Consider the following 72089-nt stretch of genomic DNA (forward strand, 5'->3'; position numbering starts at 1 on the left):
GCATTCCACATATAAACGTTCCTAGGGCATATTAATAGCAGGGTTTGTCGGTTTTCAAAAACCAGTTTTGAAAACCGGCTTTATGACAAAAATTATGAAATTCGACAACCGATTTTTTAGCGGAAAAATCGGTTTTTACTGTATAAATGTAAAATGACAAATATACTAGATGGAAACATTAGGATACTTGGAATCATACCGGTTTGATAAAATTTGGAATCATATCAGTCTGTCAGTTCCCAGAAAGGTTTTGTGTTATCTTTTTCTAATGTACATATTAATTAAGATCATTACATGAATGTATATATTAATTTAGATCAATGCGACTTCTTGTTGAAGGAGTGAATTGCTCTACTCAAACTTTAAAAAAAGAGTTTTTATCCCTAGCAGCCACATATAAAAGAACAAAATTTTCAGAATTATTATATCACGCTTTAGAAACGATTAAGTCTAGTTGGGTTGCAAGTGAGAGAATATTAATTTTATTTATAATTAAAAGTTTTTTTTTAAAATGTATTATTTTAATTAATTCGGATTCTTTCTTTCACTATTATAAAAATATTTATATTCTCATATGTGAAAATGATGCATGAATACGGAATAATTATTTTGAAAGTTATTTAATCGAGATCAACTATTATTTCTTTGTTCTACTAATTAAAATTAAAATAAATTTGTTTATTATTCATAAAATTGAACATTAAATAAATTCAGTCAAAAACTCGCCAATATTAAAGAATGGTTTTGACAATGTTCCAGCGAATAAATTTAGCTTCTTCATTGGCTCAGAAAAACCTTGATTGAAATTTTGTGACAAATTTTCACACAAAAAGTAGATAATTGATATCTTCGAGCTATATGAAAAACTATTGGACTATTAAAATGACTATTTATGAAATAGGGATTTGTGACATGAGGGTGAAAGATAGAGCTGTATGTTCTTTTTAATTTCGAATTATGAAAAAGAACGAAATAAAATAGATTAACTTGAAAAAATATAAGTATTTTTATTAAAACTGTGACACATGTATGATCAAACGGATGATTTTAATTATAGATGAATTGTAACTAAAACCACAGTAAAATCCAGATATAACAACTCACAAAATCAATTAATACAACTTAAAAAGCTATATCTAAGCTTGTTGTAAGTCTCTACATCCGCAGTATTTTTAAACTTCTCCATATCCTCAAGTATTTGTTTGAATTTTATTTATTTCCAGCTATTTGTGTGCGAGAATTCATTAACGTTTGTATGACCGTTATATGAAAACATTGTAAATCTTCCAAGAAAAAATATTATTCATAGAAATACAAAAAGCAACTAAACTTGATACGTACAAAGGCGACGTGCAAAATAAATACACCGGATGTCGTCTGCGGACTTCCACTTCAAATGCATTAATGGATGTAATTTTGGGAGGTCCGAAACTGGCGCCGTATTTTTTTCAATGTCATTTTACTGTATGACAAAAACTAGAATAATGAAATCTAGTACTCGTGCCCACTTTAACGGAAGAGAAATTCGGACACCTATCTAGATCCTCTTGATTTTTTGGACCCCCTAAAGGTAATATATACAAACTGTAGGTATTATGCAAGTACAGCTTAGTAATAAAGATAATTGTTTATCTCCATGGTTTCATTGATGTTACATCGGAAAGAGTAGGTATTTACGTTATCGTCAAACGTACAGCAAAATGTCAAGCTTTTTTTTTTTCAAGCCGATGACCGATGTTTCCTAATAAAGAAACGCGAAACACAAAACTAACGATTTACAAAAAAATCTGTATTCTTTAATAATATTCAACAAACATTCAGAAATAAAAATAAAAAAATATGCAAACTCGAAAACAAAATCGGAGGTGTAAAGTATGATTATTTATTGATGATCTCAAGATAATTCAGTATTTAATTCTTGATAGATAATCTTAATTTATTAAGTAAATACAGTATTTGAAAATCCAGCATGTAGAATTTATGAACTAAATTTTGCGGATAAACTCTCAAATAAAAAAGACACTTAATATTTTTTTATGCCAGAATATTCTCTGGATCTATTAAATGGATTCATTACACCTTGAAAATTCTTTACACAGAATATTTTATCTAATATCAACTAGTGGGGTTGATAATGAAAGGCATCGTGCCTTGGCAAATTGCTGGAACTTCCCGTAACGTAACGAAATGTTCGAGGAATATTAAAGGTTTTCATATAGATTATTATAAATATTGTAACATTGTTTAATATTTATAAGAATTATATAAACTAAATTGCAAAGTTGAAATTATTTGTTTAAAGTACATTAGAACTATAGTCAAAATTAAAAATAAAATCTGAAATATTTTTTATATACAAAAAAAAAATGAAAAAAAAAGTTGAAACAAATTTTTTTTTCCAAAATCAATTATTTTGTTAAGAGAAGTAGAATGTTCTTTGAATCATTTAAATCGGACGCTTAGTTCTCTCAAAAACTGACAGTTTTTGCCTATTTTGCTCTGTATCTTCGAAATGGCTGGGCCTTCCTTTGCCAAAAATTAATAACCACTTTTCCCAATCATTACTAATTGAATGATTTTTAGATCATTCAAATCGGATGCTCCGTTCTCTCAAAAACTCGATTTCTATTTTCTGCACTTTTTGCTCTTTATCTTCGTAACTGTTGGACCTGCCTTTGCCATAAGCTAATCAGCATATCTCCCTATCAATAGGAATCGAATGTTTTTTAAACCATTTAAATCGGTTCATCCATGCGCCCGAAAACGTGACCGAAAAATTGTATCCATACATACATACACACACACATCCATTTTTTCTGAGGTATGCCAAAATGTTCAAAAACCAGACTATGTAGACAAACGAGCATATAAAAATTAAAATTTTGTGATAGAATTGTTTTGAATACATTGGATTATTAATTTAATAATATATCATTACGTAATTTGATTGGCTTATCAATTAAGTAATTGTAATTATTTAAAACTGGTAAAAAGTTATAAAAATATTATTAACATTAATTTCACTGGGGGTATCTACTAATTTGCAATCAACTAATATACCATATACTTGTCAGCATTTTCTGCTTTACTAATATATACAGATTGCAGAATAAAAATATACAGATATATATACAGATTGCAGAAAAAAAAAACATTAATATGAAAAAGACGTCTTTACTGATTTCTCGTGAATATATTTTTGCATACTCCTTTGCCGAAGGCTCTATGTTTACTTCTGGGAATCAAAATAATCAGCTAAAGTGAATCGCATTTTGTAACGCCGTTTTTTATTTATTTTACCCATTGCAGTTTCTGAACGTAACCCATCATTGCCCAACACCGAAACAAACATTTGAAAATGTTTGCATAAACTCTAATTAAATTTAAAATCAATTTGCGCAAAAAATAATTATTCCCTTATTAAAACAAACATACCGTAAACTAATAATATGGCCAACAATATGTGATTGCGAAAATTATACAGATGCAAAACTACATGACGTGCTAAGGATCAGTTTGCATACTTGTAAAAGAAAACACTTGGGGATTTTTTATATGAGAAATTATAGAAACACCTAATCTTTTGAAACGGAAATACGCACTTGTAAAATGCGAGTAGCTAAACGAAACTCGGGACACGTGCGTCTTATTTGCTATAAGTACATAATTGCAAGTGATAATTCATAGATGTTTATTGATCGCAAACATGAAAATTGTAATATTTTTTTTCAATTTTCGCGCAAATATCAAAAAACCATAGAGTAAATAATTGTACTTTTCCAGAAATTATATACACTTAGATAATATTGCTAGGAGGCAAACAGGTCTGAAGTCTTATTTTTAATTTTTAAGGAATTTCACAAAATAACAGATACATTATTTAACTAATGCAAACTTTAAATTTTATAGGCACATTTTTTACAAAAATAACACTAGTATTTCATCAGAAATATTCAACTGCAAAGTTGGAATAACTATTATAATTTAAATTAACCCATGTAAATCGCTTTTTAAACTTAATATACTTTTTCATTTACTATTTTTTATTGTTAGCAATTTTTTCAGAGTAAAGGTTCAGATAGTCTTTTTTCCCCACGTATACGATTTTATAGAGGTTTTACGAGTATAAAAAAAAAACTTATATTTTTATATTTAAATGAACATGTTTATTTTTTTGTTTAAAATACGGTTTAAATTAGTTAATAGTTGCTTTTTTTACATATTAGAGAATTTTTGTAAACTGCTCATAAGCAGACATAGATATAAAGTATCGATTTAGATAATTAATTTCTGTTAACGATGCACAAATCCATAAAGTTGTGATAGGAAGATTTTTGCAAAAACTATTACAAAAATGCTCTATTTTGTTAATTCTGAAGTAAGGGCTGTCCAGGTCGTTTCGCAAACTTAATTGCGGAAATTCAAATTTTCACTTATCACATCACAAAAGCGACTTTTGATACTTTGAATGATAGTTTTTTTTAAACTTCAATGAATTTTTAAAATTGAACGACTTCTCGTAGGGCCCTAATATTTTAGAGTATTCTATAAGACCATGATATCTATCGTCAAAAATGTTTCATAAGTATCGTCATAATTTTTTTTAACAGTTAATTACAAGAAAACCGCCCGGCCGATCTTCACCAAAAACAAATCTGTACAATTTCTTTAGAATTTTTAAAATCGACTCAGGATTGGTGGTTAAAATTCGTAAGTTATTTTTTTCACTTTTTTGTTAATTACAAAGACTTACTCTTACAAAGATTTATTCCTCATTGAGTTACATCAAATAGTTTTTAAATTATAAAAATCGGCCCAGCCGTTTTTGAGAAAATGTCGACGAAAGATCAGAAATCGGCTCACATATATACACAGACACACACTTTTTCCAAATTTGGTCTCATTCGATTCAGAATCACTTGTAACATCACGAAAACAAACTTCTTCGGAAACTTGATAATAATAGAAAAGTATATTAAAAATAATATACTGCCTAAAATTCATCAAAACACCATAATATATAAGACATGTTAAAGTCGTTCAATCACATAAGAATTTAGTTGGATTGTTATAGGATTCTTATTAAGAATTTGATATTTGACAAAAATGGGTAGAAATTGTAAATTAATATTAATAGTCATATTTACTGTTATGTATTAATCACTAGAAGTTAGTTTCGTATCATTATCGCATCGTTGTTTTATCATATTTACTAATATATACTATACTTTATAAATCCATGAAAAGCAAAAATCGCCCTGAATTGAGAAGAAATTGGATATAAATATTTGCAATCTATCAATGTTTCATACAAGAATAAGCATATCGCTAAGATCTTTTGCATATTAATTGAAATCTTTCATACTTTGATCAACAGATTTGTTCAAGATGGTACAGAATGATAGACCATGACAAATTGCGTGTAATGAAAGTGATTCTTAGGATATCCATTATTTCAACTTATTAGGAAGCTATAATAACTAATAGCAAGAATGGACAAAAAAGATATCATGGCAAAAATTACAATAGCTCAAGAGGCCTACACGAAAAAGTGGCTACTGAAAAGCAAACTATTAATAAATTTCCAATTGCGGGTGAAGCTAATAAAATACTTCATTTATAGCATAAGTCTGAGATACGGACTATTGGCAAATGCAACAAAAAGTATCTTAAGTATTTCCAGATGAGACGAGGTAATAAATAAAGAAGTACTGCAAAAAGTGCGTAAAAAGGATTATGGTTATGAAAAGAAAAGTAAACTGGATCCAGTCGACATTGGAAAAGAAGTGCTTCTGCTTGAGTCTAAAAAATCTGTAGCTTGATTTAAAAATAAGCAAGAAAATAGGATAAAGTGCATATGATATGATAGTGCTTTAAGACAAATTGTTGAAGCTTCCCGTAACGTAATTTTTTTAAATTTCGTAATATTTTGAAAACTAAAATAATTAGATTTTTGAGATTTTTGAAATTTTTGAAAAGGTTAGACCTTTATAAAAAATTAGACTTTTTAAATTCCCGTAGGGCAAGTTACAGTAATCGCAAAAAAATCGAAAATGAAAATTTTTATATATCTTTACGTTTCACAACCTTCTGAACATTTTGGTATACCTTAGAAAAAATGGATATATATGCGTGTGTGTGTGTGTGTGTGCGTGTATGTGTGTGTGTGCGTGTATGTGTGCGGATACAAATTTTCGTCGACGATTTCGGGAACACGGATGAAGCGATTTGAATAATTCAAAAAAACATTGGATTCGTATTGATAAGGAGACGTGCTGATTAGTGTTTTTGCAAAGGCAGGTCTAGCCGTTCCGAAGATATGGGGCAAAAAGTGCCAAAAACGGTAACTCAGTTTTTGAGAGAACGGAGCGTTTAATTTGAATAATTCAAAAAACATTTTACTTGTATTAAGAAGATGAAAAACTGATCAAATTTTCATGAAGGTAGGTCTAACGGTTATGGAGATCTAGTAAAAAAAAAGTTAAAAAAATGCCATTTGTTGGCGGTCAAAAATGATCATTAGACATATGCATATTAAATTATCAGATATTTCATAGAGATTTTAAGAATAAGTGTAAATTTTGTTTACATTCCTATGGGTTCCGTATCAGTGTTTATCGGTTAGACGGCGGGGCGGCGCTTTCGCGCTTCGATATTTCGTCTCTATGCAGTTAAAGCAGTACGATTGCTTTGAAAAAAAGTTCAGAATTTCCGAAATATTTTAAAATACACTTTTCTTCAAAAGTCTTTTTTTCAAAAAAAAAAAGTAAATTTTTGTCAAAAATTTATAGTTTCTCAAAAATATAATTTTTCAGAATAATTTTTTTCAAAAATGTTAATCTTTTAAAGAAAAAATGGTACGAAAAGTTCCAGCAATTTGCCTTAAGGCACGATGCCATGCGCCCCACTACTTTAATTATAGAATCGGCTTATCCATGTTATCTAAATCGTGCACGAAAAATTGTAACCGCACATACATACATACACATACATTCATTTTATTATGGTATACCAAATTATGCAGAAGGCTTTAAAACGTAAGATAAAAAATTTTCATTTTCGATTTTTTTGCGATTATTATAACCTGCCCTGAAGTTAATTAAATGCAATACTCTTATCAATGCTACCACTACTCTGTCTGCCTTATTAGGCCAGGGCACCAATAATATTATCAATAAACAAATAAATAAATTATATATATATATATATATATATATATATAAATATATACATATATAAAGATTGAGTATCATTATATATAATAATTCATTATTCACAAGGTTGCTCTTTTATGTAAAACATAAATAACTTATATTCCTAAGAAATAAAACCTATTCATGTCTTTTACAGGGCGAAAAATTAAAATAAGCCAAGTGTAAACCAGAAACTTACCAGCACACATACTATTATACGAATAATTGAAACGTCGACAACAAAAATCAAATCGGTAACTTAGGTTAACAATATGCAAGAAAGAAAATTCTTCGAACCTATTCTCAAAGACGCTTTTGTATATTGCAAAAATGTTTCCGTCTTAGCAATCATCACATGCACTTTTGGCTATAAATTATTATTAATGTATTGACTACAATATGAAGCAGTGGTAGAAAAAATTTGTTAGCTTTGGGGTTTATATAAAACAATATTTAGTACGAGCATGAGTTTTAAATTAAAAAAAGGAAAATAATAACATAATAAAAATTACTTAAACCTAATAAAAATTAAAAATTCGAATCAAAATTTAAAAAAAAATCATAATTTTATTTGATAAAATATATCATCATATAAAATTTAAATACATATTCGAATGATTTTGCTAATACGTAAAAATATCTAAAAAAATATTTAGATGATTTATGCATATTTAATTAAAATTGTTATGGAGTATATGCAAAATTTTCATCTTTCGTAAAAATTTTGTACCAACATTTTAGTTTTAGGTACTAAAGTGTTAATTTTATAATAACATAGAATTTTTTCATAGAAATTTATAAATGTATATGCAGGTATGTAATTCCTATTGATCTTAATTACACCATTAACCATCACCATCAAATAATTTTATCAGAAGTCTATTTGAAATTCATAGATTTTATAAACCAAATATTTAGCCTTCATTTAGTTTAAAAATACTAAAAAGTTTGATTCAATACAGTTTATAGATTTGCCAGTGTAATCTAAATTAAATAAAATAATTAAATTATTAAATAATTGTACATTTTATTTTCATTAATATAATTATATTAAAATATACTGTAACTTATATCCTATTGCAATAGATTAATAATGTTGGTTTTAATCAAATAACATCAAATCCTTTAATGCTTGTTTACTGAATGACTAGAACTCTAATCAAAACGTATGGATTTTAAATACACTTATACAAATATTTTATGAACCTTTCATTGATAGCGTACAATTGCTAAATCTGAGATCGTTTGTATATAAATCGCGACTTTTGGCTCCTTCTTTTCAAATCTCTGATATTCTCTGCAGCAGCATCCCGAGTTATTTCGAGTCGATGTGCATTATCCGCCCATTTACTGAAAACCATCATTTCAGTGACTTCGGAATATAATGATTGTACAAAAAGAATCTTGGGAATATTTTATCAAAAATACTGGAGGGTGCGATAGTTACAAAACGCCCAAACGCACAACGCCTATTATAAGATCAGAACAACGAAAACTCCAGCGCGAGCCAAGAGAAAAAGTACAGTAGCGGCCGAAAAACGGAAATATGGAAATAATATAATTAGAAAATTTAAAGTTTTATTTGTTTAATACCTTGAACTTGTCTTATTACATCATCTATGTGCACTATTTATTTATTTTTTATTAAAATTGAAATAGTATCGTATTTTATTTGTAAACTTATTTTACGCAATTTTATTGTAAACTTAAAAAAAGTATTGAGCTAGAAATGACCCACCAGTTAAGGTTGCCCACTTTTTTTTTTGATCCGCAATAATTTTGTTAATTTACCAGTTAGCTGGAAGAAAAGTAAACTAAATGGTAATTTGAACATTTGTCTACGTGGAAATACTAAAATACTGTTCTTAAATACGATGAACTTGTCATAAAATTTATTCAATGTAATTTAAAACAAGAAAAGGGCGAGTGTCACAATCGTTCACACACCCAGAACGGTTGTGACAATGATAAAAATAAGTTAAATACAATAGGTATAAGCCATATAAAAATAGTTTATAGCGATTTTTATTGTCACAAATATGTAATACGACACAAAATAATCTTTTAAACAAAGCTTATGAATATAATACGACTTTATATAACAAAGCAAATGTTTTCAAACAAGAAATAAGTTAACAAGGAATCTTTATAGAATCTTTCTTTATCTTGTATTGAATTTTTCTTTCCTTTTCTTATATTTAATTTTAATATTGTCTTAGTTAAGTTTTTTTATATGTTTAATCTTCACTCTAATTAAGTAATGTTAATTTACTACTAGTGTTCAAATTATAGAAAAATAGGAAACAACGTGATCTACCTGTATACGAGTAACAGTTTTTATTAAAGGAAATCGAACAAACAAAATTTTTAAGAGCAATGCCGTCTACAGATAATTTAGAACGCTGACTCAATTCAATAATGGAATCTTGTTCGAACAAACATACATCTTGCTCCCTTTGGAACTTATCATAATCAGTATAGTTTAGCTGGTAAGACGACTGTCACTATCGTACTGTGGCACAACTTCTACTATATAAATTCTAAAACTGTTTTTATAATAAAATTATAGACATTATAAAAAGTGAACACAGATGTAAGAAAATATATAATAATATTTTTTACTACAAATTTTACACTAAATTTATTGTAATTTGTAAATTTGAACATTATGTCATTATTCAAACAGAATAAATAATGCAAGGAAATTTATTTATTATATAAATTTTGTAACTTTTAATTCTTCCGAACATATTTATATCAAAGAAATCCAATATTTTTGACTTTAAAAATAAATCAATTGATAAAAATAACTGTCGTAAAATATAAATAATTTAAGTAATTAGGGAAGAAAATTTATTAACACAAGAAGTGGTATAGATAGATACGAAGATCTATAGAAAAGTGTTAAAATTATTGTAGAAGCAATATATATGGAATACAATATAAAAGAAGCATATTTAAAAACATCTTCAATATATATTATCAAAAAACAAGAAGTGTACTAAAAGCAGATATCAATAGTATAAATAAACTTTCAGCATTACGACGCACTTACAAAATATTTATTATACAATTTCAAAAGATGATCTCACAAAAATTTTATAATCCAAGGGATTAAAATCGTCCGCCGTTGCCGCCGCCGCTGTTTGAAAAAGTACCGCGTTGGTAATAAAACGGCGTTTTCTGCACAAAAGGAGAAACGGAAAAGTTGGCCACAATAGACCGCACAATGGTCCGTGCCAGCAAACCGCCTTCGGGATTGAAAGGCGCGCGCGTTCTTTACACCAACTTCTCCGCCCACTCAGAGATCGTGAAATATAAGCATTGTCATAAGTTTTAGCAGATCATTTTTTTCGTCAATTTATTTTCTTTCAGCTTCATACAATTCGAGATTCTTTTCAAGAATCATATATAATATAATGCGTTGTTTTGCGTTTGCTTTGATGCCGAAAATTTGTGGGACGAGTTTCCATGAGCCAACTTTGTAGAGTCTAATGTAGTCCAAGAGTAATAATAATGAGAGAAAGGTGTAATCACTGTCAGAGAAAAATATCTTATTAGAAATATATTCAATCAAAAAAAATATTTAATTTAAGCCATCACATTCAAGTCAGCTTTATGTATTTGTTGAATCTTCGATACGCACAACTCAATCATTTTAAATAATAAATGTCTAAAAAAAAAACCTAACCTAGAAAACGCGCAAATGTCAAAAAAAACATGTTATTAATATTAATGATTATTAACATTATCAAAACATGTTATTAATATTAATGAAAATCTGTTTTGTATTAAATTCGTCTTGCGCACAAATGGGTAACTCTATATCTAGAAGGCGGTGTATAATTGGTCCACTCTAATGTCTCATAACTGATAATAAGAATTGCAATATCCGGTTAGGGTTAAAAAATAAACAATATTTAAGTACGTTTTACATAATTTCAACACGTAGTTTCAAACCGCCGGTTTTACACAACTATTCAAACTTAATAATAGCTGAAAAGTAGCGAAAATGGAAAAGCACTGGAATGACAGATATATTTTATGTATATTATTATCAATATCCTAGATTACGTTGATTTATGACTAGAAATACCTAGCAACATGTAATTATTTTCAAAAATAAGCAAACTAGCTGTAAGTGGAATTCTGTCTTGAGGCAATTATGGCATCGTGCCTTAAGGCAAATTGCTGGAACTTCCCGTACCGTAACGAAATGTTCTAGGAATACTGAATGTTTTCAAATAGATTATTATAAATATTGTAACATTGTGGAATATTTATAAGAATTATATAAACTGAATTGCAGAAATTATTTGTAAAGTATATTAGAACTATAGTCAGAATTAAAAATAAAATCTGAAATATTTTCGATATACAAAAAACTAAAAAAAAAAAAAAAAAAAAAAAAAAAAAAAAAAGGAACAAATTTTTTTTCCAAAATCAATTATTTTGTTAAGACAAGCAGAAAGTTCTTTGAATCATTTAAATCGAACGCTTAGTTCTCTCAAAAACTGCCATTTTTTACATATTTAGCTCCGTATCTTCAAAATGGCTGGGCCTGCCTTTGCTAAAAACTAATAAACACTTCTCCCAATCATTACTAATTGAATGTTTTTTAGATCATTCAAATCGGATACTTCGTTCTCTCAAAAATTCGATTTCTATTTTCTGCACTCTTTGCTCCGTATCTCCGAAACGGCTGGACCTGCCTTTGCCAAAAACTAATCAGCTCTTTTCCCTATCAATAGGAATCGAATGTTTTTTGAACCATTCAAATCGGTTGATCCGTGCGCCCTGAAACGTGACTGGAAATTCGTATCCATACATACATACATACACACACACACACACACATCCATTTTTTCTGAGGTATGCCAAAACGTTCAGAAACCTTCAAAACGTCGAGAAATGTAAAAATTTTCAATTCCGATTTTCGGCCCATTACAATAACTTACCCTACGGGAAGTTAAAAATAAATTATCAGAGATATTGTCGGCTTTTTATCGTTACTACTTGCCCCGGTAGATGTTACTACTAGCCCCAAGCACGGGGCACTTATTCTAAAAAAATATTAATTTTGAAATAATGAACAATAGTTATGGAATTATTAGAGAAATAACTACAGCAACTATGCATCTTTACTGCGTAGAAATATAACCAGTGAAACTCAAATTATATTAATAATATATAAAAATAAACTGTTATAAAAAGAGCCTAGCAGCTTATTTGAAAAATATTTATGAAACGCTAATATTTTTCTATTTTTCAGATCGCTTTGTGATAATATTATAATAAGTAATATCAACCATATAGTAACAGTATTTGGTGCTCTGACTTGGTGTCAGAGGATGTCAGAGAATGTCATTTGGTGACATCCATTGAGCTACTCCCGAAATGTTACATTACAATGTTTGAGTTTTCAATAAAGTTTTATTTTCAATTAGAACATACGTTAAGCTAAAGTGAATATCAATACTACAGCAAGTTGTCCGGATGTCATTAAGCAACGCGTCTATAGCACCACGTATTGCCGCGATATTAATCATATTTTATTTAAAATTCATAATATGAATTCATAAAATATCGTATAATATAAAAATTTCGAACGATCATAGGCACGTATCCCAAATATTTCCACGTGCGATGGATCATTATGTGCACGTACATCGGGATTGAAAGAATATTTCGACGCTTTTGTTTGAGTCCACTGCCCGGTAGCCTAAGCCTTCGGCAACATCAAAGCGCGCCGCGTTAAGCGCCCGAATCAAATCGCGTGAAATCAGCGAGTAATCTCTAATTATCAATTTGTTTTGCGTAGTTATTTAAATACATTAGCATCAACTTCAGATTCGATAATAGTCAGAATAGAAGATGTTTTGATGTGTTCAAAATAGTTTTGTATTGACTAACTGTTGAAAAAATGTTGAAATTAAAATTGATATTTAAATCTTGTATAAAAAAAATTTGCTGCAGTAAAGCAATATCTATATATTGTTTAAAATATTGTGTAACAGAAGATATTTAGATATTTATGAAATGGTTTTGGATTGCTTTTTTATTAGCATAACTTGTAAATTCAAATATATATTTAGGGGGAAGTCCCCGAGTGCCGGACACCTAAAGTTATTTATAAATAAATCAAAAAATATTTTACGAAATGTTTATTAAATTATGACTTATGTTAGATAACAAAGTTAAAAATCAAACTAAATTAACAAAAACGCAATTTTTGCTAAACAATAATTAATACTATCAATCAAACTTAGGTAACAAAAAATATGATTTTACACAGTGGCACCTAGTACCGGACATTTCAAAATAACCAGCATTCAACACATGTGTAGCCATCTCCACACTCTGGAATGTCTCCACATTTGTGTTTCACGAATATTCTTAGATATCGCAAAAATCACTAATTATCCACCCATTTGGCTGGACCTCACCGATGCTCTCAGCTGGAGCATTCATCATAAGATTTTCATTTTTTGACTAGAAAATACGAAAAATGTAGAGACCGTTGGCACTCATACAGAACAAAATTAAATAATTAGAATAAATTACGTCAATTCTCTCAATAAATATCAATATGTTTACTTCCAGCGCTAAGGGAAGACTTAGTGTTCGGTGCTAAGGGGCAGACAATTTCGTTCATTTTGTAGTACCTACTAAAATTGTTTAAAATATCTAACAATATTCTACCATTTTACGGATAACAACCAAGTACTACTTTTATCATTGAATGCCGCTCAAATATAAATGCATAAATACACTACAATTACTTCCATTGATATTTAGGTGACGCCGTGTTTTTGCGCCTAAATAGCAAAGGGTTGCTCCCGCCGTGGCCGTGTGCATCACAGGTGAGTCTTGGCGCGTGATCCTGCACCTGTGTGCCCACCGCGCCACTTTAGCTGAATTTTGAAATAAAAAGATTTATACTCGCTTAAATAATATGTGTTAAATAGAGTGTTCGGCTTTATATGCCGTCCGGCGTTACGGGACTTTCCCTTAAATGATATATCTGCTTCAGTCGAGTAATATTATTATGGTTTTGTATTGACGATTTTTTAAATAAAAAGTTGTAAATTCTATCAGGTATTTAAATCTTGTAAATAACTAAATTAAAATGATTAGAAATTTGTGTTGATTATTTATTATATTCCTTAATTTGTTAAAGCATGTATTTTAGGTCATTCTTAAATCATCGTTAAAAAGGGCAATCAATTTTTTTAATATCATCTTGTAATTTTTTTATCTCTTTTACAAGAGCATAGAAAAAAATTAAAGCAAAAGAAAAAAAAATATTTTGAAGATTTGCATGATTAAAGTAGAGGGTATCAAAATGTTGACACGTGACTATGAAAACATTTGCAATGCTCCTAATAATCCGAAATAAAAAATAGTTTATCAATCAAGAATTATATCGCAATGGTATATTATACTAGGAATTCAAAAGAGTGGATAAATAGTGATTTTTTGCAATATCTAAGAATATTCGTCAAACACACATGTGCAGACACTCCAGAGTGTGGAGATGGCAACCTATGTGTTCAATACTGGTTATTTTGAAATGTCCGGTACTAGGTGCCACTTTGTAAAATCATATTTCTTGTTACCAAAGTTTGATTGATAGTATTAATTATTTTAAGCAAAGGTTGCGTTTTTGTTAATTTAGTTTGATTTCTAACTTTGTTATCTAACATAAGTCATAATTTAATAAACATTTTGTAAAATATGTTTTGGTTTATTTATAAATAACCTTAGGTGTCCGGCACTCGGGGACTTCCCCCTACATTAAATAATATTTGTGATTAGTTGCCATATGATAAATTCTATTTTTGATAACTAATAATCAAATAATTTATTTAAGTAAGTTGTGTAAAAATGGAGATTAAGAGAAAAAGCTCTTGGTTATGTATGATTAGTTTTCATATACTTCATACATAATACATTATATAGGTCTTTGCACTAATCACATAATATTTACCTTACATACCCTTGTTGATAAAAAAAAATGGCTGTAAGGAAAAAAACAACAAAATAAAGTAATACTCTCACGAAAGAGCAAAAATCAAATAATCTTAACCACTAAAAAACTGATGGATCGTACAAAATCGTATCTTATTAGTGAGTCAACAATTCGTAACAAAGTATTTTGTATTTAGTGTTTTTATTCCCGAAAAATTCACCACGTCGACCGACTGAGATGTGTCAAATGGAACCAACTAACAGGCATGAACATCGTCCGGAACCGTCACGCGATAACAAGCGGATCTGTAAACAAACTTTTGAAAATTCGGGGCCAATTTGACGCCGTTTTGAAAACGATCCAACACGAGTATGCAAACACGGATTAATGGACAGCCAAAAGCCGTATCAAATCAAATGCACAGGCTACTCGTTTCTAGTTGAGAAACTCATGGTGTAAAATTATAAAACTATTACTAATAACAAATTGTTTTTAATTTTTTTTTCGACAGCTAAATGTTGAAATTATTCTTTGAATAATGACAAATTCATGTTATACTACATTGAAATCACTCCCTTCATATAAATGTATTCTCTATCAATACATTCATGTGCCTTAAAATAAATTAACGCAAACAAATATAAAGCAAACAAGCAAAATTTGATGTATGGTAATAAATGATTAAGTATAGGGTAGGGTAGGGCACAAAGTTTTTTCCACAGGTTGGGTAAAAAGAGACAGCTAAGGGGCAAACAGATCCAATATCTTCATTTTAAATTGAAATAATTTTACGAAATTTTAGCTACATTAGTCGAATCAATGCAAAATAGGGCACATTTATTGGCACTGATTACACCGCATATAACCTTGCTTGATCTGCTATTTGTCAAAAATATTCATCAACAGAGTAGGAATTTAAATTTTCTATTAATTTAAATTATCTCTTTTAAAATTGCTTTTCTTTATTTCCGCTTTAATAATTATTTTATTTTGCTATGGATGTCGTCCATGGACGACATATTTGCCTTTGCTTCAAGATTTATCACTATGAGTTAAAGTATAGAGAGTTTTAACCTTTTATTGGAGTTTCTAGTTTATTTGAAGCGCAATTTTCAATTTTTCTACACATTTTTATTGATAATGATGAAAATATATCAATACATGGTTGTGTCTGTTCCCGCACAGCAGCGACACTCCTAGGGAAAACACTATCGTGGTGAAAGGGTTAAGAGTACTTAAAATTTTTAAAACATAATTTAAATCATTTAAGATAAGCCTATAAACTGACGTGCCACAAAACTATCAGTGTGACAAAACCGCTAAATTCATATTTATGCAATACCGGAAATTATTAATAAGTTGTTTGTATGGTATATTTGATAAATACTAGTATTAAAGTTATAAATGTCAAAGACAAAGCCATACAATCGCAAATGAGCAGAACACCAGGTGAGGCACAATAAAATATGTTATTTATTATTATACCTCAGTATTATTTGTCCACCGATGTTCCGAGCTTTTTTTAAGCTTCGGAAGTTTTTCAGTAATAATTCAAATATATAAATATCGTGAGCTTAGTGGAGTAGTGCTTGCCGACACCACTCAATCCCGTTCGGGCTTGACGAATTATTTTGTCGGCCAATTCTTCTGTTTGATCTTTTCCTTTTCATTGTCCATTGTAGAGAATTGCGTGTATTCTTTTTTTTCGCCAAATGCCGAATTGTAAAGAGGCGGAACGCCTTTGCTAAAGGTAACAAAAAATTATTCCTTCAATAATATCGTTCACAATCAAATGTTTGTTGTGTGCTCTGCTGCTGATTGTGAGATTAAATGATTCAGCGTCATTTGAAATGGTAAAAGAATCAGTTGAGGCGTTACTGGGTGCAGTTGACTAAATACGCAGGAATGGGTTTTAATAATATACTATTTTTCACACTATTTTTTATGCTGCGGCTTATATACACTCAGATGTTTAATAAAGTATGAGATTTTATAAAAAAAAATCTAATTATTTTGTAGCCTTTTTTTAGTTTCACCAAAAAATTATTTTTTCGTGATACGGGTTTGGTATTGATGTAATACTAGGTAAAACTAATTTTAGACATCACATTTTTGATCACATTAAATAATATTTTTGAACTTGTACTTTCCACGAATTATGTTAAGTAATAGATAATAAAATTATCATTAATTTATAGTGATAAATATTTTCTTATAAATTGTAATTACTGTCTTTATTTTTGTATTTAATGTATTTAACGATTCATTTTTGAAGATAAAGTAAATAAAGTTGAATTATCGGTATAGGATTTCAAAGCTTATATGATATCTTAAATCATACACTTTCAAACTGCTTTTACTAGCTTATTTTACTATAATTTTTCTATCATTCAGTACAATCAAAAGATCTTGTACAGAATGATTATTAAATAAAACTAAATAAAATATTTATGACTTTACACAATTAAAAATCAATCTAACAGCTAAACATTATATATCTTGATACGGAACCAATAGAAAGTAAACAAAATTTGTACTCATCAAAAACAATATATAAAATATCTGATATTTTGATATACTTGTATCTAATGATCATTTTTGAGCGCAAAAAATAAAATACAAATCTTTTGCTCATATTTGTAGAATATTTAAATAAAAACAAATTTTTATCTTTACTCATAATTTTAAATGTTATTACTTATTCCATTCAAGTAACAATAAAATATTTTACATTATTCTTTCTTTGCTTCAGGTTTTTTCTTAGACTTAACAATTGGTTCGTGTTTGACTTTTTCTGAGTTTTCCTCAGAAGCTGAGTTATGGTCTAATTTGCTTAACTCAATTTCTGCCGAACCGTTTCAGAGATAGACCAAAAATCTTTTATCATGTAAGTAATACCACTAATACTGGAAGTAATCGGCACGTAGTAATACTCCCTTTTTAAGGGGGGTTGTTTAAATATCCAGCCCTTCTCCCTATCCCAGTTTTCTGTTTCTTCGTTCATAGTATTCATACTTAGTTTTAATACTTATATAAAAACAATTTTTAATAAATTTTTATTTGGCAAGCTATAAATAAGCTTTTGTTTTCGGTTTCAATTATGACTGCTAAGTCGTCAAAATTTTAATGCGAGAATATTTTTACGGTTCAAAGGAAAAATGGCTAAGCTCCGTGTATCCAGAAACTGCTGGATCTGTCTTTTTCAAAAACTAATCATCACTTCTCACCCTCATTACAAATTGAATGTTTTTTTAATTATTCAAATCGAATGCTCTGTTCTCTCAAAAACTTAATTTACATTTTCTACACTCTCTGCTTCGTATCTCCGAAACGGCTGGACCGACCTTTCCCAAAAACTAATCAGCACATCTCCCAATCAATAGAAATCGACTTCTTTTAAGGCAAATTGATGGAACTTTCCGTACCAAAATTAAATATTCGAGCAAAGAAAAATTGATAAATAATTATTGATCAATGATTAATAACCATTTGGACCATTTGATGTGCATATTTCTAATGACCATTTTAGAGCGCCAAATATAACTTGTTTCTACATTTTCCTCTGTATCTCCGAAACTGCTGACCAATTTTTCATTTTGTCAATACAAGTAAAATGTTTTTTTGAATACTTCAAATCGGACGCTCCGTTTTCTCAAGAACTGAATTACCGTTTTTAGCATGACGAAATATTGTATCCAAACATACATACATACACATACAAACACACACACACATACATCCTAATTGACCAGCGTTCTATGGCAAGAGATAGGGCGAATGAGACTTCGCCCATGTAAAAAATGAGTATAAAATCAAGTTAAGAATGATAACATTCTAGATCTTCCCCCCACAAAGTAATGCCTAACGGCGGTTTCTGTGGGGATCAGAGGCAAGGGCAAAGCGGAAGTTTTAGTCAGTATTATACCAGGGCGGTATTGAGTCTGACATAGCCAGACAAAACACCAGTCTGGGATGCATAAAGGCATTTCCTTCGCTATACAAAAAAAAGGTATACCAAAATATTCAGAAACCTTTGAAACCCACCTTCGATACCCACTTCGAGCAGCCTGTTGTCAGGCAGCAGTGACAACGATTTTCACTTGGAAATATAGATAGCAATATCTTTGCAAGTGAAAATAGCCCTTGCCGGGCATTGCTGCATCAATAAAATGTCAGCCCTATTAGATTAATTCTAATAACAAAAATCATCAAATATGGATGGATTAACCATTGGGTTACCATCTAAAAATACGAAGTAAGAAGAAGTTTCAGCCCAACAGCTTATAGAACCTAAGATTCTGATTGCTGTTAAAAATATTTAAAAAAAAATAAAAAAAAGAAGAAAGCCTAAACTATAAATGTTCGTGTTTAGTAAATAGATATACTGAACTTTTAGAGCAATATTTCATGCTGGACGTTATTAAAGGAAATAAATACATATAAAATACATATTTTAATTACTATATGAATCATAACAAAATTTATCGTTTTATTAACAATCTAGTTTCCAGTCATAAATGTCGTCATATAATATGTGTTTGTTATTATTACCTATCAACGCACAATGAATTATGAACGATAAGTGATAGGTGTAAAATAAATTCTTTCAGAACTAACGCCAATCCATAACTTAATACGTTTCCGAGTTTTAAATTAATGCCATAAATCTTAGAGCCGTGTTGGTGATACGATGTATAAAGCATTTGACATGCAATGTTGATATATTAGGACAACTATACATATTGCAACCTCGTGCGGAGTCTTGCGTGTATGAATTTAATAACTGATTTAATTATTAATGTTTATGCTGATTTACATATATGCTCGGTCATAAATCTAAAGCATTCATATTTTATATTGTTTATAAGCGAACGTAATTATATTAATCAATCAAACTGTTTTAGAGTTTGACAGTTCTCTGCGTTTTCTTTCAGCACGATCTATGATCTTACGGTCGACCGTACAATAAATAAAAATAATCTCAGTATTTCATCTGCGAAAACTTAGTCCAGATATTTTTTTATTATTCATCAATTCGGACAATAACGATCCCGAGCAGTTGCTACATATTCAATAAAATAATAAATAATAGAAAAGTGACGAGAATTTTTCTCTTTCGAAGCATCGCGGCTCATTGTCGCATTTGGGTTAAGTTCGACGGCAGCTTTCCGTATCGAATCGCTTATAAAGTATATCGGCTGCGCATATAATAAAGTATTCTTTCGCATATATATGTAAAAGCTATGAGATGCCTTATAACCGTGCCGAGGTTTCTATACCCGTGTAAGTCACGGTGGATTACGAATACGACATAGGTACGAGCCATTATACTGCCAGAACATTTGGAACACGAGCGTGCAAATCGGAAGAGTCGTTAAGTCGCTCAGAAAATGGTTTTCTACAAGCCCAGGGTCGGAGAGACGAGATTAAATTAAAGGAGCACATCCCTGAACAAGTCACCACGTTAAAATTAATCGATATTTTAATAATTTCGCAAAAAAAATTAAAGCGCTTATTTTGCAAAAAAATAGATTACTTTTTAATATACAATATTTCAAATTAATCCGTGTCTTTGGAAATCAATAAGGTAGGACGAGACACAAAGGTTCATTTTTTATGTTAAATTTATATGTAACAATCAGAATAAAGTAAGTAATTCTATGAGCTACAGTGAGAACATAATCTAAACAAATCTATAATGTAAAGTGAAGTAAAAAACAAATAATAATAATAATAATAATAATAATAATAATAATAATAATAATAATAATAAATTACTAACTATAATAATAATAACAAATAAATATAAATAATAATCATGCAAATTATAAAAAGAATAAATAATAATAATAATAATAAAAATAATAATAAATATAAAAATAGAATAGAAAACTGTTCCATTGATCAGTTAACTAATTACTTAATTAAATAAATTAATATAAATCATATGGAAATTTCCTCTTCAGTCTTCTAGAATTAGGGATCTCGAGTAGTGCTGAAACTATGTGGTTTGGGTGTGTTTCCAGTTTTAAGTGATGGTGAAGACTATTGCTAATTACATCCACAATATATGGAATGTTAAGATCATTGCGGATAGTTTGATTGCTGATGAACCAGCGGGCATAAGCGATTTGTCTCAAAATCATTGATTGGGCACGTTGTATAAGAACTATATTGGACTTACTAGCACAACCCCAAAGTTCAATGCCGTAAATCGAAATAGGCTAAAGGTCCAATTTGACTTTAAACAATTATACATATTGTAAAATCCAAACAATATAATATCACAAGAAATACATATCAAACAAACAATTATCTGACTATGTTCGGTTAAACTCCCAATTAATTCATCATTGTAAAAATGTGTTTTTGCTGTTTTTTTTTTTTTCAAAAATTTGTACCTTGGTTCTTTTTACCTCGTCCATGTAAAACAACTGTTGTATCTAATTTATCATTACCAATATATCTCATAAAGCAAATAACGTATACTTGATAAAATAATGAAGTATTAATATAGTTTTTAATATCTCGTAAACTAAACAACAGTGCTGACAAACAGAAAACCAACAACGAAAGAAAATGCTTTTGTTATGGATTTTCAATTCAATTTCAATTTTTCCCTTAATTAATTAAAATTAATCTATATAAATTTACTGCAAAATCGTTAAAGCTAGAATTTTATGTCAAAGAGTTTGTTCTGTGTCTCAGTTACTTACGAAGCACATAATACAACAAAAATAAACTAGATAAGTGTAACGCGAAAGTAATAAATGAAGACATTTAGATTATGGAGCCAATTATCAGAAAATATCATTTCCCTATTTTCTTGAGATCACTCATGAGACAGAGCGACTGGACCTTAATCAGAGGTCCCGGGTTCGATCCCACTGCTAGGAGTCTGATGCCAAGCAGTAGTGACATTCGTTTTTACTTGGAAATATAGATAGCAATATATTTCCAAGAGAAATTAGCCCTCATCCGGCATTGCTGCATCAATTCATCACACAGAGATGAGACTGCTTGGGTTGCAACAATAAAAAAAAATCCTTTTTTTCTAATCCTGAATCCTGCTCTGTTTTTGCGATAGCAGGCAGGTAACACACAGATATATCACGTTCGACAACGTGACGGCGTTACTAATCGGGTTCTCCACGCTGAATCTCGGGGCCTCGGAGGACGCATGCTCGCTGATCAATTACACGCGAGGTACTCGCTCGGCGACAACAAAACAACAAAATAAGTATAAATACTGAACTAATCATTGATCAAAGCAAATGAAATAAGAGTGCACGGTACTACGGCTACGTTACGCGCAATTACTGCGAACACCTGAACCACTTGACTAAGATCCATAAGATCGAACCATTCAAGTGGCTATTCTGCTTAAATGATTATAATCGCACACTGTGGTGTTCGACACGGTTATCGGTTGTTTCATGGATGATGAATTATGATATTGTTGTAATTGAAATGTGTTTTAATTAAGGTTTGGTATCAACCTTATCGCACAAATAAGGAAATATCGCAATATGTGAGAAAGATTTTGGAATGCAATAAACGAAAAAGAAATTGGTTCGGACTCATATTGGGCGGAGGGCCCAGCGGTGGCGTAATCAGTTCGGACTTAGACTAGCACAAACTAGGCCGACATAGCCTGCATCAAGCTACTATGTTGTCACATTTCCACTTGAAATTATAATATATTACTAATATAACCTCTTGTGACAATCGTCTCACGTGGGTAATACTTCGAGTATAGTTAATTAATCACAACTGGATTAGAGAACTACTGAGTTGCCATAAATTCAAAAAGCAATAAAATCGTCAAAACAATTACTGAATGTCTTAATATGACAGATTGTAACTAAAGATACAACAATAAAAATACTGTTGCATAATAGGCAAAATAGAAGTAATTATTAATTTTAGTCAAATAACTTCGTAGATTTTTTTTTCAGTAATGGAAAGGACAGAAAATTGAGACATAGCACTTTGAAATATAGATTTTAGAATGAAAAGGTTATAAATATGGTGTAATTTAACCGTGGTCTTCGGCATTGGAGCACTTATATAAAAAATAATCGGAAACAATCTTGAATGTTCTTAGGATACGTAAACAAAAGTTTTAGTTTTATACTTCATTTATTTCATTTTTTGTGTTTATATTATATAAAATGGGCTCGCCCGTAGGTAAGCGGTTAAGAACGACGGGACTTGTTTCAGAGGTCCCGGGTTCGATACCCACTTCGAGCAGCCTGTTGTCAGGCAACAGTGACAACGATTTTCACTTGAAAATATAAATAGCAATATGTTTCCAAGTAAAAATAGCCCTCACCCGGCATTGTTGCACTATACTTGTCCTATTGCAGAGATTGTAATAAAAATTTATCATACATAGATGTGACAACTGTTTGGGTTGCCATCTGTAATAAAACAAACGTAGTTTGTAAGATATTAATCACAACAGCTCAAAGAACCCATAAGTTCTGATCGCTATTCAAAATAAAAAAAATAAAAAAATAAAAAAATATATAAAATATAAAATGTAGTAATTCTGATTGAAATTTTACCTTCATATCACATAAGTAAAAATTAATATATAATCAATATTAAATTAATAATAATTATAATTAAATTAATATATAATCAATAACCTTGTGATAAAATTCAACATTTTTTATGCTACCACTTATTCTATAATTATTTTATAGTTAAACTCTTTTTATAATTTCTCGTCTGGCCTATAATATTTTAAGATACTCATTAGTACCATCAACTCATCTTCATACAAAGTTTTACCAAAAAACTTATCAACTATGAATTATAACGAAACATCCCGGCTCATCTTTACCAAAAATTAACTTTTCTAAATGATTTTCAACATTGGTTTAGAATTTTTGGCTAAAACGCAAACAAAAATTTTTATACAAAATACGCAAAAATAATCTTCTGGTGAAAACATTAATCATTATTAATCACTAATCAATGCATCATTAGTACCTAATCACAATACTAGTTTCAATCATGTAGAATAAATATATCGTACCATTCACATAACTCACAAATATTAATTGGTAAGTCATTTTTACTTCTCCAGACTCCCAAGTAAAAGTAAAAGGAGGCTCCTATACTATATGGGATCGTCAACTTGTAATAAAACTAGCTGTAAGTGGAATTCTGTCTTAAGGCAATTAGGGCATCGTGCCTTAAGGCAAATTGCTGGAACTTCCCGTACCAAAAATTATTATTTTTTGTAAAAACGATTAACATTTTTGAAAAAAATTTACTTCGAAAAAATAAGATTTTTGAGAAACTATAAATTGGACAAAAAATTACTTTTTTTTGAAAAAAATTTTTTTTAAAAATTTTTTTTTAGAAAAAATTTTTTAAAAAAATTTTTTTTTGAAAAAAAAAAATGTTTTCTTCATTTTGACATATTTTGGAAAATCTGAACTTGTTTTTCAAAGCAATCGTACTGCTTTAACTGCATAGATACAAAATATAAAGCGCGTAAGCGCGGCGTCGCTGTCTAGCGGGTAAACATTGATACGGAACCCATAGAAAAATAAACAAAATTTATACTTATTGTTAAAATCTCTATAAAATATCTGAAAATTCGATGTGCATATGTCTAATGATCATTTTTGACCGACAAATGGCATTTTTTTTTACTTTTTTCCTTAGATCTCCGAAACCGCTAGACCTGCCTTTATGAAAATTTGATCAGTTCTTTATCTTGTCAATACAAGTAAAATGTTTTTTGAATTATTAAAATCGGACGCTCCGTTCTCTTAGAAACTGAGTTACCGTTTTCGGCACTTTTTGCCCCGTATCTCCGGAACGGCTAGACCTGCCTTTGCCAAAAACTAATCAGCACGTCTCCTTATCAATACGAATCGAATGTTTTTTGAATTATTCAAATCGGTTGATCCGTGTTCCCGAAATCGTCGACGAAAATTTGTATCCGCACATACATACACACACGTACATACATACACACACACATACACACACACATACACACACACATACACACACACATACACACACACACACACACACACATACATCCATTTTTTCTAAGGTATGCCAAAATGTTCAGAAACCTCTGAAACGTAAAGATATATAAAAATTTTCATTTTCGATTTTTTTGCGATTACTATAACTTACCCTACGGGAAGTTAATTACCCTACGGGAAGTTAAAAAATCTTTAGCCATATAACAAATAACTTGCTATTACATGGAAAATATAAAAGAATTAAGTGTGAAATTCGTCAACCATTACGTAAATCGTAGAAACTCAGTTCGGCATTGTAACTCGTAACGCATACGATACGCAATTCCATGCACGATTAAAATAGTCCAGGTATGGCATTGTATGAGCAATCTTATCGGCTAATATTAGGAACTTGAGTTTTAAGTGGTTACAAAATAGTTAGGTCAGGAAGCCCTAACAAAATGGTAATAATACAAACCATATTAAAACAAAGTATCAATGGAGGCCTCATTTGCCAAATCGGCGAACTGCCACATTGAAACTTGGGAGTAAAATAAATATAATAATTGAAATTGATCAAAAACAAATCAATCATTTGAATATGTTTTTAATTATAGATTTGGATTAAATGCATATGTAATTTTGCATAAACATGAAAATGGTAACTTTGGCTATATGGTAACCATAATTCTTAATAATATAACTACTTACTATAATGGCGCCTGAAAGAACCACTTAATAATCTAGTAACCGATTACTTATTTATTTATCGTCATGTCTTCATCAGTCCATAATCACAAATACAACAACAATTATAACTATTAAAAATGTTAGATATAACACACAACACCAAGCACAATAAATAATGATACTACACAATAACCTTTAACACTAAAACATGGCAGCCGAATGTTTGACATGAGCACATATTTAATATGAATTATAATATACTACTGTCTAGGTACATTTCAGTGTTACCCAAAATAAAATGTAATAAGTTCAGGTTATTCAAACAATGGCGCGATTTTCAATCGTAGTTATATCGTGACTAATCGATTTAACATGTGAAGAATCTAAATTAATTCGTTTAACATGAAAACCGACGAAGAAAAACTTGTAATAAATTATAAAATAATTATAATAATCATAAAATTAAAAGCTTTATATTAGTTTTTAATCTAATTTTTCTTTTATTGATTATTATATTGGTTCTTATACAGATGTTAATATTTTATTAAACCGTAGAATGTCTATAAAGTGGTATATAAAAGATTTAAAATTAAAAAAAGAAAAACTTTGATCAGTTATTACATTCTTCTATCTGCCATTATGAAATAAAACTCAAAACAGAAGGACTTTTGTAAATTTTAAAGTTAAACTTTTATAGTTTGTCTTTAATGAAATAAATATAAGTAAAACTTAATATATTAAATTCTTTAAAATTAAAATTAAATCAATGAATCAAATAAACATATAATCCAGATATATTAATATTATATATAATTGTTTGTGTATTTATGAATATGTTAAAAGCTAATATTAAATTTACACATAAGTTTTTCTATTCATTTACATTTCTTGTAGCATTAATAAATTCAAAGGTATTGGATACAACATTTTTTTATATTTAAGTCTCTATAGCAATTTAAATTATTTTTGAGAAGCAAATTCAAATTAATATTTACATAATTTGTAACATTTACACATTTATCGGTAATTTTAGGCGTAATTGGTAAGGATGTGCCCTAAGGCAAACTAGTCCCAGGTTCGATCCTAACCTCGGCCTTGCTTGATATCAAGCAATATGATATCAAATTTCCACTTTAGGTTATACATCTCAATATCAATCTCACGCAAAAATTGCTTTTATACAAGTCAACACTATTAGATACACATAAAAACAATAATAAGGGTTAGTACCGCCCAAAGCCAGGTCCATGAGCTGAGTTAAATTCTAACTCGATTCAGGAGAGGATATTGTGAAAAATTTTCCATTGCTATTTCACACCGCAGTGCCCAAAATAAAGAATTTTATTAGGAAACGAAAATTTTATTTATATTTTCAAGTGAAGATGGACATTGCTACTGCACGATGTTGTCAAAAACGGGGTTCGGAGTCACGACCGCGTCCACACGAGTCCGTGAGCTTAACCATTACACCATGGAACACCCACATTTTACATCTAATGTAAAGAACATAGAAACGTCTAAGAAAAGTGGTTACATACTGGGTTGCCCTCTCGAAAAAGTTTAGGAATGTACGATATCTCAAAGAATACCTATTTCTGTATATTATTATATCAAATAATTTATTGCCTGCTGGCAATTTAGATTTGCTATAAAAACTTATATATTATATACCCAATACTATTGATCGTTTTAGTAAAAAAAAAATTAGATTTGAACCGCTTGAAATTATTATTAAAATATAAATTTTTATTACAATTTATATTTAAATTATTATAGGCAATTTTTTTCTTTTGCAAATCAATTATTAATTTATTGGTTAAATATTAATTAATTGATTAAATTACATAGCAATTATGATGACTGAATAATATCCTGTAATTTTATTTGTATTAGCTAATTGTTTAGAAAATAAATTTCAAATAAAATCATTATTTAATAAATGCTTCAAAGCTAAATAAATAATAACAAGGTGATACAACATAATTTGAACTTCTAAAAACTTTATTTGTAGTTTATATTAATTTTTGTCTCTGAAGTGTTCAAAACGCTTTCCATTAAGGTTCAACCTTACGGTTGCAATATTCAGTTGAATAGAAAATCTTATCCACCGTAAAGGTATGGAGAATCGCAGTAAAACCATAGCGTATAACCATGAAAATATCAATTCAATTTCATATACAGATAGGATTTGTTCAAGAACTCTATGAACGAAATCTATACTATACGAAATATAGTTTACAATCATCCAAAACCGATATAATAGACCTTAAAAATCCCTTGGATATTTATGGTTTATAACATACATTTTTGAAAAATAACAATTTGTTACAACTCTTGTAGCGTAAAATTGGGAGTGGTCACATATATCATTCTTGAACAAATTATAGAATCTATCTTAAAAAATGTAATATATAAGTGCAGAAGAAAAATATTGATCAAAAATTTAATTATTATGAAAATTGTTTTGAAATAAATTTTACAGAATAAACATGTATATAATTTATCAGTATTTTAATTATGACCTAAATTGTCGCATAATTAGAATTTACGCAATTAGTTGATATTATAAATCTATTCAGTATTTAATTACTAACCAAAATATCAAAAGTGAGTGGAATTAAAAAAATTACAATTTATTAGAGCTAAGTGTCTTTTCTAAAAATAATTAGTAAAAGAAAAAATTTTGATGCATCATAATTGCTCATAATCATAATGAGAAAAATAATAATGAAATTATGAGCTCCTACTCTTTCCATAAAATCAAATTTCTATTCTGTTGATTCAATCATATAATTTTGCTTAAAATTAAATAACACTGAGTTTTTAAAAAAATATTCAAACCTATAATATCGTTAAAAATGTAACTTTTAGAAAAAAAGTTAATATTTAATATTTAATTCAAATTTTTATAGGTTTATGTTTCACATAGATTTATACTTAATTGTATCCACATATTTACCTGCTAAGCATTCAGTACAAAATATATATATATCAATTTTAATAAAAAAACACTAGTAGCTTCTGCTCGATTTCAAACTGGCTCAGGCAAGTTATTATGGCTTACGACGATTATTAACATTGTTTTTTTTAATATAAATTTTATCTAATCATATATTATTTATTTAATAAGTTATTGGTTATAGGACTGTTTTGTGCGTAAAATAAATAAATGAATATTTTGTTAGCAAAATAGATACCAACTAGAAAAAAAATCTCATAAAATGCTTCTAGTTATAAAATTTAGTTTGATGATTTATAATAAACCTGAAATATAAAAAAATGAAAAAACGGTCACACTATGTATAACTATGTATAAATAATAAAATACTAAAAATATCCTAAAAATTCCTATGCGGAATATAAACAAGTGCAATTGGAGTGCATAATTAACCAGATTTGGTAGCATTTGACGAAAAGTTAACAAAACATAAAATAAAATATTTTATAATAATATATCTTTCTAAGTAATCAACACGGTGTCTGTTTTAAGAGCTCAGCCCATTAAATATAAAATGAATCATTCATTTACATATTTACTTACTCGACCAATAAATGAGCAAAGTGATAAAGCAACTTAAATTCCAAATTTTTATAAATCAACCACTATTTGTATGTCTATAGTTTTCTGTGATGTTAAAACTATCAACTCTATAATCGTTCAAAGTAACATTAAAAACATCAAAAAAATCTGCGATTAATTAACAAAGTAATAGTCTTGCTGATATTCGTCTATAAGTAATCAGCATGATTCCCAAGTCTTAAGATACTTTTCAAGTGGTTTCGAAGTTTTCAAAATCGATTCAAAATTTAGCACTTTACTGCTAATTATAAAGAACCGACTTGTCCGATAGTCTTACAAAAGTAATCTATGCAAGTCGTTATAGGGTTTCATCATATGGCTTTTAAATTTTTACATACGTTATATCTGTAAAGGATACAAGCTACATAATGGATACCAATAAGATTCCAATAGATTCCAATAAGATTCAAGAAGACTATGCATTGCGCTTAAGAATACACCGTTACCCTTATAAAATGTATTTACAATTATTTATTTATTTCTTTGCCTTTGCATTTGTACGATTTGTACAAGACGAAAGTTTATCAATAATTTAGAACATTCAAATTGTGATAATGGGATCTAATTAGAATAAACAATAAAAGCAACTTTTACACCTTACTCGTATGATAAATACAAGACGAAAGTTTATCAATAATTTAGAACATTCAAATTGTGATAATAGGATTTAATTAGAACAAAAAAAACGCATAAACCTATTCAAACGTGTCAATAGTTATAAAAATGTATTAAGAGCTTTTATGGCCTAAAATTAAAATTTCTTTTATGCACTTACATTATATATATATATATATATATATATATATATATATATATATATATATATATATATATATATTTATATATATATGTATATATAAATAAAATTCTGAATTGGGTGTTGACATATGTATTAACAAAATCGGGTATAACGTCAATAAAAAAACTATAAATTTCTTGTAAAAATTTATTTTACAAATCGTATGAATTGTAAATGTGTATGAATTTGTATGCACGTTGAGAAAACATAAAATTAGCAAAGCGCGAAATTATAAACTCCTGCGGGACGTTAAACTTATAAATAAAAATAATAATTTAGAATGACTAATACAATTAGCTGAAATTAAGAAACTTGTCATATAGTACGTTTTGTTTAGTCATTTTCCATTGCTATTGCGATATTTGAATTATGCTGTAAATTTCAAATCTAGTATACGCGCCATCAACAAAATAATTGAAAGTAATTTTCAAAATTTCCAAGTTTTAAATTTTAGTCAACTTTACAATCAACATATTTAGTTTTATTTTCGAAAAAAATGGGTTTTATGTTGTCAAAATCCGCAAAACCACCAGTACCTGAAACATTGTGGACTGATTATATTAACAGAGTGAATGCGACGTTTCTGATAACCTCTTTAATCTCCTTCTGCTTGGTGCGCCTGGCGAGAAGGTGGTTAACAAATGTAGCGGCCGCGGAGGGTGAAAATGTAGTGATTCAAAAAGGAACTAAGACATCGTATTGTAAGTGCTGCCAACGGGCTTTACCAAGACCAGCATAGAGGATACTATTCCTGAAGAAACGGCAGAGGCCGAAGCCGAATTAAATGAAGACACAATAACTAATTCATTTAGTGAGTATTCTGTATTAGTATTGCATTAAACTATATATATATATATAATTATTCTGGATGAATTTTTGTTTTGAATTGAAGTCTGATCATTTGATTTGTATTAATATAATCTAGTTTCTATATCATTGTTATACAAAAAGCTTGAAATTATAAACAGGGATTGATGCATTGTTTTTACTTTATATTTGATAACTTTGGTGCCCTCAAGTTTTGATTCTGTAAAATTTATTGTTATACTGTTTTAGTTAATGTAGTCTCAATCAAAGTTTAATTTAAGTATTTAAGAGAACATAACGTTATCGATTATAAAACTTAGCAATTTGTCTAAATTTTCCTAGAAAGCTTGTCCGCTCTAAAAGTGTACAAACATATGTACAAACTTTACTAATTGTAAGTTATTATTTTAACGTACTTTGTAAACAACTTGTAGTTATTTGCGTGCCATTTATCTTTACAATGACTATGATCCAGAACATGCAATAAATTGTAGTAAAAATTGTGCTAATAATAATGATATTAACTTATTTATTTTTATTTCAGATCTGTTTCCGTATTAATATCCGTTCAAGTTTCAAGAATAATCACTTCGTTAATAAAAACTTCGCTAGCTATTAATGTATAAACTATCTTTTGTATATCTTTTTTCAAAATTCTTCTCAAACAATTGTACAGAAATCACGTCGTTTTTTAATTATGATTAAAAAATTCAAATATCTATTAATGCCGATGCCGTACACAAACACATCGCAAGTTTTTGATGAACAACGCGGAACGAAAGCAATGAATTACCTTATTACTTCATTAATGTTGATCATTATTGTAAACTAAATAAAATGTAAATACTTTATCGGCATATCACTTCTTTTTATTTAATGTAAGTATGATTGTAAAATATTGTTATAATTAAAATGAGTTTAATGTATATATTGCATAGCGTAGTGCTTTACCATGAATTATCAAACTTTCTGTTTTCAACATTGTAAGAACTTTTTATTTTTTTTAATTTTTCTAACTCAATTGTTTTAGTTTTTAAATATCATTTTCAGTTTTCAGTAAATGAAGGCTAGGCCTATAGCCGAAACATATGATTGTAAAATAATCTTTTTAAAAGAAATTTGTTTAAATATATATATATATATATATATATATATATATGTGTGTGTGTGTGAGCTGTGAGTTTGATCATAAGATCTAATCACTCAGTAAATATACTTTATTTGAATATCGGTGACTAAGAGTCACTAACCTGAAGTGATTTTATTTATTAGAAGACAATATGTATTACTCATATAGTGAATACGAGTTGTGGTCAGGACGTGAGTCACTAACAACAGATAAAAGCTGAAATATATATACTTTATGTTTTCCATTCCAAAAGTATGTTTAAAAAAAGATTTATGTAATATAATTTATATTTATATAGCAAACAAATATTCTCAATCCTGTAAAAGTTGTTGTTTATACAAAAAAGATTATATTCAAGAAAACCATTTATTTATTCAAATTTCATGCAATACATTTCTTATCAAACTAATAATAACTTAAAAACTTACTTCTAAATCATTATAATAAACATTGTTTACAAATGAATGAGATCGTTAATGAGCAATATTTAAAGATATCTTAAAATTAAGCACACAACGTTAAAACTAAGAACAAATGTTATACAATACAAATATAAATGAAATATAATTTTAGTACTAACATGTATATACTCGTATTAAACAGTAATGATTAATAAAGTAGAACATAAAATCACAGGAAAACAATCGTTTAAACTAATTAACATAATTACATATAATTATTAAAATTCTTAAGAACTAATTGCAAATATTAAAATCGATTTAACGTAATTAAGTAATCACAAAACACTTTAATTGAGCCTTGGATAACAGTTGAGCTTAAGACATGTCTAGATCAATTTAACTGAAGGGGATTAAAAGTCATCGTGTTCATATTGGAAGACAAGGGATTTTTACTTAATATTAATATATAAAGTCGACGCCTTTATAAAGTTGAAACATCGTATCACATATCCAGTCAAGTATAAGGTACATGTTCTTATTATCTAAATAAATTGACACTAATCGGCCTATTTAAAATTTTCAATGAAGAAAATTTTAATCACTTACAAAACTAATTCAACTAAAAATAAAATATTCACAGTCATTTTTATAGCATTAGAATTCATAATGATAAACTAATATAAAAGATTTATAAAATTTCGAATTTTCACTAAACTATATAGCAACATATTTAATAATATCACAGACTTTAGATAAAATTATATGTACTTTAGAATTTAGAAATATATTTTAACATTAGTATTGCATCTTGGCCAAATTGTGCAATTTCAAATAAAATCTCTCGTTAATAAAATATACAAATCTGATTAAAATATTGCAGAACGCCCACTCGAGTTATAGAATTTTTAAATAAACTTTATAAAAATATATTCGAATCATTAACGAAAACGATATTTAATTAAATTTTTATATATAAACTATTGATCCAAATATAAAGAATGGAAGACATTGTTTTCAAATATAAATTTCTCTGATAAAATTTAAAGAATATAACAATAAAGCCATATACCCGAATTGCATCAAAATAATTTGTATATATATATTCTCTTTCCTAAACTTAATATTGCAACGTTTGTCTAAAATCTAAAAAACCTAACACCTAATAAAGCTTTACCATCATTATAAACTATATATAAACGATGAAATAAATCCCTTCGCAGCTAATAATTAATCTAGATATAATCCGTAGCTCAATTAAAAATATTAAGTTACAACATACGTTAATAATATAATAGTGCAAACTGTACAGGGAAGACGGTGCATAGATTAAAGCTGTTTGTTACCAAAAACCGGAGCAATGGATATTGAAACGACAAAATATACACGCCGATGTAACTAATTATAAGTCTATAATATGAGATTCAGTCTTAAGCCGATCACAAAGTGGACTTAGAAACTAACTCTATAAATGTACTACTAGAGACATCTGACAAGAAGTGTCAGGCGCTAAATACATCGAACATTAACTTATATAAGAAGAAGGATATTTGAAACGTAAATAGACTCAAAAGTACGTAATGTTAATTACGATTAGATAATAAACTTGATAAATTGATGTTCGATCACTATTTTTTAAGAAAAAAACTAAACATATAATTTACACTTAAAACTAAAACTTAAATGCGAACCTTATGAATTAGCGCGAACATCGTTGTCACTTACATCATGGTGTGTCGACGATTCGATTTATCCTATCACTGGGCAGAAGACTTACTTGGAAGAGCGTCGTGTGCGTTGTCCGTGCATCACCTGATCGCTCAAAGCGACCGATGACAAAGCACGTTTTATTATGACTGCAGGTGGATGAAGTCGACGACCGTGCAATTTCGGCATCGGCCGTTATTGTTCTCACGCAATTCATTCGCGAGATTCTCGTTGATTTCATTAGTGAGATCAGTGGTGATCAGCTGATTGTTGACAGCACCGTTCGTCAACCCGGCGGCGGCGCAGCCAAACTGATGTTTGTCAGTCGACAGGAGTTCTTCGAACTTAGACCAGTAGCGATTCAAGTTCAGCCGCGCCGAACTCGTTATTTTGCGAGATAGTTTCGGCTTTACAGGCTGTAATGCGGAAAACACTGATATCAGTAAAGCACGACACTTTGACACTTCTTAAATTCATATCTATAGTAAAATTCATCATGTTTTGATCTACACCATGTAATTACTTTATAAGATCAAAACAAGATAAAATAGCTTTATTGGGAAAAAGTTATTTAAATTGAATAAAATGAAATCAAACTCTACATACCTGTCTAAAAATCCTGGAAGTCCAATGTCTTTTAGTAGGTGATGTTAGCAACTCCATATCGGTTTTGACGACGCACATCACGATTTTTTAAGTTTGTTTTATAAAACAATTTGTACTCAAAACGTTTTATTTATCACGCAATCGGAAACTGATAACAACGAGCACTGTTTATCAGTTTTCTGAATTTACGCAAGATGTTATATAAACGTAATAAATGATTATGATGTTTGCTGTCAAAAGCTCAAGAAACACGCTTTTTGGCTGTTGTTATATATAAGAATAGATCGACGTGTTCACGACAAGTGCTGATGGGGAGCGTTTGCAGAAGCTTATATACTCTGAGGACTCCCCCACCAAAAGTTGTCTGAGGAAACTCACGTACAGGGCAAGAGACGCCCCCACCACGCCGGGAAACCAACACAGGCAGAGCTTTAACGCACACTTGATCGCAAGTGTGTGGGACACGCTTTGAACACATTCAACACGTGGTCGAAAAGCTAAGAGCGCGCGCTGTTCGTGTGCTCGGAACGTGACTTAGGATGCTGACCAAAGGCGTCCTGCCAAGTCAAAGTCATTATTACTGATTCACTTCAAAATTAATATAAAACTCGTATATTAATTAAATAGTATAACAGCAAAAATTCATTTCAGTTAAAGAATAAAACATAATGCAACTACTTAATAGTTGTTATGGAATCTTACAGAAAAGTTTGCAAATCACCGCAATATGTGGTACATCATATGTTGACTGAAAATAAAAAATTATACATTATATATAATTACTCAATAGATGTATAAATTTGTAATTGAATTTTACAGAAAAGTTTGCAGGTGAAAATAAAATATTATGCATTATATATTAATGCTTATTAGTAGTATGGGGCCGTTCTAGTATTACGTAAGCACTATAGGGGGGCGGGGGGGTTATTGATTTGCTTATTTTGGGCATTTTCGGTAAGAAATTTGCTTACTTTTGCTGACAAAGGGAAGGGGGGGTAAATAATTGTAATAAATCTGCTTACGTAATACTTGAACGACCCCTATATAGTGGTAATGGAATTTTACAGCAAAATTTGCATTAGTTTACAATCTTGTATCAACTCCTAATAGAAATCTCTATTTTTCCTTTATAATGAGAAAATATTGTCATGTGCCAGAGTATAATTTATCATGAGGCATTATAAGCTTTATTATAATATTATGTACTTAATTTTTTTTAAAAGCTTTATATACATAATTGTTATATTTTTTATTAACGATGCAAAACATTATATAATAATTATTTTTTTTATTTGAACAGCGATCAGAACTTATAGGTTCTATGAGTTGTTGTGATTAATATCTTACAAACTACATTTGTTTTATTACAGATGGCAACCCAAACAGTTGTCACATCTCTGTATGATAAATTTTCATTACAATCTCCGTAATAGGGCAAGTATGGTGCAACAATGCCGGGTGAGGGCTATTTTCACTTGGAAACATATTGCTATTTATATTTCTAAGTAAAAATCGTTGTCACTGATGTCTGACAACAGGCTGCTCGAAATGGGTATCGAACCCGGGACCTCTGAAACAAGTCTCGTCGCTCTTAACCGCTTACCTACGGGCGAGCCCATATAATAAATAATGGGATTACTGCCCTAGGGCAGATCCGTGAGCTGAGTTAAACTCCAACTCGATTCAGGGAAGAATAGTGTGAGAGATTTCCCATTCCCATTTCACACGACAGATCTTTTTTCAACTAGAAACATATTTTTCATCTATATCTTCAAATTATCGGACTTAAAGGATTGGGAAGAAGAATGCAGATGGTTGATGACTTACGCTAGAAGAGAAAATACAAGGTACTGAAAGCCGAAGCACAGGATCAGAAACCCTTATAACAGAAATTTGGCAAGGAAAATTCATAAGGGTGATTAAAAAGTGATCAATGGTAATAAAATGGTAATGGAGATAATAAGGGAAAGAAAAATGGAAAAAGAAATTATTGATTAGTGGTGCTCTCATACCATGGACCTGCCTTTGGGCAGACTACTATTCATTATTCTATAGTAAGCGGTTTATAGCACATAATATAAATTCATTATAAAAATCTGTTATAATTAAAATTAACAATCAATCATAATATGATGCAAAGTTTGTCAACAGCTATCTTTTTCTATATGAAAAAAAACACATTTATACATATATTTCACTGCGCGCCAATGTATGTTCCTAACCGAAATCAGAAAAAGACAAAATCAAAACATACAGATATCTCTCCAAAGATTTTTTTCTTTTTTCCTATACCCATCCCTTCTCATACTACACACAATTCCTATAGCCTTCTGAAACAGAGATACAAAGTCCGTTAAAACTTGAAGCAGAAAGAAGTCTTCAACGAATTTCCTTCACTATCCTACGCTCCTACGCGCATGAGGGACCAGGACAAGTGCTCAGACAGGTTGATACAGGTTTTCTACCTGCGGCGGGGAAGTCGTCTCTCTCCTCTCAGCCGAGGCATGCTGTGCGTGGAACAAGGACGTTAGACAGGCGTGTGCTAGTCACGAGCTAGGCTCATGCTACTGGTCTAGGCACAATACACACAGCCTCGTACACACACGAGTTCGAGAAAACGTTAAGATTTGAACTTGTGCTGCCCGAACGTGGTACGAAGCGAGCCAGAAGCGCGCGCGTTTCGTGAGTAGGGCTGGCGATGAAAAAAAATGATAATAAAGATTAGTACGATTGGGAGGCAATATAAGGGGCTTTGTATGAATTAAACCACTGCTCTGTTAGATTAAACACGTTTCGTCTTTTCCCACGGTTGGGCCTATTGATTTTTAACGATTTTTATTTTATGATAATAGATTGAAGATCAATGTATGGGTAGAGGATTTTAATAAAGATTCTAATCGGAATAGACCTTAGATATATAATTAATATTTCATAAAAATATATACTATAATATATATTTATATTTCATATAAATATGCTTAATTAAGACTCTGTTCTCTTATAAGGTAGTTACTAGAAATATGTAGTAGGGCCTTAAGGCAAATTGCTGGATCTTCTCTGGAATTTCCCGTAATTTAAAATTTCTAACAGCTTAGAAAGAAAATTTTGAAAATATTTGAAAAATTTGAATATATAAATATATGATTTCAATTAAAACAATAGTGATTTTTTTTCAATTTTGAATATTTTTGAATTTTTTTGATATCCATTTATATTGGTTGATTCATATTGTCGACAAAATCTAATTTTTTACCACAAAATACCATTTTTAACTGTTTTTTCCGGATTTCTAAAACCGCAGCCTTAGCAAAAATTTAGGAAATTTTTCAGTCGGATATTCCGTTCTCTCGAAAACTTAATTTCCATTTTCTGCACCGTATCTCCGAAACGGCCGGACCAGCCTCTGCCAAATACTAAACAGCACGTCTCCTTATCAATAGAAATCGAATGCTTTCTGAATAATTCAAATCGGTAGATTTGTGCTCTCAAAAACGTAGACGAAAACTGATAAATGGAATCAGTACAATTCTTATAACATATGTATATTGCATATCAGTTCTATTTACAAGTATCAGAACAGAAATTTAAGAGTAGGCTACAATAGGCATTAAAGATAAAAAAATGATTTAATCTAATTTGTGACTAATTATAAACTGCATATTTATAGTCTATTATAGCAATCTAGAGAGTTTTTTGATATTAAAAGTCAAGAAAGATAGTGTATTCAAATCGACACTTACTTTCGTAATTATCTTCTAGATTTATTCACAATATTTGAAAAATCTTTTTATTTTCAATAACTATCAAAATAAATTAAAAAATGGTTTCTTCAAAAAAACTCTGATACTTTTATAGTTTTATTATCTTGGAGCAATAAAAATGTAAACGAGTTTTAAATTAATTCAAACATAAAATAGATGACGATTGTATGGCACATGCATACCTACTATATATAAAAATCACTCTCAGGGTAATTTTTTTTTTGTAATTTTTCTGTATAGCTAAATAATAGCGTGTCTACAAAGTAAATAAATATTCAGTAAGCTGAGTTAAACTCCAACTCGATTCAGGGAAGAATAGTGTAAGAGATTTCCCATTGCCATTTCACACCGCAGTGCCCGAAATAGGATGTTTTCAATTGAAAATATATTTTTGACCTATATTTACAAGTAAAAATGGACATAGCTACTGCACGATGTCAGGTTGTCCACAGCTGGGCTCGAACTCACTACCCCGTCCACACGAGTCTGTGACCTTAACCATTACGCATAAAACATTGTCTACAGAGCATTGTTAGTTATTTCTTATTATGTTAGTAAACAAACGATTTCCACAAACCAACCTTGCATGATTTTCCTATTTTCACCAACCCTAATCTCATTAGAGTTGAGAACGGCGTGCGCCTTTTCCAGTCGTCGATCGTGCTCCGTCCGAAGAGTTCGGTCCGGGATAATAAATCGGAAACGTAATGTATTATCAATGTGTGTAATCTGAGACCGCGACATACGATTTATGGATGTCTGTTAGCACCGAACGTAGATATTTTATTAAGTCATACAGGAATTTATTAAATTAATCGTCCGAGATTATTTTGCAAATGCAAGGTCATAAATTACGATGGCCCTAATGTATAATTTACTTTGTGACGTTGTCAAGAATACAAACGTATGTGTGCGAGAAAAAGAGCATTCGATATTGTAATGTATGGGCGTAATATGAATGAATAATAATGATTGTGGCTTCTGTATTCTGGAAACGCGACAGGACCGCAAAGGCGAATTAATTTTGTCTCCGTTTTATTTTCAATAAATACAAAAGTACAGCTTAAAGATATAAATCTTGATTTCGCATAATTTCACATATCTGATTTTATTCATTCAAAGTTTTATTATAAGATACCTTATATGTGGGTGTTTTTTAATAGGGTAGGGCGGTGCACAATGGTCAAATTTAACTTTGAGCAATTATGTTGTGAAAACCAAAGCAATTATATCATAACAAATAACACGTATCAAACAAATAACAATCTGACTATGCTCAGTAAACTCTTCAGTTAATTCATCATTGTAGAAATATATTTTTTTATGTTTTTCAAAAATTTATCACCAAGCTATTTTACCCCATAGACAGGGTAAACTGGACGACCACGAGCAAACAGGCCCAATGTCTAATTTTTAATTTTAAAGGAATTTTACAAAACAATAGCTACATTATTCAAGCGATGCAAAATATAATTTTTATGGATACATTTTACAGAGATAACACTGTATATAACCTTGATCTGGTCTTTTGTCAATAATATTCATTAGCAGAGTTAGAATAACTATTTATTTAATTTATCTATAGTAAAAGTGCCTTTTCAACTTAATTTACTTTTTTATTTACTATTTTTTATTGTTTACACCTTTGCCAAGATAAAGGTTCAGTTAGTCTTCCTTACTTCACCCACGTGCAAGCTTTTATAAAGATTATATATAAAAAACTGCTGAATCTCAATTAATAATACATCCTTTAAAACAATTAAATAACGTATGACAAAAACGTAATATCAATAGTGCTCACAACTAAAAAAGCTAAAAACGAAAGAATTTTTTTTTGTAATCGATTTTCAAATGTTGCGTTTATCTCCTAATAGCGGTGTAGTGAAAATCAAGGTGATGACTAATTATAAATCTTTATCCCTCTACTTTTAAATATCGTTGGTTCCTTAATTCCTTAGGTTGTAAACTTTTTTATCCGCATTTTTAAACCCCGCTCTACCCTGTTCGAGTTTACAAATTCAACAACGATTTAGCATAAGATTTGCACGTTATAACGACCTATATAAACGTTATCAATCTCAAGATTAATACAAGTGAAACCCATATAAATCTTACATTTTTCTCAATACTAAAACCAGAAATTAAAATAATTTTGAATATTCATTAGAGTAAATTAAATCGATTCCTATATCCTAACATGATTTTCTGAAAACATGTACCATGTTATTTATTTATTTGCATCAATTTACATTAATATGTATCAAGGATAGCAATTACTCTATATTGCAGGCATGAAAAGGTTAATAAACTCCATGTAGTCGACTTACTATATTTTCTCTATATCAGTCACACCTATGTCAATTCTACTGCATATAAAAAAAACAAATCACTTCAGCGTGCATATCCCAATCACTTCAAAAATTATTCGAAACTTGGATGAAATTTAGGAAAAAAAATCAGTCAATTTAAACTAATAAAGGTAAAACAATAAATGTGAATGATTTTAAATTATAAAAAATATTGCAAGACATCCGATTTATTTCTTTTAGAGCCCTGTTCAAGAATTTGATTTGATTAGAAAATATACCTCTCTGTGGTCGTCCCTATATTCTTTTATGCTTCTAGCTTTCCTGTCGCCTATCATTTGATTGAGATTAAGTGCCAGATACAGAATCATCGACATTCTAGCAGAATCATTAGTGGTAGCAAACCTGTCGTAGATTACGCTACTGGCCTCCGTGCAATGTTAATATGTGCAAATTGCCACTTTGATCTCGAGCTAGATATACTATTAATACTACACCGGTGAAACGGACACACCGAAGTCTAGACGGGACACTCATTATTTGAAATATCAACATTGGAAATGATAAAACAGAGATCGGCAACCGAAAATGTAATGGATGACTACATCTTAAAATATTATCACAGAAGAGTTTATATGGACGCAAACCTTTAGTTTTTATCCTATTTAAATAGTCCAAGCTATGATCTCTCTTCACCAAAGCGCATGATTTTAATACCCAACTCTAAGGCTTAATTGATTCAATTATGGTAATAAATAATTATAGGGTAGAGCAGGGCTCAAAGGTCAACCACCGATATCTGAAAAACCAGTAAAGTTACGACTTTTTTAACTGCAATATTTGAAAGTACAGGGAAAAACACGTATAACCAACCATCACCTTGATTTTTACGACGTTGCTATCACGAAATAAACGGCAATGTTTGAAAATCCATAACAAAAGTTTTTTCTTCTGTTGTTAGTTTTTTGGTTGTAAGTACCATTGCTTAGTTCACAAGATATTAATAATTTTTAGGTATACGTTATTTAATCGTTTTATAAGATGTATTGTTATTTTAAAATAGATTCAACCATTTTCTTATATAATCTCTATAAAAGCTTACACGTGGGTGGGGTAAAAAGGACCAACTGAACCTTCACCTTGGCAAAGGTATCAACTTTGGTATCCCTGGCAAAGGTATCAAAATTTTACAAGAGATTAATTAAATAAATAGCTGTTCTATTTCTGCTGATAATATTATTGACAAAATACCAGATCAAGGTTATATACAGTGTTAACGGTTACCTTCGTAGAAATGTACTCATAAAATTTATATTCTGATTTGGTTGAATATTGTAGCTATTATTTCGTAAAATCCCTTCAAAATTAAATATAAGACATTGAACCTGTCAGATTCCTGGCCATCCCATTTTATACCTCCTATGGGGTAAAAAGGACCGAGTGATACATTTTGAAAAAACAATGAAAACACATATTTCCACAATGATGAATTATTGAAGTATTACGGAACATAGTCAGATAATTGTTTGTTTGATGTGTTATTTGTTGTGATATAATTGGTTTGGTTTTCACAATATTATTGCTCAAAGTCAAATTGAATCTTTGTGCTCCGCCCTATACTATATTTAGAATTTTAAATATATTTTTGCTATAGATATGCAGATATTTATTATGCAGGACCTAGAATCTATTCAATATACTGACATTTAACAAATATTAAAGTGACCCCTATTTCATACAAGCCTACACATGTACCTATTTGAAAACCTCAAAAATCTTTTTCCTATGCGATTTAGGTTGCCAATCTCAATTATAAACCATTTGTTTCCTCTTTCAAAGTAGATATGCTTGTGTCGGCTACCTTACAATTATTTCTTTCAAATTAATCATTGCTTCTCAGTGTCGATTAAAACATACAATGCAAACATCAATATAAATAGGTAGTCATTATATGTACAAAGACTTGTCCATAAATTAAATATAAACTTCAGAAGAGAAATGAATATAAATTATTCGCCAATATAATTGTAGCGTTTCAAAGATTTAACTGGAACGTATTTTCTTTACACTTGCATAAATTATCTGATTGCAAAGTAATGATTTAATAGAAAGACATATCTAAATCGATATTAAATATTTGTCCATAATTCTAATAAATATTCTCTGAAAGTTTTTTAATGATTTTGTATATATCAAGCTTTACGATTTTTTAACGTTTTTACTTTTTTATTTATTTGATCCACATTAAAATTTCAAGTTATTTTCGCACTTGAGTATATGTTATGTTCCTGAACATACACAAACATGTGCGAGTACATTTTTTATATACACACATGCAATTTAATATTAATTATACAAAGTAATAAATATAAATGATGAGATTGTAAATGCACAACTGGTTCCATCAACAACCGGAGCCGTTGGTGTGCGCAAGATAAAATAAAATCATTTCCGACTTTAGTAAAAAACACTAATCAATCATTTCTTTGTTTGTTTTGCAGGTTATTTGCTTGTTGTAAAAAGTTTGGATAAAAACATAATGATTACTGAAGAAGCCGATAAAACCTTCAATGTCGCGGAGTATCAACTTACCGTTCATCGTACGCGCACGTGCTTAATCACGGAATTACGAAAGTTTCTAATTGTATTTCATACAAATCGGATTAATTCAAAATAAAATTGTCGTAAAAATGCTATTAGAGAGATAGCCGGCGATCAAAAAGTACTTTATTCAATCAAGCGTTTATGGTTTAAATCCACAGGAAAAGATAAGGTAATTAATATTTATGATAAAGCATAAATTGAAGTTTAAATCCGGTTATTTATAAATGTGGATAAATAAATCGTTGTAGCATAAAACTTGCGGACACCTTTTGACTTCAAACATATATATTAAAATCATATTTTCTAATCACTGTGCACTCCTAGGTGTACTTATTTATATACACTAATCAATTATAAATTTCTAAATATTTGTCACTATATACATTATATAGTGCATTGACGCATAGGGATGACGGGTATTATCATCGGGTCAACTATTATAAAACCGTGGAGGATTCGTAGACAATAAAGCTATTTGTATAGGACCTGTTGCGTGAGTTCAGCAAAAAGGCTAAGCAAACGTAGTAAAATAAGTAAATATTTATCAGGCACTTACTCCATATATAATAAATTATGATAATGTCATTATTATTATCGTTAATTGGAGTTACGTGCGTGATTAATTTCGTTTCTTTTTCTTACATAAATAAAGTACATACATTCCGTCTTGTCCTCATTTATCATAATCAAATGCGAAACAGAACCAGCAGTGTTCTCAGATGACTCTGCAATATATGATTAGCCCTTTATAAATATATTTTTTATTTTTTCTTGCATTAATTACTTTAACGTTAACGACTGGACTGATAATGTCTCTCATATAAGTTCAAAAAATGATAAACCGGATTAACTAAATTAATATTAATAATAATCTTAAGATATTGATATATGAAGAGCGGGGTGTAAAGGTCCGTGGGTAAAAAGGTCCACCACCAATATCTAAAGAACAAGTAAAGTTAAGAAGTTTTTAACAACAACATTTGAAAGTAGAAGGAAAAAGATGTATAAACAGCCATCATTTTAATTGTTTGCTATCGGTCGGGAAATAAACCGCAATGTTTGGAAATCCATAACAGAAGTATTTTCTCTTGTTTTTAGTATTTTTTTTGGTTATGAGCACTGTTGTTTAATTTACGAGACCTTAATATAACTTTTGGGTATATGTTAATTAATTGTTTTATAAGGTGTATTGTTAATTTTAAGTTAAATTCAACTAGCTGACATATAGGTAGGGTAAAAATTACCAACTGAACCCTGGCGAAGGTGTAAACAATAAAAAAATAGCAAAAAATGTACATTAGGTTTGAAAAAGCTATTTCACAAAAGTTACATAAATAGTTCTTCCAACTGTAATTATGATTATTTCTGACAAAATATCAAATCAAGGTTATATACAGTGTTATCTTTGTAAAAATGGACCCATAAATATAATATTTTGCATTGGTTGAATACTGTAGCAATTATTTAGTAAAATCCTTTTAAAATTAAAAATAAGATATTGTTCTCAAGCCGTTTTATTTTACACCGTCTATGGGGTAAAAAGGACCAGGCAAAAATTTTTGAAAAAAAAACAGCAAAAAACATATTTCTACAATTGTGATTTTACTAAACATAGTCAGATCGTTATTTGTTTGATATGTGTTATTTGTTGTGATATAATTGGTTCGGTTTTAACAACATAATTGCTCAAAGTCAATTTGAACCTTTGTGCCCCGCTCTATCCAATATTTAATTTATGAACGCATTATCTATCTACAATGGATTCTAGAGTAAAACATATACTTTATTCCGATGCGTATTAATAATTACTTTCGACATGCATTTTACACCCATCACTAGTTGCATGCAAGTCTCCGTTAGTACGCCAGGTGCCAGGTTTAACTAAATAAGTGATGAGGGGGTGTTCCAGTGAACCAAAATCGTTTCGTTCTCCTTCGACGAACGCGCTTCCCATAGTTCTGTTTCGGTTCAGAGGTAGATACGTGAAATAAACTAACGCGGGCTTTTCGAAAAAACACACATCGTACTGCCGTCGTGCTCTGACTTACGGCACAAGCGACCTGCCCGTCCTGTTCTGGCACCCTCGCGAACGTGTGCAAGAAGTGTGTTCCCGAATCGTGGGAAAGCGCTCAGGGTGACTGTTCCCATGGTTATCGAACAAGATTTTGGCCCATCACCCTACATGCATAAGACCATCTGTTCAAATTAAGAGTAAGGGTGGACAATGAATATATGGATCGATGATATGTCAAGGCGTGCGCGATTTTGATCATTAACATGCGCGGAGACGTCTTCCAACGACTCTAATTGACGGCTCACGAATATTATCGTCCCATCGTCCCGAGCGGTCGCGTGGGGCCAAACTAGAACAAGGGGTAGGAAAAGCAACAAGTGCATAGAGCACCTGTAGCACGGGGTTGATACTGGGTTAAAAGGGTTTCAAATGGGAATTTCACCATTTCGTATGTTTGCGAGAAAATTAAGGACGGTGCACTGGAAATTTCAAATGTTGACAACTACGATACATAATTTATCACAGTATACATGTCATTATTAGTCAATATCATTAACGATAAGTGACGTTTTTCAGTGCTTATCTTCAGGTTCAACAAACACCACCCTATTCGTAGAGCTTAGATTACTTGAAAGGGAGAATAAAGTATCAACAAGTGCGTAATGAGTCAAAATTATTGTTATAGAATAATAGGTGACAAATGGTGATCATTTATATGCTATAATTAATTAACATTATACTATGACGTGAGCTTTATCTTTTATTATCTTATATGGCGAAGTAAGCTAGTTTAATAAATTGAAATATCCTTCACAAATAAAATGATTACGGGTATAGGTAAATAGTCTATAAATCGGTGTTAATGTTATGGCATATTTGTAACCATTTTAAAATTATTTAAATATTTTTTAGACTTAATTGCCAACGGCGAAAAACAATTACACAGGGTAGGGTGGGGCACAAAAGTCCAATTTGGCTTTGAGCGATTATATTGCACATATGAAAGAAGCAACTATCTGACTATGTTCTTATTTTTATTTTAAAGAAATTTTACGCAAAATAAAAATTTTACGGATACATTTTCTACAGAGATAAACCCGTATATAACCTTGATCTGGTATTTCGTAGTAATTTATCTCTTGTAAAATAGTTTTTTTCTAATGAATTTACTTTTTTCTTTATTATTTTTAATTTTTTCACCTATACTTTACTTTAAGGTTCAGTTAGTCCTTTTTACCCCACCCACGTGTAAACTTTTATAGAGGTTACCTATATAAAAAAACTTGGAATAGTGGAATCTAACTTAAAATTAATAATACATCTTATAGAACAATTGAGTAACGAATTCTTAAAAATTATATTAAGGTCTTGTGAACTAAACAACAGTGCTCACAACTAAGAAAACTAACAACGAAAGAAAGTACTTTTGATATAAATTTTCAAACATCTTCCGATAGCACCGTCGTAAGAATCAAGGTGATAGTTGGTTATACATTTTTTCCCGCTACTTTCAAATATTGTTGTTAAAAAATTCTTACTGTACGTGAATTTAATTGTAATTTCTTACTAAAAGAAACAAAAAGTTACCGAATAATGAACGAATAATGTCGAGTCCAGTAAAAAAAGTTAATTAAAATAGGTAACGCAAATCAATTTTCATTAAATAAATATTTCCAAAAAAATTAATGAGCTATTACAACGGTGGTGAGAAAGAATACTGCACCTGTAAAACTAATCTATGCGCTTTTGAATAGGACTACTAAATATACTCACAAATCTGCCCTCCCCGAACACCGCAAAATGGGGTTCTGTTTGTATATAGGGGACCAAAAGCGACAAGTGCATTATATTTAAGTGCATTATCGACAAGGGTGAATGTGAGTTTTAAGCAATTTATAATCTAAAATGAAACAAATTGTTGTCATAAATATTGCAATTAAGTATATACAAAACACAAACATTAATATAAATAATTAATATAGCAATGACTTCCGTAATTAATTGATAGTCTTGTTTTTATAACAAATATTAACTCGTTACATAGGTCTCAACAGTTTCATGCGAACGTAAAATAAGTTTATGATTCAATAAGAATCTCGTATGAATCTTATTTAACTGCTACTGCATTTCTCAACCGAGTATAAAATCCGATAGAATTATGTTTAGAAACAAAGACTACTAAATATGTTTAGAGCTAATTAAATATTATTAGAAGACAATACATAACGATTCGTCATTAATTAAAAAAATTACATACTTGATTTGTAAAATAAGATCGATTAAATATGCAATGCAATAAATAATGTAGTACATATTGTTAAAGTGTTCTTAGCAAAAATAGAAGTTGCATTTGGTTACTTTATTAATAATGTAATGTAATAGTGCTGCTGTATGTAAATAGGTACAGGGTAGGGCGGAGCACAAAGGTCGAATTTGACTTTGAGCAATTATATTGAGAAAACCAAACCAATAATATCATAACGAATAACACATATCAAACAACCAGCCATCTGACTGCATTTGGTGAAACACTCAGATCGTTCATCTTAGTGAAAATTGTTATTTTTGTTGTTTTTCATAAACTTGTCACTTGGTCCTTTTTATCTCATAGCCGGGGTAAACTGGCACGGCCAGAGGTTGGACCTTTTTGCCCGCGGACTTTTAAGCCCCGCTCTACCCTATATATAACATGTTTATGTATATTTACAAAATAATTGAAAACGGAACTCTTATACCAAAAACTAAAAACTAGAAATCTTGATAAAAAGTATTCAATAGATCAATAGATTCGATAATAAATAATTTATATAAATCATCGGAATAGGACCGTGCAGTTTCAGAAAACGGAATTGATTTTTATATCTGTATGTGCACGTATTATGAATATTTTTCTATTAAAAGTAGATAAAAAATAGAGCATGCAGAAAGGTGATAAAAAATATCTCACACCTAAAAGCAACCTAAATCTAAAAAGTGACATTTCTGAATTATGCAAAGGTCTTTTAAGCCTAATATTTTTTTGTTCGCATCCAAAAAATCCGCTGGACAAAAATATATAAATATATATGACGAACATCAGATTTTTTGTTGCGTGTAAGCCACAACTAATAATCTTGAATTCATAAAGAAGTGCTCACCCCCTACCGTATTATTTCGTTTTTCTAACATTAGCGTATTTTTTGTCAGGAACAATATTGCACCTGACATCTGCTCCGAGCGATACTGGACTTCTGATCAACGGATTTTCTATGTATTATTATGCGGGTTGAAGTGTATATATAGTTTTTTTTTGTTCCGCGTGGGGATCGTTCGGTTGTTATTGTGTTAGCTTTTCTATATATCATAGACAGGGTAGAATTTATATTATAATATAAATAAAACATGCGTTTCTGAGGAAAGTTTACTTTCAATGGAATATATATTGAATTACATAAATATTGATTTAAATTTCATTATTGTTATTAAATAGATAATATTAAATGACGTGTCTTTTTCATGAGTACCAACCCAAACGCTTACCCTATCTCCATGTGATAAATTTATTATTACTAGGTGTGCAACGAATAGTATATATTGAACAAAATGCCGAAGACCAAATATTCGTCATCCCCCAGAGACCAAATACCGAATATTCAGCAACTATTCAGCAGATTTTTAGCGCCTACACTAGTTTGAATTAATATTTAATATTTTCTTTAATAAGCCAAATATAATTTCATATATATTAGGAAGGCTAATGATAATAACATAAATACAAACTGATCAAAAATATTGTTTTTATTTTTTGCGAAAAAGAGCCTATGACAGATCTTATTGATAAATACATTTAATTTGAAGTAGCAATACCGGAGAAAGTCTATTTTTTCTTGGTAACATATTTACATCTATATTAACAAGTAAACTGCTCAATATCAGGCTAGCTGATATTAGAACAATAAAACTTGGAACAATGTAGTTGCAAGGCGAAATTTATTATCACTGATCTAAGGCAACATCAGCTAACGAGATAATTTCAAATACATTTTTATATGTACATATAACTATTATTGTTCATATAAAGTATAAACACAATCTGATGATTTGCTTCGCAATAATGTAAAATTCTCTTCCACCAATTTCGGCCCTGTTGTCCGAGGCGAGGGTTACACAGGTTGTAACGGATGAATATTTTTTCATCGCATAATATTACAGTCGAAAGATTTTTTGAAAGACTTTTTATTCGATATTGATTTTACTGGTAAGGGTAACAGGTATTTCGAACTCTATTGTTTACAGACCGTACGTTTATGTTTGTACAGAAAAAGTGAATATGCTCCCTCGATATAAGTGTCTCGATGGCGGAATATAAATTCTGATATTTGATGAGGATCGAGTGTGCTTTATTCTTCGGATACAAATCAGTTATATATATTTTTTGTAAGAATTGACAAAGCTGTAAGGGTATAAATGCATAAAAAATTATTGGCTGCATATAATGTACCCAAAGTGCACTTTCGTTTCAATGCAGAGATTGTTTTTATAATACTTTCAAAGTAATAGAAAAAAAAACAGAATATAAGGCACTAATTTTAGAGGACGTCAGATAATGGAATTTTTGGTTTTTTTATTTGCACGGAGCGTCACAAGTAAAATCTTAAGTTTCAATGAAAAAAGTATAATGATAAATTTATCATATGCCATTAAATTTGAAATCTTTAATGCGTACTGGTACTGAAATTGATTTTAATTTTCACGAAATTTACAAATAGTAAACTGTTTTTGTATTGTAAACTGCCATTTTTTGCACATTTAGCTTGGTATCTCCAAAACGGATGAACCTGTTTTTGCCAAAAACTAATAACCACTTCTCCCAGTCATTACGAATTGAACGTTTTTTAGATCATTTAAATCGGTTGCTTCATTCTCTCAAAAACTCGATTTCTAGTTTCTGCACTCTTTGCTCCGTATCTCCGAAACGGCTGGACCTGCCTTTGCCAAAAACTAATCATCACGTCTCACCATCAAAAGGAATCGAATGTTACTCAAACCATTCAAATCGGTTGAACTGTGAGTCCAAAAACGTGAACAAAAAATTGTATCCATACTTCATTCATCTTTCAAGTAAACATTTTTGTATAAAATGAATATAAGTATATTTAGAAAACAAGAACAATATCTCATTAATGTAAAATTAAGAAATAAAAACTATCTACCCATCACTTATTCATATAATTATAAATTGTCGATAGTCTATTTATTCCATAATAAAGGGTTTCAGCAAATCCATAGAGCGTGAAGAGTTTTCACGCTCCGACTGTTCTGCAATAGAAGAATCATGTAGATACTTGTTTATAATGTGCTACATGACAATCTTTTAAGTTTAACATTTCAAGTTAAACGAACCTTGAGGTAAAAAATAAACTTTTTGTACAATGCGTGCAGTACATGTTAGGCAAAGTTTCCAGGATCTCCGCAAATCTTTAGATTCTTGAAAATAAATTTAGAGATCAAAATATGCTAATTAATAATAAGATAATTGTGGAAAAAAGATGAAAAATCCAAAAATGTATTAAATTAAACTTTCAATTAAACATAAAATCTTTTAACTATATTTACGTAAATTTATTTTAAACGTGATATTTTAAAAACGATTTTATTGTGTATGTGTATGTGTATTGTACGAAGTGAGAGATTAATCAATCACAACTCTAACTTATATGTAGGGGCCAATTTTCAGAATTGTTCAGAATAATTATGTTATGTTACCGATCACTTCATTTAAATAATCCATGACAGTCAAAAATTGTGAAAAATTTATGCTTTGCTGTTAGGTCAAACGTTTTACACAATATCTACTTCTAAAACCTAACCACCAAATAGCACAAATGACAATGTTATCACTAGCTGTAAGTGGAATTCTGTCTTAAGGCAATTAAGGCATCGTGCCTTAAGGCAAATTGCTGGAACTTCCCGTACCAAAAATTATTATTTTTTTAAAAACGATTAACATTTTTGAAAAAAATTTACTTTGAAAAAATAAGATTTTTGAGAAACTATAAATTGGACAAAAAATTACTTTTTTTTGAAAAAAAAAATTTTTTTAATTTTTTTTTTTTGAAAATTTTTTTTTTTTATTTTGACATATTGTGGAAGATCTGAACTTTCTTTTCAAAGCAATCGTACTGCTTTAACTGCATAGGGACAAAATATAAAGCGCGTAAGCGCCGCGTCGCTGTCTAACGCATAAGCATTGGTACGGAACCCATAGGAATGTTAACAAAATGTATACTTATTGTTAAAATCTCTATAAAATATCTGATAATTTGATGTGCATACGTCTAATGATCATTTTTGACCGTCAAATGGCTCATTTTTTTACTTTTTCCTCCATATCTCCGAAACCGCTAGACCTACCTTCATGAAAATTTGATCGATTATTCATCTTGTCAATACAAGTGAAATGCTTTTTGAATTATTCAAATTGGACGGGGCAAAAGGTGCCAAAAACGGTAAATCAGTTTTTTAGAGAACGGAGCCTCCGATTTTAATAATTCAAACAACATTTTATTTGTATTGACAAGATGAAGAACTGAATAAATTTTTGGGAAGACAAGTCCAGCGATTATGGACTCTCAATAAAAATAATTTAAACAAAATGTCATTTGGCGGTCAAAAATGTTATCGGACATATGTACATCAAATTATCAGATATTTTATAGAAATTTTAATATTGTGTACACATTTTGTGTATTTTTTTTGGGTTCTGTACCAAAATTTTTAATTACGGTACGGGAAGTTCCAGCAGTTTGCCTTAAGGCAAGGTGCCAAGCACCCCACTAGTTGATCTATATTTTTAAGTAAAAATGGACATTGCTGCTGCCCGATATCAGGTTGCACAGTAATACATATAACTTTATAAAAATGGAAGACCATCAATCTGCATGCATTGTGGAAGATCATATAATTAGATGATGTTTATGAAATTGAGCATTTCTAAGTAAGAGAAAACTATACGGAACTATTAATATTTTATACTTTACGAACATGATAATGGTATATTTATTTTATTATAACAGTAATCAGAACTTAACAATCACGGTCCTATGACCTGTTATGATGATACTTCTTAACATAGCTGGGCACCGTTAATCAAATAGATAACTTCGTTAATCGTTAATCCGCTACAAAAAAAGTTAACTTCGTTAAACGTGAAAGCGTTACATTTCGGAAGAATTAACGCAAGTTAACGTTAATCGTTAATCCGTTAATATGTGTAAAATTACATTTTTATATCGTTGCGTTAGTGAACTTAAAAAACTTATTAACTTCCCGTAGGGCAAGTTATAGTAATCGCAAAAAAATCGAAAATGAAAATTTTTATATATCTTTACGTTTCAAAGGTTCCTGAACATTTTGGCATACCTTAGAAAAAATCGATGTATGTGTGTGTGTGTGTGTATGTATGTATGTACGTGTGTGCATGTATGTGCGGATACAAATTTTCGTCGGCGATTTCGGGAACACGGATCAACCGATTTGAATAATTCAAAAAACATTCGATTTGTATTGATAAGGAGACGTGCTGATTAGTTTTTGGCGAAGGCAAGTCTAGCCGTTCCGAAGATACGGGACAAAAAGTGCCGAAAACGGTAACTCAGTTTTTAAGAGAAAGGAACGTCCGATTTGAATAATTCAAAAAACATTTCACTTGTATTTACAAGATGAGGAATCGATAAAATTTTCATGAAGGTAGGTCTAGCGGTTTCGGAGATATGGAGAAAAAAAGTAAAAAAAAAATGCCATTTGGCGGTCAAAATGATCATTAGACATATGCACATCAAATTATCAGATATTTTATAGAAATTTTAACAATAAGTATAAATTTTATTTACATTCCTATGGGTTCCGTACCAATGTTTATCCTTTAGACAGCGACGCGGCGCTTACGCGCTTCATATTTTGTCTCTATGCAGTCCTAAAGCAGTAAAATTGCTTTGAAAAAAAGTTCAGATCTTCCAAAATATGTCAAAATAAAGAAAACATTTTTTTTTTTTCAAAAAAAATTAATTTTTTGTCCAATAGTTTATAGTTTCTCAAAAATCTTATTTTTCGAAGTAAATTTTTTTCAAAAATGTTAATCGTTTTTAAAAAAATAATAATTTTAGGTACGGAAAGTACCAGCAATTTGCCTTAAGGCACAACGCCTTAATTGCCTTAAGACAGAATTCCACTTACAGCTAGTTCTTTGAAGAGTTCGTAGCTCTTTGGTTTTTCTATAGACTGAGTGACAGAATTGAAAAAGTCTTCCTTCTCGTCATCATCGTTGTTACTCGCATTGCTCCCTCCGCCACTTAAACTATCTCCGTCCTTCGAATTTTTCGCTGCTTCTTGCCATAAGGCATCTTCTACCTTTTTTTCCTGCATTTTCTCACTGCATTCCTCTCTACTGCTGTCATACGTTTCCAGCCACATTAACCGAAACTTTGGGTGAAATGCCGCGGCAAGTTGGCACTGTTCATCATTCAGGAGTAGTCCAAATCTTTTCTCTATGCCGTTTAATAAGGCATTGGCTTAAGCTGTGCCGTGCGGTAAATAGTAGGCATTGGATTAACGATTAACGGACTTCTCGCATTTTAACGGAAGTTAACGTGTCCGTTAACATTTTTAAAAGTTAACTTAAAAGTTAATCCGTTAATCAAAATGTTAACTTCGTTAATTAACGATTAACGGATTAACGAGTTAATGCCCAGCTATGCTTCTTAACTACTTAACAGTTGGCCTATCTCTATTTGATAAATATTATCAAATCCATCTAATAGAGATGACTCAAAACTAGGGAAGAGCTATTTATATGGATACGTATTTTCATCTATATTTTCAAGTGAAAACCGACTGCTTGACATCAGGCAGCGGTGAGTATCAAACCTGAAAACTTTTGGTTTGAAGAAAGAGTGTGCTAACTACTAAGCCACCGGAAAGTCTATTTGCAAAACTAAAGAAATTATTCAAAAATAAATCCGCCGATATTTCCCAATTTTGAATACTGTGCAAATTGTAGCCTTAACCTCAGCCACCGGTGATCTTAGCATTTATATATTTAATAATAACAAAATAAGAAAAGATTCGGCACAACAAACATCACTTCACGGTCGAGTGATCGAGCCCGAATAAAAGGTCTAAGAAAGAGTTTACCTAAAAAGGGATATTTTCGAAGCGCACGCTGCATTTCTTATTACAATGCCTTGCACTTCATTCTTCATTCGCAAATACCACGCGCGCAACGCTATAACACTGCATTGTCATGAGATGATAGCTATGCGCAAAACCCGTCAACTGGAAAAATAACATTACGTTTCTTTGATTTCTAAAGGATTCAGAACTTTTTTCCCAAAAAACATTATCCTTCACGTGAATCAGGCACACAAGAAGGCTTAATTTGACCCAAAACATATGCCGTTCGGCACAATAGCACTCGGACGTTATTTGCGTTTCCAGGAGACGGGTGCCTCTTGTAATATTTTTATTCTTCAAATATTTAAATAAAATTTTGACAAACTCAAGAAAGTGGGTAGGGTATTATGCATTTAAATGGAATATTAAATGGAACGTACGAAATGTAAATTTTTTAACCCTAATCATATGGAGAAGAGGTATATTGAGATTTTGAAATGGTTTTTAAAAGGATTGTATTTTTTGAGTAAAAGTACGAAGTATATGACAGATAATGTGAATTGAATGCGATGCACAGGTAAGTAAATAATATTTTTTCCATTCATGATTATTTCATACTATATTTATCTATTTCGATATACAATACAAAATATGTAGGGTAAAGCAGGACTTGAAGGTCCGCGGGTAAAAAGGTTCACCACCGATATGTAAACAAAAGTAAAGTTTTTTTTACATAAAGTTTTTTTTAACAACAATATTTGAAAGTAGAGGGAAAGGATGTGTAAACAGAAATCGCATTAAATCAAGCAATGCCACTATCATGACATTGAGCAAACATATTGAATGACTATGTTTGAAAAACCATAACATAAGTATTTTCTTTCGTTGTTATTTGTTTGACCTTAATAATTTGTATGTATACGTTATTTAAAAGTTTTGTAAGACGTATTATTTTTAAATTAGATTTAACGGTTTTTTTATATGTTCTCTACAAATGATTACATGTGAATGGGGTGTAAAGGACCAACTGAACATTTACCCTAGCAAAGGTGTAAACAATAAAAAATATTAAAGAGAACAGTAAATTAAGTAAACAAAAGCAATCTTGCAAAAGATAAGTTAAATAAATATTTAATCTAAAACTAGATTATCATTCTTGTCGAAATACTAAATCATGGTTGTATACAGTACTATATCTGTTAAAAATGTACTAATGAAATTTATTTTTTGCATTGGTTAAATAATGTAGCTTTTATTTTGTAAAATACCTTCAAAATTAAAAATAAGACATTGGTTTTGTTTACAACTAGATAACAAATTAAAAAAACAGCAAAAAAACATATTTCTACAATGATGAATTGGCTTTAAGTTTTACTGAACATAGTCAGATAGTTGTTTGTTTGATATGTAGTATTTCTTGTGATATAATTGGTTTGGTTTTCACAATATAATTGCTTGTGAAATTGGATCTTTGGACCTTGCTCTACCATATATACACGTTTATAGAGTTTTCATTACTTAAACTAAGCTTTAATTTAAAATCAGAAATATTCTTCAAATTCAAGTCTAAAATTATTTGTTTGAATTCAACCCAACAATTTGATAGATCAACATTTCCTAACAATGGGAAACTAACAATAAGATTAATAAACTACTATTATGTAATTTTTCAGACAATAGGTCATTATATTCCTGAAATTCCTCTAATAATTGTTCTACATCATTATTTGTCATTTGGCTCGCTTAAGCAAATTTAGAATTGTCACAAAAACAAATTAATAAATGTAAATAATATGGACAAGATATTGGAATATTATCAGTAAAGCAGCAGCAATATCCGTAATCAATAACAAACATATTTTTTCTTTACACAGAATCTAAATCGTTTTAATACAGATAAGCAAATTTTATTACAGTGACATTTATCTAAAGTACATATTAGAGTCAGTTACATATATTTCAGCGTTCGTCCATCTCGTTGTTTAGAATTTATCACTTCTCGGAGCGACTATCGGGTTACAAGAACTCAACACAAATACCCGAGATAAAAACACAGTGGACGTCACCGATCAAACTGAAAAGAAAACACTCAAAGTCAATTTCGAAAAGCGAAACAAAGACAGTTCCTAATCTCTTTTGACAATCTGTACAAAACCGAGAACTGGGATCGATAATAATTTGTATTCCAATCATCGGCAATAAATTATTGATAAGTTGTGAATGCTAGTTTTATGGTGAATAACATTATGCAGATGGATTAAATCTTAGTATACTCATTTATGACTGTCACAGAAAGGAAGTTTGCTATCGATGGAATTTGTACAGTAATTATTATCAGTGAAGAATGTAATCGAGCACGAAATATATATAATACATATTTTCATTTGGCAGGCATTTATGCTAATAATAAGAAGGGTGTCGCTGCGCATTAGCAGAATCTCAATCAGTTCTTCAAACCTCAAGGTTTCGAGAAGTAAAGTTATCCATTTCCATTAAAAATATTGACTAAACATGTGTTTCTAATAATAAGTAAAAATAGTATTTCAAAGCATTGTTGCAAAAAATTTATTAAAACTACTAGAATATGCAAAAACTATATATTATTACAGTACTGTCTTCGTCAGAAACAGATTATACTCAAAGGATCGCTGGTAAAAAGGTCTAACACTGATATCTCAAAATAAAGTGAAGTTAAGAATTTGTTAACAACAATATTTGAAAGCAGAGGGAAACAGATGTATAACCGCTATCAGGAGTTTTACGACAATTTTTGAAAATACATAACAGAAGTATTTTATTTCGTTATTAGTTTTTCTTGGTTGTGAGCTGGCTTTTGTTTAGTTTACGAATCGTTAATATAATTTTCAAGTCTACATTATTTAAATGTTTTAAAAAAATTATTTTTAAGTTAGATTCAACAGCTTTTTTATATAACCTCTATAAAAGCTCGCATGTGGGTGGGGTAAAAACGACCACACCAAAGAGTGTTATCTTTGTGAGAAATATAGGGTTTATACAGTGTAATCACTTTTTTTCAAAAGTAATTCAGACATCAGAGTTTATACAATGTAAACCCTTTTTTTTTTTCAAAAGTAATTCAGGCATCAAAATTTATATGTAGTTTGTAGAAAATATGTGAATTTTATCGGTCGAAACTAGTTTCTATGTTATTTATATAATTGTGCACATTTTATTAGATCATGCGAAATTACATTCAATAGTTTAAAATAGATAATATTTAACATAAACTAATTCTACAATTTTTATGTTTTCTCAATTTTATTTTTTCTCTTCTTTTATTGGCTTTTTAATAAGTGTCGAGTCTGATTGTTTCTGCAACTCTTATTGAAAAATCATAAAAAAATTACAAAAATACTTTGGTGTCGGAAAAGTAAGATTAAATTCAAAGTAGGTAGGTACGTGCAAATGTTTATATATAAAAATAAATAAAATTTATCAAAAAACAGGAAGAAATATAAATAAATAAAATAAAATAAAAATATAAACAATTAAGATAATTCATTATCAATAGAACAAAAAATCTATCATTTATGCATATACAGTTCATTTAAATCGTTATCAAAAAAATGAAAAGTGATAATATTATTATTATTTTTATAAAGAAATAGCCCTTGTTTCCTAAAATATTTGTGTACCCCTATATATTTTTTTTGAACAAAACAACGACTGCAGAGTTTTTCATTATCACATGACTGAAAGGCAGCAACAAATATTTCCATTATCATCAATAGTCGTGTGTAAGGTGCATTTCTCTAAAACCTTCAATGAAGATTAAAATTAATCTATGAATAGAAGTTAGTATTCTGTATAGGCAAAAAATGCAACCCTCTCGTATAACAGGTCAATTTGCTGACACCCCTTGTCTATTGAATAGGTGGTTCAACCCTTTTAACCCAACGGAGTGCGGCATTGTTCGGAATAATAGTAAAAAGTGAGAGTTCGATTTTTTGTCCGTTAGAATGGATTTCAGTTCAGTAATCAATAAATCAGGATCGAAAAACATCACATTATTGAATCGGACCGAAACGTGGCGCGGCCGAAGACAATGTTACACGAGGAGAACTGTGCGTGCATAGAACGATCAAATTACCGAATTTACGAAAGAATAGATGAACCGGAGACAGGAGATTAAATATTTTTTCAACGCGATCACAAAAAAATATATAAAAGAACGCGATATCAATAAAAACGCTGCCTGATGAAGGTTTATAACACACACAAATACCAACAAAATTCATAATACATATACATAAACACAAACATACAAAAATATATGTAAAGTAAAGCGGAGAATAAAGGTTGGCGGGTAAAAAGGTCTACCACCGATATCCCAAACACAAGTAAAGTTAGAAATTTTCTAACAACAATATTTGAAAGTAGAGGGAGAAAGATGTATAACCAGCACAGACCTTATACTACACAGATTGCTAGTCTAGCGCAAAACAAGTGCACAAACATAGAAGGGACACTGACGTCACTTGCTGAGCGAACGTCGCCGACAACCGCGGACTCTCCCAATTGATTAAATGTCATATGTCATTTGTTACGTGCAAATGGCAATGTTAAAAAATCCAAAACAAAAGAATTTTCTTTCGTTGTTTAAAAAAATAAAATTTAACAGGAGATAAGTTAAATTATTAGTTTTTCCAATTCTGCTGATGAATAATTCTAACAATTTACCAGATCAAGTTTGTATACGATGTAACTTTTGTAAAAAATGTGCCAATAAAATTTTTATTTTGCATTGGTTAAATAATTCAGCTATTATTTTTTAAATTTCCTTCAAAATTTAAAATAAGACATTGAATCAGTTTATACCGCTTATAGAGTAAAAAGGATTAGGCGATAATTTTTTAATAACAGCAAGAAACACATTTCTAAAATGATATATTAGCTGGGATTTTTACTGAACATAGTCAGATAGTTGTTTGTTCAATATGTGGTATTTGTTGTGATGTATTTGGTTTGGGTTTTACAAAACAATTGCTCAAAATCGAATTGAACCTACTCTATATATAAAAATTCGTAATTTCTAAAATGCAAGAAATTGCATGCCATGATAGTTACGAACTGATAAAAAGCTATTTCTTTCCTGTTAGATCGAATATATTATGCAATATCAACTTCTTAAACCTAACCTCCAAAAAGCGCAAATGTCAGAATATAACTCTAATTCGATATCACGCATGTGTTGTCATAAGAATCCTAGAAGATTCGCTGAATCTTGCTTCCTTTAGTTTAATTCTTTCTGTTTCAATTAACCGAATTATAATATCTTCGTTGTAATAGATAAGAATGAACAGTCAATTTTGTTAATGTATTATAAATAAAAGTAAACGCATAGGTCCTTTATCAAAAACTTTATTTTTAGTGTGATTTTGTATGTGTTAAATAATCACATTGACTTAACTTGAACTGAAATAATTTTATTGATTTGATTCACTAAATCACTAATTACTAATTATTTAACAAATACATAAATACATGTAAAGTTTTGTAATAAAATTAGAAAAACATTGAATCGAAGAGGATGTGACAATAAAATTAATGTTCGATAAAGTCAAACACACAATGTTATGGATTTTGAAAAACTGTTTATTATATCTTTTGCTAAAATTTTGCTAAATTTTTTTGATGAATTATGAAAAATATTTAGGGTAGGGCGGGGCTAGTTGAGCAAATTTTTACTTAAACGGATGTAGCTTCTCAATGAAAAGTCTCAATAAATTGCCATACGGCTTAATGGATTTGTTGTTTATCGCTTAATAAAAGTGTTAATACTATTTTATGGTAATAAGTAAAATTTAAAAGCTACAGCTGTTTGAATGCAAAAAGTCACGTATGCTCAATGTACCCCATAGGTGGGGCAAGTTGAGCACTAAGAAAGTATAATGAAATCATAGGTTTAATGTCGATAATAATGAAATAAAATAAGTTTTTAATACCCAGTTCTATATTTATAGTCTTTATTGACAAAGAATACAAAACTTATAGTAATTTGCTTTGAATAATTAACGAAAAGTAGAATCAACAAAACAATATCGTATCTTAGGAATTATTTTACCATTATATTATTTTGTTTAAAATCATTATTTCTTTATATTATTACTCATAGACTTAGCTTAAATCTTAAAAATAATAAATTTCTGGAAGTTATTGGTAATTGTCTTAGTGACAGAACAAGTTTAGCAACTATGCTCAACTAACCCCAACTCGGAATTTCAAAATAAAAGTGAGTTTATGAAAAAACCGTGAGAATTATACGCAGAATCTCTGTTCATATTAAAAGTACTATAATTATGTGGGAGAATAACATTTACCTGATTAAAAATAAATAACATTTGACTAAACCAAACGAAAACTCGTGATGAATTACTTTTTTACTTTTTGGTCTCAAAATAAACAAAACGCCCGTGAGCCTTACTCATTTGTCCAGCGGCCACTAGCGATCGCGGGATGTTTATTTTTTCCAAATCTCTATCTTTCCGCCATAGAATGCATAGACGGAGGGTGAATAGTTTTCGAGATATTTCGATTGCTCAACTTGCCCCTATGCTCAACTAGCCCCGCTCTACCCTACATAGATTATTTTTGAAAAAAATGCAATTTAATGTTTAAATTGCAATCAATAAATTGAAATAAAAATAGATGTGTAAATAAAATAAAATTGTAGAAATTTGGAATTATAATAATATCATTTCTAGTTAGTTGCTAGTGTATTATAGAATTTAACATGTGTATCTATTCTATTGATTTTCTTTAAACGTTGATTATTTGAATGTTAAAAATTAATAACAAAGTTGAATAATATTACATTATAAATCTAAGCCTTGTTATTTTATTATTATATTTTTAATTAATTACATTGTATTAATGCTTGCTTTTTTAGCTTTTACTCGAATATTATGATATCGTCGCACCAACAGCGAATTAAAAGTCATACTAACTTAATTCTTAATTAACAATAAATAAATTATGTTACTTCATTGACAGTTGTAATAAAAATTCTGAATAAAAAAACTAATCATGAGAGCAATCAAATAATGAGGTGGTGAATCAAAATTATAAATATGGTCGCATCCCCGGCTTTGACTGCTCGACGTAATTCGAGCCTTTAGAATTTTCACATCGTTATTGCCTAAATTCTGTCATTAAAAAGATTTTTTTATAAAAATTTAAGCGTACGTGTATTTATTTCGACTGGCTATAATGTGATATTTTTTTCATCATCAAAATATTTTTAACTCTTCTCGCTCGCGCGATTAACATCACGTCCTAAGAAGGGTGAGTCATTCCTAACCCAATATTCTTTAAACAAGATTCTTATGTTGTTTTTTTTGACGTCGTGTTTTTTAGATTTTTTTTGGTTTTGTCCGTTTCTTCATAATTTGAGTTTGGCTACTGTTTCCCTACTCGTATATTGATTGCTCATTAGGACGCAAAAGGTTTTGGGTTACCTCTTATTATCTGGTATTATAGATATTTAGGTTACATTTTATTTTTAACCGCACAATTTTAGTTTTTTTAATCTACGCTATTAATGTTTCCAGACTATAAATATTGGTTTAGGAAAACTTATATCAAAAACCAATTTATAGTGAACTTGTTTTCTCATAATGAAGATACAAAAATAAATTTTTAATTTTGAAAGCAGTTTAAAAGTAATTGCTTCGCGGTGATGTAACATTAATAGTCATTTTTATTTATTTTAATAGACTATGAAAAGTGGTACAAGCGTTAATAATTTAATTTTTACTAATTTAAATTCAAAATTAATAAATTTTATTATTTTTATTTAATTTTTATTAATTCTTTCAATTTTTTCGGCAATGATTTTATGGTTGGTTGAGCATAGTTAATAATATGTTTTGATCGCATTATCGAAAGATATGTTCTACCTACTTATTTTGTACGTCAAAACATATTTTAAGCAAATAAATAGTTTAAGGGTTGATTTTAAGCAAACATTCTTGCAGTTCAAAATCAATACCTTCGTGTTGATGTGTATAATAAAGATTCGTTTCATGTGAAATTAGTATAAAATCTACGGCATCAGAATAAAAAAATATTTGATATACTAGTGTGGTTACATGTTTAAGTAATTTTTAGAAAAATGATCAATTTTATTTATGTCTTTGTAGGCTAATAATTACAAATTAAACCAGAAAACGTGAAATCACCTATAGGATCAATTAAGAAGTTTTTTTACTTCTAGCAAAGAAGTTAAATCAAAGTTGAAATATGGCAAAAAATACATGATTGGAGAAACTTGTTCGAACAAACATACTTTATCGTTTTCTTTTGGACTCAGTCTCAAAATCAGTATAATTTAGCTGTCATGTCGACTGTCACTACCGTACCCTGGCACAGCCGTACCCAGTCTCCCCTAATCTGTCATTCCAAAAATTGAGCGACTTACAAATTTTACATTTTTTTACATTTTATAAATTTTTAATTAATGAAAAAAGTAAAACAAAATAAAGTAAATCCGATTATTTAAAGAATTGCAATTCTAAAAAAATTGGAATTTTCTGGCTCCTAGTGTTTTGCAAATAAAGTCAACGTTGAGTCGATGAACAAGAATAAAAAAAATCAGGACGATTACTAATAATATTTAATATATTATATAATATAATTAATATTTCTAGACAAATTTTGAATTTTGATTTTTATAAAATATTTTTCATTCAACTGTTAATTATAAAGAATCGGCTCGATCAATTATCACAAAAAAATTGAATTACTTTTGATTTTTTGAAATTGATGAAATCGATTTTAAGAAGATTTTGACGAAAAGGAAACTTACACATATTTTTTTTTAATTTTTGTGTCAAGCGATTCAAATTGACTAAAAAAGTCGAGACAATATAAAATTAGCGTGCCGATCTTTTTTGATAAAAATCATAAAATTAAGATTCTAAGTATAAATTTACAACATGAGCTTTATAAAAAATATTTAACTTTTACTTGCGACGATCTAATTGCTAACAAATCTCCTACTGACATGCATTGTCCGCTCCCATGCTACAGTAACCCGCTTGATCTGATCTCTTATAATTATTTTATATATTTTTATTCGTGAGGTCGTTATTGAAAATATAAGTGGTAATGTATAAAAAACTAACACGGCTTCTGGGTGGTTTTACATTATTCCGAGCATATTATGTTTTTCTACCTGTTCTACGTTCCTTGTACACTTTTACACATTATCCTTTATTATGGCGTCATAATTATTGTATTGTAACCCTTTCTTATCATTTCTCATGCCTTGGAAATGACTATGCCCAGGCGTTAAGTGAGGTGAACGGGCAAAAAATATAATGCGGTTCAGGGTAGTTTCTGGGATAATTTCGATAATATCTCATTCATCGCTTTGGATGGAATCGACAAAAAATGTATACGAGAAGGATAAGAAAACACTTATCAATAAATATAAAGGTATACCTTTGAAAATATGGTTTGCACATAGAACGACTTTTATTGTACTTTACTCATATACCCGTTAATATCCCATTTAACATGACTATAAACAACTAAAAATGTTAAAATTACCTTTTTGTTTGGCAAGTGCGATGAATATCATAAACAAAATCACTTACATCTGAAAATAAAATACATAGGTTTAGCATTAGTTGCCATAATATCATTACTTATACAAAATAATTTTTGTAAATCTCAGTATTAAAAATATTGGTTCTTTACATAATTCAAATTAATATTTCAGTTACAAACTTAACGCAAATGCACTCACAAACAGTCAATTTAAATATTATTTTTTTATTTTATATAACTTTCTATATAAATATGTATTATACTTCTATGTATTCTATGCATTTTTGAAAAAATATGTGTATTTATCATGATTTTGTGTATTTATATTTAAATATATTGTGTAATATTACTGTATATTATTATTGCAATTACAAAAATGTATGATAAATACGAAATTTAACCCAATAGCTACTAGAATTAAATTTTTGACATAGGGTAGGGCGGGGCACAATGCTCCAATTTGACTAAGGGGCCGTTCAAGTATTACGTAAGCACTATAGGGGGGCGGCGGGGTTGTTGATTTGCTTATTTTGGGTTGAGATAGGGGGCAGGGGAGTCTGGATGATGATTACGTCATAGGTAGTATTTTTATTTTTTTACATTAATTGCAAAATGTTTACGTAAGCATGGGGGTAGGGGGTAAGAGCTTTGCTTACTTTTGCTGTCAAGGGGGGTGGGGGGGGTAAATAATTGTAATAAATCTGCTTACATAATACTTGAACGATCCCTAAGTAATTATAGAATGTGTCTAAAGTGAAAGTGAAAAGTTTATCTAAATAGCTAAATATCAAGCTCTATCGATTAAGTATATTATAAACATATGTATATTATAAACATATATGTTAACATATATCGGAATGTTCGTGCAACTTGCCTTAAGGCAAAATGCCACTAAAAACTATTTATTACATATTTTAAATTTCAACTTATGATGTTTTGATAAAATTTAAAAGTGATTTCTTTTCAAAACTTATCATTTACATTCTTTCAAAAAGAAAAATTTCAAAACAAAGTTCAAAATTTTGTATGGGAGGGCATAATGTTTTTAGAAACCTTAGGTGGGGCGTCGCTCATAAAAGATTGGGAATCTGATCTAAACCAAGTAAACTACATCACAACACAATACAAATCAAACAAATCACTATCGTACTATGATCAGTAAAATTCTGAGATAATTCCTAATTATAGAAATGTGTTTTTATTTCTAAAATTGTCATCTGCCTTTTTTTGGTGATGGCTGGTTATAAGTAAATTTTTCTCTACTTTCAAATATTATTGTTAAAAAATTCCTAACTTTTGTGGTGGACCTTCTTACACATGAACCTTTAATCCCCGCTCCACCCTACACTTTATATTTGTGTTAGTTGTATATTGAAAATTGCTTGTAGCTTTCATTCCAAATGTACAAAAAGAGATTCTCATAGGAATCAAACTGGAGTCTAAGCTTATTCTGGTTGATTCCAAATAAAAATTATCAAAAGACCATTGATCTTTTCCTGAGATAATTTAAATACTTCTAGTCCACCAAAGCTATAATTATAATCATAAAGAAAACCACAAATCTTTTTCAATTTCATACAGAACACAAAAACTGATTTATACTCGAAAAGAGATTTATTGCGACGCATTTGTTTCCGACGAGAAGAAGTCTTCGCCTAATGGACGAACATTAAAACTAATCTGTTGGATATAAAATATTAATTGTAGTCAAATCGTTTTGTATACGAGAGAAACTTTAAAACCGAATCAAACCTACGGGAACAACCATCAGAAATTACTAATGATCATTTTATAATTATGCATAGCGTCATAAAATGTGTATAAAATATACAATCAAAGCCACCCAGTGAGTAACTCTGAACACGATTATAATAAATCAGAAAAAATACAACACAGAGTAATTAAAAACACGACGAAATCTAAATGAAGAATACCTATTTTTATGGTTATGATAAAGATGATAGGGTCGAATATATTCTGTGTTTTATTTAATGGTCTAGTTTCATACCGATTCACATTTATGACTTTGTACGAGTATATTTGATTAAACTGTAGATTATTTTTTATTATAGTTTGAAGTGACTTCTAGGAAGAGATATAAGTACGGTTATGTGCAATTCTAACAACTAAGAGGAAGCTGTCCATTGCTTCTTGACATTGTAGACAGAAATCGATGAAGTGGATTAGAAAGAAGAAATGTTTGTCTGACCAAAGTATTATGCTCGTTATAATTACAAGTATCATTATGAAGAAAGCCCTTAATAAAGTAAATAGTGAAATTTAAAAAAAAGAACAGTGATTTATGCTGAAATAAATAATTTATATCTATACTTTAACACGATTTAAATATTGGTAGAGGATCTAAATTATTTTTACTATGTACCGCGAGGATTAAAATCCGCGGAAAAAGGTGATATCTCCAAAATAAGAACAATATAAGATTTTTTTTAAAAACAATATCTGAAGGTAAAGAAAAAATTATGTATAATCAATCAACCATCACTTTGATTCTAACGATGTCGCTAACTGGAGATAAACAGCAATGTTTTACAAACAAAAACCAAAGTATTTTGAGCGTTTTTGTTTATTTTACGAGACCCTAATATAATTTTTAAGTCTACTTTTACTAGTCTATTTTTTATAAAATGTATTGTTATTTTTAAGATAGCTTCAACAGTTTATTATATAACCTCTATAAAAGCTTGCACGTGGGTGAAGTAAAAAAAACAACTGAAACTTTACCCTGGCCAAAGTGCAAACAATAAAAAATAGTAATAAAAAAGTAAATTAAGTTGAAAAAACAATTTTACAAGAGATGAATAATAATAGTTATTCCGACTCTGCTAATAAATATTTCTAATAAAATACTAGATCAAGGTTATATACAGTAAAAATACTCTGTGAAAAATATAATCATAATATTTATATTGTGCATTGGTTGATTAATATAACTATTACTTCGTTCAAATTTAAAAATAAAACATTGGACCCTTTTGACTTCTAACCGGTCTTTTCACCCTGTCTAGGGGGTAAGAAGGTCCAGGTAACAAAATGTTGAAAAACAGCATAAAAAACACATTTCTACAATAATGAATTAGCTGCAAATTGATATGTGTTATTGGTTGTGATATGATTTTTTTGGTTTTACACAATAAAATTGCTCAAAGTCAAATTGAGCCTTTGTGCTCCGGCTTACCCTATATCACGTAGCTCATAAAATTGAAAATTGACTCCATGACTAATAAGATATTATAAGATACATCATTATCTGCACTGCAAATAGCTACTGCTCTTATATAGATGACTTATTATGATCAAGTTTGACGAGAAGTATTAGTCATACAGAGATAAACAAAGAACAAAATATATAATGTAATGTAATGATATATTTGGTTCGTATTTTTTTTTAAATAAATCCCATATTTCAGTCGAGTTTATTGACTGATTTCAGATTTAGTATCTATTTTTTGCTTTAATGCGATAAAAATGTTTATTTATATACTAGCACCTAGCATCTTATGTTTTATCACGGTACCCTAATTCAAGCGTAAATAATTCTTCAACCTACAATTCAGGTGTTCGAGTCCGCGTCCCTGATCTGATTATACAAACGAAAATTACAAAGTCATTAATCCAATTTTATACTGGGCCGATGAGATTTAATCGTAAAATTTATTGAGCCATAAATAAAATTATCATGTTTGTAATCGTGATACTTTCTGGGACGATTTTGAATTACGCGAAATATATACCCTTCAGAAATTAATCGAATTGAAATCGGCGTCGTTCTCGCGAACCGATGACCATGAATGAACAAAATTGCCATCAAAATTGATAATATTTGATAACAAAAACTTCTTTTTTTAAGCTGTCGGATCAAATAATTTAGTTTCTGTTTTTCAGAGTCCAACATACGCGGTATACCAATGGTAACATGGTATAATAGCATTGATTTTATATCTCATGTAGATAGATGATCAAATAAATATAATTTAAAAAAAACATATGCAGTAATATATATATTTATATATATATATATATATAATTTATTAATAAAATATATCTCGATGATAAAACTAATGGTATCCAAATGATTTTACATTAAATAATAAATAAGACCGAATTATCTAAGACAGAAAATATTCAAATAGTATCATTTATTTATTTATTATTTAATTAAAACCATTACATGTAATTGACTAAATACCAGGGTATAATTTTGATTATATTTATAATATATGTACAATGTATAGAAGGTACTTAAAGCAAATTAAACATTGACTAAAAATAAATACATACCTCATGCATACCTCGTAAGAAAAAATAAAAATTAAGTGTTATCGTGCTAATAAATCAAAAGTGTTTTTTCAAAAAAAATATAATTCAGCTTAAGACAGTTTATAATTAGTCCTTAGGTACTCTGTATTTATCATAAAAATATTATGCTAAAATTTAATTAGAAATATTATGATTTTTTTTTTCATGTATAATTTTAAAATTAAATTTTGCGCCAGTTGTGATAGATTTTGTTCATATATTTTCTATTTCACATCGAAATTAATTGCTTCCCTAAAATTGATTACCATAGATCCTTCTATTTCCGAAGCTATTTGATTTAGTCACGCTGCACAGTATTTTGCTTTTTCTTACTTTAGATATGGTGCGATGATTTTAGCAGTTTTTGGGTATAGAACCTATGCATTTCATCATACCATTTAAAATATATAATTAAATTAATAAAAACTATTAGAATTAATAAACTATAATGAACAAACTTTTTATTTACAATTTTTTCATTGTTTACACCATTGCCAGGGTAAAGGTTCAGTTGGTCCTCTTTAATCCACCCACATACAAGTTTTCATAGAGGTTATAAAACAATTAAAAATTATATTCTTAAAAAATCTATTAAGGTCTCGTAAACTAAACAACAGCGCTCATAACTAAAAAAACTAACAACGCAAGAAAACTTTTTATGAAGGTGATGGTTGAATTTTCATCTTTTTTTCTCTGTTTTCAAAAATTGATATTAAAAAATTCTTAACTTAACTTGTTTTTTAAGATATCGGTGGTGGATCTACTGTAAACTTCAACTTGAAATCATATTTTAGACCTGTAATTTCAAGTAGAAACTGATATCACTTTTGCTTGATATGATGCTGGCCGAAGTTGGTACCGAATTGTGGTTGCAAGACCAAGCTCTTGCTACAAAACCACGGTAAGCTTAAGAATGACATAGCTTTTTTAAAACAAAAATAAAAACATGACGTTCAAAGTTTGTTAAAAATACTGAACAATCTGTAAGAATAATATAGAGACATGTAAGCATTTCTTAATTAATTAGCAATAAATTATGTAATTGTATATGCAAAAACTTGTATATAAATCTTGAAAAAATAGATTCAAGCGAACTAATCTTCTATAAGATAAACATTGCATTGCATTTTAAAGTGTTCTAGGAATGTTTTTTTCTTACGTAGACATTCGCAAATAAATAAGTATTGAGATTAATAATAATATTAGGCATATCTTAAAAAAATCTTTAAATATTAGGCAGTTATGTTATAACGAAGACCTGCAAAAATTCAAGAACGTAATATTAATTATCTCCGTTGCTTAAAAACACGATTTCTATTATCGGCACTCTTTGCTTCATATCTAGGAAACGGCTGGACCTGTCTTTGCCAAAAACTAATCAGCACGCCTCTCCATCAGTAGGAATTGAATGATTTCAGAATTCATTTAAATCGGTTGATTCTTGCGCCCGAAAACGTAGATAAACTAGTGGGGCGCATGACATCGTGCCTTAAGACAAATTGCTGGAGCTTTCGGTATAAAAAATTATTTTTTTTTAAAAAGATTAACATTTTTTAATAAAATTTACTCTGAAAAAATTAGATTTTTGAGAAACTATAAATTTTTGACAAAAATTTACTTTTTTTTAAAAAAAAAAAAGACTTTGAAGAAAAATTTATTTTGAAATAGCGCCGCGCCGCCGTCTAACGGATAAACATTGGTACGTAACCCATAGGAATGTAAACGAAATTTATACTTATTGGTAAAATCTCTATAAAATATCTGATAATTTAATGTGCATATGTCTAATGATCATTTTTGACCGCCAGATTTACTTTTATTACTAGATCTCCGAAACCGCTAGACCTTCATGAAAATTTGATCAGTTCTTCATCTTGTTAATGCAAGTAAAATGTTTTTTGAATTATTAAAATCGGACGTTCCGTTTTCTTAAAAACTGAGTTAGCGGTTTTGGCACTTTTTGTCCTGTATCTCCGGAACAGCTAAACCTGCCTTTGCAGAAAACTAATCAGCACGTCTCCTTACCAATACAAATCGAATGTTTTTTGAATTATTTAAATCGCTTCATCCGTGTTCCCGAAATCGTCGACGAAAATTTGTATCCGAACACACACCCACACACACATACATCCATTTCTTCTAAATTGGTATGCCAAAATATTTTCATTTTCGATTTTTTTGCGATTACTATAACTTGCCCTACGGGAAGTTAAAAAAAGTATCTATACATGCATAGATACATACACACAGTAAGTACACAGGATTAATAATGAGATGAAGGGTAAGGGAATCACTTATTTGTGGTGTCTCTCACACCATGGACCTGCCTTAGGGCAGACTACCATTTATTATTATTACGCACACCCATCCATTTCTTCTAAGGTATGCCATAATGTTCAGAATCCTTTCGAACGTAAAGATATATGAATAATTTCTTATTAGATTTTTTGCGATTTTTATAACTTACCCTACAGGAAGTTAAAATTAATAATAATAGAAATTAAATAATATAATTGAAACCCTGAAAAAAACTTGTAGAAAGTCAATTATGTTACAATTAATAGAGTCTTCATAAATTCAAGATCAAAACATTCATGATCTCAATCGCCACAGAACCCCCTAACTGTACCACTGCATCCGGAGCATACGGGACACAGCACAACAAGAAGTCCCTTTAATGAGCAACCGTTCATTAAAAAGAAAACGCGCGCCACATCATGATGCGGAGAAAGAAAACAAGAAAAGAAGACGAGAGGAATAAAAAAAAAGGTCGGTGAAAGGGCGTTCTGACCCATTGCTCTCTACGACTCCGCGCGGTCCTTGTATCGGAGACGAAATCAAAATATTATCATAACACGAAGCCGAGGCCGGTCGAACGCATCGGCGCATCGCGACCGAGCCCGATCTCGAACGTGGGAAAAGCGGCAGGTGTGCGATAGTTACGCGTAGAACACGGAGTTAAACTTACTCCCGGTACCCGGCGATCTCGTACGCAAAAAAAATCAAACATGTCCACAGGTTTATATGAGCACGTATCGGTGTTAGTGCTCGCGATGTATGAGCATAAGGCAGACGTCATACTAAGAAAAGATTTTAGGAGAAAGGTAATAAAATTATTTGAACACACTTTTCATCGTAAAAGTAAAACGAAAAATTCCCAATGATCTCATAAATTTGTAAACGCTAACATTATTATTATTATTATTATTATTATTATTATTTTTATCATTATTATTATTATTATCTTTCTATTTCTATTATTGTTATTTTGTTATATTTTATTATTTTTCTAGTATTATTTTATTATTCAGAAATTTTATTTATATTATTTATTAATTTTATTTTTATTATTATTTGCTTATATTTTATATCAAATCATATTACGGATATTATTTTCATGTAAATTTTATCCTTTGCACTTTTATTTATTTTATGTTATTATTTATCAATATTACTAGATGTTAATAATTTAACAGTTGTAATAA

Source organism: Ctenocephalides felis, unplaced genomic scaffold (genome assembly GCF_003426905.1).
Source record: "Ctenocephalides felis isolate EL2017-DRISC unplaced genomic scaffold, ASM342690v1 CF-g0.4_SCAFFOLD_01886, whole genome shotgun sequence".
NCBI classification, from domain to species: Eukaryota; Metazoa; Arthropoda; class Insecta; order Siphonaptera; family Pulicidae; genus Ctenocephalides; species Ctenocephalides felis.